General features: G+C 43.4%; 2 protein-coding genes across 10 annotated transcripts; both read right to left on the bottom strand.

Annotated features, from left to right (window-relative positions):
- Nucleotides 1-16076: 16076 nt before the first annotated feature.
- KLHL38 (kelch like family member 38) lies at nt 16077-26786 on the bottom strand. 3 transcript variants are annotated; one of them, XM_045007431.1, is made up of 4 exons: nt 26534-26786; nt 24510-25849; nt 22235-22340; nt 16077-17005 (listed from the first exon to the last, which is right to left on the bottom strand). In XM_045007431.1, the coding sequence occupies exons 2-4, from the start codon at nt 25764-25766 to the stop codon at nt 16719-16721; spliced, it is 1650 nt and encodes a 549-aa protein (XP_044863366.1). In that variant the 5' UTR covers nt 25767-25849; nt 26534-26786; the 3' UTR covers nt 16077-16718. The 3 variants fall into 3 exon arrangements, with proteins under 3 accessions (XP_044863366.1, XP_044863367.1, XP_044863365.1); XM_045007432.1 differs by having other exon boundaries at nt 24510-25576; XM_045007430.1 differs by lacking the exon at nt 26534-26786 and having other exon boundaries at nt 24510-25873.
- A 4539-nt stretch (nt 26787-31325) lies between these two features.
- ANXA13 (annexin A13) lies at nt 31326-69400 on the bottom strand. Of its 7 annotated transcripts, XM_045007437.1 has the most exons (12): nt 53734-53761; nt 53221-53261; nt 51419-51494; nt 44587-44681; nt 43255-43425; nt 42214-42247; nt 42041-42120; nt 39175-39243; nt 38836-38937; nt 33631-33706; nt 32839-32951; nt 31326-31673 (listed from the first exon to the last, which is right to left on the bottom strand). In XM_045007437.1, exons 2-12 carry the CDS (start codon nt 53236-53238, stop codon nt 31554-31556), a joined length of 954 nt encoding a protein of 317 aa, XP_044863372.1. In that variant the 5' UTR covers nt 53239-53261; nt 53734-53761; the 3' UTR covers nt 31326-31553. The 7 variants fall into 7 exon arrangements, with proteins under 7 accessions (XP_044863372.1, XP_044863374.1, XP_044863371.1 ...); XM_045007439.1 differs by lacking the exons at nt 53221-53261; nt 53734-53761 and adding an exon at nt 69337-69400; XM_045007436.1 differs by lacking the exon at nt 53221-53261 and having other exon boundaries at nt 53734-53775.
- Between the last annotated feature and the right edge of the window lie 2142 nt (nt 69401-71542).

Below are 71542 nucleotides of genomic sequence, written 5' to 3'. Positions count from 1 at the left end.
ATATGCGCTTGCTGTACCCTCCATAATATTTGTGAAGGGAAGGGTGAAACATTCAGTCAGGCATGGACCACCGAGGTTCAAGTCCTGGAGGCTGAATATGCACAGCCAGAGAGCAGGGCTAATAGAGAGGCCCAGCACAGGGCTTCAAGGATTAGGGATGCCTTGAGGGAAGAATTTGAGGCTGAAAGCCAACAGAAATGTTTGCTGCCTTGCATGGGAGTGAATTGCACTGTTTACACTGTTATTCTATTATCCCTAAAATGATTTGCAGTGCCTCTTTCTTTACTGGGCTAAGGTATCTTTCACTATCTGCTATAATAAAGACTGTTTTCAAAGCCAAGAATTGTTTTATTGAAAAGAAAAAAACTTCCTTGACAGACAGACAGACAGACACACAACATTTCATGAACACAAGAGGGCAGGGGTGTGGGTTGGTGAACTGTACAGTCACAAGTTTGCATATGTCCTGTCTGGAGTGCTGTTTAATGAATCCTGCACTTCAGGGTGCATATACTGCATGGTGATGGGGGTTGAGTGCAGAGGGTAAGGGTGGTAGGTATCAGGGCTGGTTGGTGAACGTACAGGTGTTGGAGGCAGCTGGTGGTGGTAAGAACCTGGATGCTGGGGAAAGGTGGTTTGAGCTGACATTGGGGCACAAGGCAAAAAGCTTTGGGACGGGGGGGGGGGGGTGGAGTAGCACGGTAGTGCTCTGCTTGCATGGCAACGAGTGACTCTATAGAGTCCGCTTGGCGCGACAGGATGCTTAGCAGCCGCTCTGTGCTTTTCCTCTTGGCCACTGCATTTCTCTTGCGGATCCTGCTTTCCTTCTCTCTCCATTCCTTCAATTCTTTACTCTCTCTAGCAGAGTGATGAAGAACAGTTTTCAACATGTCCTCCTTGCTCTTTCGGGGATTTTTCCTCAAATTGTGCAGCCTCTGTGCTGTGGTACATCTGCTCAGTCCAGCAGTCAAGGTCACTGTAGAAAGTCAGAAATGTATACATTTAACAGGGCAGCATTGTATTCACTATCTCCAGACATTAATTGCTACACTGAGGGAGTTCTTAGTCCTCAGTTTAGCATTCTTTTACCACACACATAACACAACAGAAGCCACAAAATGGTGAGTGAGGGGTGCTTATAGAGGGAGAAGTGGGGCTTGAGTGATAGAGGGGTACTTGCTTCGGGTAATCTGGAGTGATAGAGGGGTTGAGTGAAGATGCAGCTGCAGGGGTGATCTTCACTATCTCCCTATCTCTTCACTAAAGAGTCTCCCAACATTTTTCACAGGAGTTAATCCTGGAAGATATCTCCCTGCTGCGAGTCACTAGGGAACAGTGGGAGGCTCTTTTAAAGCAATGTGGATTCTGCCCTGGACCCTATGCGGCTTCCCTGTGTTCAGAAATGGTCCCCCCACCCCTCGCGGCACAGTGGCGCGGACGCGTCAGCGTGACTGGGACAAGGAACACAGTGGCTCTCCCTATAAACCTGCGCAGGCATATTGCCCACGCTCTGGCTGAAACTTTTGCTGAGATCACTGCAGCCGATTACCGCGACGTGATAGACCACATCAATGGGCTATTCCACATCTAGGCTGGCATGCATGCAGCCCTAAACCCCCTTCCTCTCCAGAAACATTTCCACCCAGAAAATAAAAGCCGCTTACCGGTAACCCGCTCCTCTGCTTGTCCTTCTGCAACTGCTGGCTGCTGCGATTGGGTACTTTCCTCCTGGCTTGAGAAGAGCTCCTGGCTGCATGCCCACTCTGGGGTGTCTTCCCCCATCCCAGTAGCTTCACTCGCGTTTTCCTCCCCCCCCCCCCGCCTCCGCCTCCGCCTCCTCCTGTCCCCCAGCCTGCTCAGAAGTGTCCATCGTTGTCCTGGGATTGGCAGTGGGGTCACCCCCAAGTATCGCGTCCATCTCCCTGTAAAAACGGCAGGTCGTGGGGGCAGCTCCGGATCGGCGATTCCCCTCGCGGGCTTTGTAATAGGCACTCCGCAGCTCTTTAACTTTCACCCTGCATTGTAGTGCGTCCCGATCATGGCCCCTATCCAGCATGGACCTTGATACCTGCTCAAAGATATTGTAATTCCTACGGCTGGAGCGCAGCTGGGACTGCACAGCTTCCTCCCCCCAAACACTAATGAGGTCCTGCAATTCGCCAGTGCTCCATGCTGGGGCTCGTTTGCCGCGTGGAGGCATGGTCACCTGTAAAGATTAACTGATTGCACTCCACACCTGGCTGCAGCAAACAGGAAGGAGATTTTTAAAATTCCCGGGGCATTTAAAGGGCGGGTCACCTGAGGCAAGAGCAGTAGAGTGCAAACTGATGAGCAGAGTGGCTGAACAGGAATTGTGGGATAACTCCTTATTCCCTGGAGGACAATTAAACTGCTGGTGAGTGTCCACACCTGCTGAGCAGTACTGGATCACCAGCGCTGCACTCCTTATAACCCAACCGGGATGGGTTTTCAGCCAGCGCTGCAACCAGGGAGTTGCAGCGCTGGTTGTGCCCTGCAAGTGTGGACAGGGTGTAATTGCAGCGCTGGAAAGCCTCCACCAGCGCTGCAACTTGTAAGTGTAGCCAAGCCCAAAGCTGCTTCCTCTTCTCCTCCTCACAACCTAGACACTGGAAGTGGGCATTGAGAAACATAGGAGAGGTATCCCTGCTCTCCGTTCCAGTGCCTGACACTATAGCAGCCCCAGCTAGCCTAGAGGAGGAATTGCAGGGAAAGTCCTATTCAGTCCCTGCAGCCCTGGGCTGCAGCAAGCTCAGTATGTCTGTGGGAATCTCACATACACACACTCACACAGAATACAGTGACATGTAGGAGCTGTGCAGTGATAGAGCGTGCTCAGCACAGATGGAATCTTCAGAGAGTTTAGTTGCCAGACTCTAACATACCTCTACTGAGCATGTGTGAACTGAGATTTTCCTCCCAAGGTTGACAGGTTGGCAAAATGTGGGTGGATTTACATGGGGGCAGCAAAAGGCACATCCCTGGCACTGTGGAGACTCCCTTATCAGATTTCAAGTCCCTGCTCCAAAGCATGGAGGTGTGAGAGCTTCTCAATTCAAAGATGGCAAGAATGTTTTTAACTTGGGGAAAACCATGTTTTTCCTTCTAACCTGATTCTTGGAAATGGCTGGACTGCCGAAACTTAAAAAACAAACAAACAAACAAAAACAAGCTGACATAAGTCAGATACTCAGCAAGCAGACATTTGGCATTGAAAATTTCAGCCTGAACAATTAAAGTTTATCATAGTTATATGTAACTGAAAACAGAGGGTCTTATAATGGAAAGTGTTAGTGAACCTTAATCATAGGTGTAACTACCCAACTTCACCTATAATTAACAAATTCAGTATAGCTGGAACTCTAAGGACTTTACAATCCTTTTAAAATACAAACATTGCAAAGGATCAATAGCCAAAAAAGAATCTCCAAATGGACCTTCCCTCTTGTAACCCACCACAAACCTTAATCAATCCTCTACTTCAAGGGAAGGCTGGGAAAACAGCTGCCTTGCAACATACTCTGTAAGCATGTGAATCCAGGTTCCATTGAACCAAAGGTGGGAAGGGCAGAGTTGAAGACCACTCATTGACTATCCCCTCCCATTTAAATCGAGGGCCTATAAACATGCCTTAACTGTGAGAGATTGACTTAAAGTGTTTCAGTAGGCTTCTTTGGTTTGCCTTTTCTGGAAGGACGTTGCATCTGAACTGGCAAAGAGTAAGTGATTGACATCAGACATAAGATCTCATGTTGTCAAGGCACTGGCGTGCCACTTGTTGGAAAATCTATTCTGATAGGGGCCATCTACAGCTATTAAATGGGGCATTGAAAGATGGACTAGGTCTCTGCCAAAGAACTGCCACTGTGCACTCGTTTGCACTGTACCCTTATGTAGCCTTATGTTAGTCACTAATGAGGGAAAGGCTATTGGGTGGGGGTCTAACTAGATGCAATTTTAAAATTGTAAAATACCCAGACATAAATATAGCCCAGTACCGTTCTTTAACTTGACTATGTAAACTTGAATATTGGCCCAATTCTCCATTGTCTTATGCTGTCATTTATACTTGAGAGTGCAGAGCGGGTGTAAAATGTTACTCAGAGTGGCAGTGTTTAATACCACTTTGCATGTCAATGACTCAACAAGGAGTATGGCAGTGGAAAATCAGGCTCAGTGTAGGTAGCATACATGGTGTCCATGTGACTCGTATCTTTTGGCTGTGATTCCCATTCTATGCAATGACCCTACATTCTTGTCATGTACCTTGCGGTTACCCTTTGAGAGAAACTAAAGCTGCAGCCAGAGACTCGAACCTGTTGGACCCCTGTTACTGTGCACGGGGAGAAGGATATACTATAAATGTAGGCTATTCCCTCAAGGTGCTACAGTTGAATGTTGAGGGCCAATCAGCTGCAAAATGCTCTGTTCTTGAAAACATTGCCTCCCGATAAAGATCAATGTAATCTGCCTTCAGGAAACCGGGGTTAATTCCCTTATTGCCAGTCAGTTCATCATCTCTGGTTTTGACCTCATAACTATCACCTGCATGAAAAATGTAAGAGCATTTATGTAAGATCAAATTTAGCTGGGGTGGAGAACTGACTGTTGTCATCTGACTACATCATAAGGATCAGTCAGTTTAAACCGACTAATGCCTATAAGCCTCCTAATCAGTTATGGCCTGCTCCTGCTCTGCCATCACTCCAGCATCCCTCCGATTATGCCAGAGACTTTAATAGCCACCACACACTTGAGGCTATAGAGAATCTGATCTAAGTGGGATAGACTCTGCAAACTGGGCCTTTCTCAATGAATTTCACTTTTCTCATGACACTGAGCAACTATCAACTTATCACTCAGTCTGCTGGAACCAGGGCTACTCCTCTGACCTCAGCTGGATCTCTTCTGCTGGAGACTTCCCTCTACCAGCCACCTGCAGGGTGCTTGGAAATTTCCCCCGCAGCTAGCATTGCCCCATTCTAATCCAAATAGGGGTTACCATACTGATCGTGACCACTAGCCGAGGCTACATTGGAATGAAAGGAAGGCAGACTGAGACAATTACACAGGGCCGCCCAGAGGATTCAGGGGGCCTGGAGGCAAAGCAATTTTGGGGGCCCCTTCCATAAAAAAAAGTTGCAATACTATAGAATACTATATTCTCATGAGGGCCCAGGGCCTGGGGAAAATTGCCCCACTTGCCGCCCCGCCCCCCGGGCGGCCCTGCAATTACACTAAGCTAATTGAGCAATACTCCGGGTTTACCAAAGCAATCTTTAAAGCCACCTTCAAGTCCATCCCATGTGGCAGCCAAAAAATCTATATACTATGTCTGGATAAAGAATGTTCAGACAGTACAAAATTCTGGTGATCCAGAAATAGCTAACCATGCCAGAGAGAGCCTGATGCAGCTCGAAGAGCATGTTGGGAAGAAAGCAATTTTAGAAATGGGCATGTCAGGATCTAGCAGGAAAGCATGAACTTTCATCTGGAAGTTTGGTGCAGTAGAAAATCCACCAGATACATCAAAGAATCCTATGGCACCTTATAGACTAACAGACGTTTTGCAGCATGAGCTTTCGTGGGTGAATACCCACTTCTTCGGACTTGCATCCGAAGAAGTGGGTATTCACCCACGAAAGCTCATGCTGCAAAATGTCTGTTAGTCTATAAGGTGCCACAGGATTCTTTGCTGCTTCTACAGAACCAGACTAACACGGCTACCCCTCTGATACTTGACACCAGATACATGGCAACAGAAGGTCTCTCGAGCAGTGTCGCTGCACACCTGACCAACATCACTACAGTGGATAAAGATAGAATTTTCGAGCTGTCAATCAATCAAAGTGGCAACAATACAAACAATCTCCACAGCTCAACCAAGATGAAAACTTTCAATCATTCTCTAGGAAAGTAATAAAAAAGGCACTGAAATCAGTGAAAACAGGGAAAGCCCGTTGCTTTGATAACTTACCACCAGACCTACTACAACATCTTGGGAAGAAAAGCTAACACTGGTTGTTCATCTTCATGTCCTGTGTTACAGAGGAAAACATAATACCCAAGATATGGCGAAAAGCAAAGGTGATAGCTTTACCAAAGCCAGGTAAAGATGACTCTTCAGCAGCTAGCTATCACCCAATATCACTCTTGAGTTGTAGCTACAACCTCCTGGAGCAGATGATTTTACAGAGAATCAGGCCCATGACAGAACAACTTCAGAGTGATGATCAGGAAGGCTTTCAACTAAATTGAAGCACTTGTGATCAACTGCTAGCTTCATTCTCAATATATGTAATGAATGCTGTTTCTTCTGACTTACAGCAGCTGATGGTACCATCTGGCACCAACTTTATTTAATTTTTTCACCAATGACCTACTGAACACCATCTCTAGGCAGTTAATATATATCGATTATATTTTTGTTTGGCTTTAAGACTGTGACTTCCAAAAGATTGATGAGAACCTGAACAGTAATATAGTTGCCATGGGTAACTAATGCAAGAGATGGAGACCAACACAAGCATATCAAAGACTGTGTCACCATGCTTCAACTTGTACCATGCTGAAAGCCAATGTGAGTTTAACAGCTTCTTGAATGGTCAACAGTTGGCACACGATCTAAAGCCAGTATAGCTAGAGGTCACCCGGCCTAGATGATACACTCACATATAAATGCCATCTCACTAAAGCAGCTCAAAAGATCAAGAGCAAAAACTGCCTCCTGAACAAACTGGTAGGGTCCAAGTGCGTAGTTCACAGGGCTCTCTGCCACTTAGTTGGTGATACTGTGTCCCTGTTTGGTTAAATCCCGCCCACATGAGACTAGTAGCTGCACAGCTTAATCATACCATGAGATTTAGCACAGGCAGATTCAAGCCAACAAAACTTGTATGGTTATCAGTCCTAGCCAATATTCTTTCACCTTATTTCTGACATTTGAATGCAGCCAATAAACTGATCATCAAGGTACAATAAATGCTACACTTGCCACTGTTCAGGATGCACCCCCACCACTGACTGCATAGTAGAAATCCTGCGTGGACAGAGCTGCACACTTTCCATCCAGCTGATAATGTAATCAGCTGACTGTGGCAGTCAGATGGGACAGAGCTGCTGCCATTAACAGGAACTCTCACATCATCACCAGGCTGGATGAAAGGCTCCATGGCCTTTGGCACGCTATGGCTCTGGAGCCAGCTTAACAGGTTCAGGTGTGGCATGGTTCTCTGTGCCCAGACCTGGGGCATCTGGGACAGCTCACTGTGCATCTGTGGAGGTTGCTGCACACACAGTGGATGGTAGCTCTTTTCGTAGAGGGCTCCTTGAAGATCTTCTCAAGCTGAACATTGCTAACTCAGGCCCATTGGTTGGCTCAAGACTCTTTGGCTGGGTTTCTTTTGTTTTTGATTTTGCTTTGTTTTTCCTAAAATCTAGCCTTGCTTGTCTTGTCTGCACACAGTCACTTATATTTACACCAGGCGGATAAGGGATGTGTATGGAAGGTCCTTGGAATTTGTGCTTTAAGCCTCACCCTGTGTTATCTGCCTCGTTACCTATTGCAGAAAAGATCTGGCAGCTTCGTACCTTTTCTGATGATATCCAGTGACATATGGAAAATAGACAACGGCTTATCCATTGTTGGTTTGATGGACCTCTATCTGCAAAGTGCTGAGCGCTTGCTTAGAGGAGATGAGCACCGTCACCTTCCATTAACATCAGTGGAGCTGAGGGTACTCAACTCATCATCTACTACACTTATATGGCCCCATCGCTGTAGCAATTGAGCCTGTCATAATCTTTAAAGTATTTAAACTGTAAGGGTAGGTGGTCTGGCCTAGCGGCCACAGCCTGGCTGAGATCTGCCCACCGGGAGCGGGAGTTGCTGGGCAGGAGTTGGAGGAGTCGCAAGGCCAGGTCCTGTAAACAAGAGTCAGGCCAGGGTTGGAGACTGGAAATCAGAGGTAATAGCAGGTTAGAATTGAATGGCAGGAATCAGGAGGCAAAGCAAAGTCTGGCACTGCAGTAGGCCAAAGTCTCTGTGGATGCCCAGATAACTTGCTGGGGTAATCCCTGGGGTTAAGTAGGGGCATTTGGCCAGTCAGAGGGCTGCTGTTACTCTGGATCTCTTGGATGGTACTTTCTGCAGTGCCTACTCTCCACTCTGCTGTCTGGTTGGGCCTCTGCATAGCCTTCCAGTGACACAGTGGGAACATGCCACCCCAGGCTCTGCAGGTCCAGGTTCTGGTCTCCAGGTCCTTACATTAACCTGACAACAGCCCTGTTAGGTACAGGAGTACCATTACCTCATTTTACGGATGTGGAAATTGAAGCACAGAGACTAAGTGACTTGCCCAAGGTCACACAGAGAACCTGTGGCAGAGAAAGGAATTGAACCCAGGTCTCCCAAGTCCTAACCATTTGACCGTCCTTCCTTAAAGCTTACTGAAGGGCCAATGTAGGTGGTGGGCTAATGGTCCCAGTGCTGACTCTCAAACTTACTTTCCAAGGTGCCTCCAAACACCCAATAATTTACCACTTTGTGTTGCCGGGTTCCTTGCAGGAGTATGTTTTCAGCAGCAGTAGCCCTGTTAGTCCCAGCCTTTGTTATTCCTCTGTGGGTGTGATTGAGTACTCAGCCACCTGTTGCTGTAAATCTGGCCGGATTTCATAATCTCCTCCAGCCCCCTGCGCTCTCTTTGAATTTCTGTAAGTACATCTGCTTGACCTCTTGTTTTCTGCTCTGTAGAAACTTGCACAGTCACACGGGGGACATGTGGCACAGCCTGTATTGCTCTGACCCTATAAATATAGACAGATCAGTTTATTTCCAAAAAGTGTGGATTACATAGTTACCATTAATTGTTATTGACTATGGCAACCTTTCACCCAGCCTGGATCTAGCACAATTCATTTCAGCTAAACAGCAGTAGGTAACCAACCGGCCTATTTTACATAAATATAAAGGAAACTCTAAAGCCCTGCAGAAATATTTTATGTAAACAACATACAGAACTGTGAAGAGAAACATTAGCTTAAAAGATGAATGAATGTTATTTAGCTGAGATTGAAAAAAATACTGACAGAGAATATACTATACTTGAAATTCTGAGGTTAAAGTTTCCCTTGCAGTCAAACTCTCATTGAAATGTAGTCCAGGTTAAGGTCCATGAGCGTTTGCCTGAGTATGGACTGAATGAAAACCCAGGGCCTTCAGTATTTAATTAGCGGTGCTTTCTAATTCCAGTAGAGAGCTGCACTTGATAACTGCCATAGGTTAAGGTTTTCAAAAGCAATTAGTTGATTTGGGGTATCTCTGTTTTAGAGTACTCCATTTGAAACACCTTAAAGTTGAACTTGCAATCAGGCCCCTTTAAGGTGCCTCAAGCTCGGGCCCTGGAAATCACTAGTCACTCTTGAAAATTTTGATCAAAGTCTGGAGTAAGGACTTCAGGGTTTGATCCACATACTGTATGTTATGTGCTGCTCATAACAAACTCCAGCGAGCAATTTAGTGGCTGGCAAATAGTGATATTAATGTGCATTAAAATATGGGCTTTAAGATTAGTAGAGCTAATCAAGAAAAGAGAAAATGCAAGTGGTATCTCTGGTGATTTGAAGACAAGATTAAAGAAGTTTTACAACATACAAGTGCTTTGGAATGGAGTAGTTAAGTACTGCCAGTTCCAAGAATCAGTTTAACGTTAAGAGACTGGTGGCAGTTATCCAAACATCCTTGCAATCCTCAGTTCATAAGCAGTTTTCATCATAATACAGACAGAATAAAAACAAAAACAAAACAAAACAAAAACCCTACCCCACAAGATCTCTGCAGTTACCACATTCTGTATGAAATTTAAGCTACCAAGAGGAGAAGAATTGAATGGATTCCCATAAATAATGTAAGTGGAGAACCTTGATTGCAACAAGAAAAACACTGATGCATTTTTGTCCTTTTAAAATAAACCAGATGCCAAGAAGAGGGTGAGAGAAGGAGTTCTCAGAAAAGCTGGCACAAAAACATGGAACGAACAGAAAAAAAATGTGCTTGCTTCTTGACTTGTGATGAACAAATGATAGGACCAATCCTGCAGCTTTTACATGTGTCGACATGTGTTATGTAAATACTGGGTGCTGTTTTTGTAGGGTCTGAAGATGCTAACTTACAAAGAAAACGAATGTATGGAGTTCTAAATAGACATCATTAGTTTTAATTAAAAAAACTAAGTTTCATGGTGACATCAATATTATGGTGACATCCGTGTTACAACTCATGTACATTTCTATCCAAGCATATGATAGAACAGTATTGTTTTGGTTGATTGTTTAATATCCTGTCAGATGGAGGAACTGTTGCTGAAATGAAAGTACTTATGCTTTGTGCACATATTCCATCTGCAAACACTGCATGCAGCCTAAGTTCTTAAATGTATGGGTTTCATGCTATTTATATAGCGCTTATAACCATATAATCAATTTGTTTCATTTTTACATGGAAAGTATCATTTAGATACACAATACAGTAAAAGCATGTAGCTATATAAACTAATTGCACCTAAACTGTATTCTTTTAATAGACCTTTTCTTTTAACTGGTATTTCTTTAAAAGAGCTTTTGCTGTTTTGTGAAATACTTTGATTTGAGACATGGAAACAGAGGCACATTAAGGTTTATGGGGCCCTGAGCCAGAGCAAGTATGGGGGCCCCCTCCACACACCTTCCACCTGCAGTCCCTTCCCCATTCCATCCCTTCCGTCTGCGGCCCTGTCCACAGCCCCAGACTGTTCTGCCCCTGTTCCATCCCATTCTGCACCCCCCACTGCAACCCCCTTTGCTCCTTTCTGCCCCCCTCCCCACACAGCAGCCCCAAGACCAGAGAAGCTCTGTCCCCATAGCCAGGGCCCCAGGGCCACAGTGGGGAGTGAGAACTCCTCCAGCCCTGAGGCCCAGTGAGGGAGCGAGAGCTCCTCCAGTCCCAGGCCGCAGCCAGAGTCTGGGCGCTGGGGCTTCCTTCACCCCACCCTGCCTGGTGCTTCTGCCAGGGGCTGGGGTTGGGATGTGCAGGTTTTTCCTGCCCCATCTGATGCTTTTGCTGGGGAGTGAGGTCAGGGTGTGGGGGCTTCCCCTGCCCTACCCACCCAGCACTTCTGCCAGTGCTTCAGGCTTCCTTGCCCTGTGGTGGATGTCTCTGGGGGCAAGGTGCCCATTTTTCTGCCCCCTCTCCCTAATTGGCCAGGGTCCCTGGGCATGGGGCCCCATTGGCTAATCTGCCACTGCATGGAAAAGGCATTATTCTAACTAATCCGTTTTAACCAAGTTAAATTTGTATGGCATTTTACCTTTTGTAAGGTATTCATTCACAAATGTTTGTATTGATCAGGTATTAATTTAAAAGGGTTGCACTGTATTTCGGTGGATGCTTTTGCTTGCTGAGCAGACAATATGTTCTTTTAAACAAGTGTCTTTAATGAATAGCAGCAATGGAATTTTGTCATGGCTGTCCCTGGCAGGACAATACTAACTACAGTAGTACTTAACATTTTACAAACTTTAACAGATTCTTTCTCAAATGAGGAAATGAGACACAGAGAGGAAAAGTGATTTAGCCAAGGTCAGGCAGCAAGTCTTTGCAAGAGCTTGGATTAGAACTCAGGAGTTCCAGACCATACTCCTTCCATTGAGCATGCTGCAGAACTTAGTAGAGCTACACCCATTTACACTAACTGAGGATCTGACCCTAAATGTTATTACAAGTCAGAACGAGGAACAAAGAAGAAGGGGAATCAAGAGATGTTTGGAAAAGATTAAAAAAACCACTAAAAAGAGAGGCCATGTTTTACTCACAGGTATGCATCTGAAACCCCAATTAAAGTCCGTGGATCAGACTGTGATCTCATTTGCACTGGTCTAAATCCAGAGTAACCCTGCTGAAGTTAATCAAAGTATCTGAGACCAAAACCTGTTTTAGCAGGAGTTCCTTGTGCTTATCGGTGGGCAGAATTTAGTCCTAGGAGTAAATGGGGGAAGGAGGGAAGGAAAGGTCCAAGCCCTTAGATCTTTGCTGTTTTTTAGTCTGTGCTTTACTGGGGCAAACTTCTGCTAGCGTACGTGGAAGTTTATCTGAATAACGCTCTCAGGATTTATTCCAAAGAATTTATGAAAAAATAATCCACTCCCTTTAGTCATGAAAATTACCCTCCATTTGTCTATAAATAGGTTTAACCTCACAAGCAACTCTTAGGCCAGATGCTGCTGATTCACCAATCTGATCTAAATCTTCAGGTATTCACCTTGCCCCTGATTCAATGCTAAATGAATCACTGTTTGTGTGCAAATGCAACAACCTACTGCACCTAGAAGTCTTCATGTCTTATTTGCCAGTGTACCTGCAGCTATCAGGAGAACTTCACTAAAACCTGTGTATGGTCTCTTCTCCTGATCCAACCCTGCCAGTAGATTATAATTTACATAAACTTCCATGTATTTGCATGATCCAGGCACAAACCATGAGAAGAATGTGCCTGCTTGGTTCAAAGTTCTACTGTAATAACAAAACCTCAGTGTGGAAGAATAATTGTAGGCATGTCCATTGTCTTATTCTTGTTTTCATGGTGAGAGGTTCTAAGAAACTGGGGTGTCTGTGTGTAGGACAGGAGTGCCTATTGGAGCTACACATAACTTTTATTTCTTAATTAGCCTGGCCCATATCAAAAGGAAATGCAGAGGACTTTCAGTCACTCCGAACTGTTATGACATTTCATGGTTGTGTACTAGAAATTCAAAGATCCCAAAATGTATCCCCCACTTTTTTCCCCCTGCAAAAGTAGTGTTTGCAGAATCACCACTTATTTCACTGGACACCACTATATTTCACCTGAGAAAACCCACAGAGCCTATAGGGACTAGAAAAAACTCAATTTATTTCATTTATTCTAAATTTTAATATATAAAAAGGCACTCATTGTAGGCTGTATACATGGCACCCAAAATCTCCTGACCCCTACATTTTTTCCTCTTAAAGGATATTATTTTCTATCGAGTGCTGCAGGATTTTAGGATAATGGCTGTAGTTCCCATTGGTTTAATCCCTATTCAGGGCCTGGTCTAAAGCCCACTGAAGTCAATACAAGTCTTAATAGAAAGACTCCCATTGACCAATAGGCTTTGAACTAGGGCTTACGTTCTGCATGGCTTTCCCACAGAAGGAGCACAGGGAAAGTATGTGCAGTCCGCAGAGGGAGGAATCTTTCCTTCCAAGTGAAGCAGTTGTGGGTCCATTGGACAGCTGTAGCTCCGGGGTCACAATTGCATGGAACCTGGAGGGAGAAGCACAAGTTCTAACAGGGAAGAGCTTCGAGGAGTCAGCAGGGGAAGTTGGCTGTGCACCTGGCAGTTGCAGCACCTCTGAAAATAGTTCTCCCACTGAGGAACCAGTTTAGTTTTAGAAAAATTGAGTCCTCTCATGTTATTACCTGGCCCAAGGTGCATGAAACAGCAGTAGCCAACCTGGGGCACTTTATACTGCTGTGCAGCTCGTGCAGAATGGGGTCAGCGTGCTGTGTGTGGCTCCTCCACATCCATCGCACCCCCCCTCATAGCGGAATTGTACATACGCCTCTGCACAGAGGCTCTATGTCATCACAGAGGAGTGCACCAGACTTCCCCTACAATGCAGCTGCAGGTCAGTAGTTACTTATCCACTCATCATTTGGGCCTGTTTCCTGGGTCATGTTTACTCAGCTCTTCTCTCCATAAAGGCAGAATTTTCTTGACAAGGACCACATTCCATGGTGCTTACACTGTCTCATGATTGAGAGCCCTATCAGAGGAACACATAAACAGAGCAGCATGTCAGCCTGTGGTACTCTTTAATGTTGTTTTTGGGGAAATATATATGTCATAACAACACAAAGCAGATATATTTCCCCAGCTTTTATTCTGGCCAGTGCCTATTTAATGCAGTGGGACACCTTATCTGAATGAGTTCATGGTAATAATACAGCTCTCCCCAGAGTCTCCTTCCTTATCCCTTTGTTTTCTAGTTCTTTCTTAAGAACATAAGAATGGCCCTACTGGGTCAGACCAATGTCCATGCAGCCTAGTATCCTGTCTCTGGCAGTGGCCAATCCGAGATGCTTTGGAGGGAATGAACAGAACAGGTAAGCATCAAGAGATCCATCCCCTGTCACCCATTGTCTTCCAGCACCTTCTGACACCTTACTTCTTCTTGTGTTAGTCATCTATTTTAGGCTGTAAGTCTCCTGGGCCAGGGACTTTGTCTCCACAGCCCTGTGAGTATTAGTGATTAGTCCACCATATTGATTATAGAGGTTAATGCTGAAGTTTCTGTCTGAGGCACTGTAGATGCACTGCATTTAACCCTCATCTTCTTGCTAAGTCTCGCCTTGCAGTAATATATCAGCTGCGTGGTATGTTCTGCTCCTCATAGCTAAGCATGCTTTCCACTTAGCACTCCCAGCCCCATCTCCTGTAACATGGGAGGTAATGTAGAACTATTTCTGCTGACTCACCGGACTAGGAGAATCATACTCACTCCAGCCTAGGAATTTAATTAAAGAACGTTTGAGGGGCTGACTGTCCAGCTACAGCCTTGCACTTTGTGTAGTCACTGACACCTGTGTCCGGTGAGTTAAACCCTATTGCCAGTGTGAGTGGAGAGCTCTCATTGGCAGCATTACACACCCACTATGCACATGTGTAAGTGACTACAAATAGTGTAGAGAAAAGGACTGGGGGTAGGAACAGAAAGGCCCCACAGGGAGAAACAAACCAAGTTCAGGAGAAAGTTAAGTTCTAAACCTTACTGTGTTGTCATTTAATTTGGCAATTTAGGCAAGATCCAGGAAGGGGATGCGTTTTTTGATGCTGCTCCTGTGTCATGTGTTAAGATCATGGGGTAGGAACTTTGCCAAATCACAGAAGGACATAGCCTAAATGACAATCAGACTAGGGAGGCTTAAAAGGTAGCACAAACTATTACCTTAGGGTTGAATGTCTTACTTTTAAATAAACAAAATTCACTGTGGACCAGATTCTGCTGCCCTCACTCATCCCAAGCACCTTGCTCCATGAGTGTTTCTGCTGATTTCCAAGCCTAATGGTAATGATTTCCAGCCTCTGCTGAGTTACTTTGGCTTTAAACTGGTGATCAAGTGGTTAAAAGACTCAGTAGCCCATTATTAATCCCCTGAGACATCCAGTGTCTTGTCCTTCTAAAAGACTTTTCTTGCAACAGTGACAAAGGAATATGAATAGAAAAGATCCTTGTGAAGGCAAGTGACAGCTGAACGGTGCGTGTGAGTTTGAGAGTGTGACATAGCAGTCGTTTTCTTTGCTATCATTTTGCTCCAGTTTTGGAAACTTCAGTAAACAAAATGGGCCAGTTCTACTCTTAGTTACTCTGGTGTAAATCCCGAGTCTTTCTGTTGACTTCAGTGGATATATACAGTGTTACACAGAATCTGAACCAATATTTCTCATTATAAATTGTATTTCATTTGTACCTTTCATTTGCTAATGAAAAATAGCTGATGAATACATTACAAATACTCCACTAATCAAGTTGTGTCAGATCCTCAGCTGGCACAACTTGGCATAGCTCTCCTAAAGTCAATGGAGTGATGCTGATTTATACCAGCTGAGGCTAGAGCTATGCAACTTTTGCTTATGAGCTCTCAAGTTTTTGGTGTATAAAAAAGTCTTTTGATTCTAGAAAGGCGATAAGGAACAATGCTATTGCTAAGTTAGAGTTTGCTCTGTGCTATTCATATTTATTCTAAAAAAAAAAAGAAGACATTGTTTAGTTCTTAAATGAAGAAGTCCCCTTCCACTGAACTCATTGCAGTTTGAAAAAAAGTGGATGACAAAAAGATGAACTTGGAGTTTATGCATTGATATCTTTCCTGATTTGTCAGGTGTGTTTAATCAAAAAGGAGCAGGAAATGCATTATTTTTATAAGCACATTACTACACAAGAAAAACACTGCCCTTGGAACTGATTATATTGTCTGATTAATGGCTACAATGAAAAAATACAGGCTTAACCTACAAAGGCCTTTAAGATCAAAGTAAAATCTCTTAATAACACAAACTGTCCATGCAGTGATACATAGCTTTAAATTTGCAGTGACCAAAACAGAAGGAAGTTTAAGAGGAAACTTTATCTCCTTTCTCATTTGAGAGAGATACACAAAGTTTTGGGGATTTTTTTTGTCAGAAATTTTTCCCTTACCATAAAATGACTCAAATGCTAAACATTTGCTGTTATAAACATCAGGATTAGAGACAACCCATGCTAAGTAGTCAGCAGCTGGGGCCTGATCCAACGCTCATTGTTAAAGTCTATGGAGAGACTGTCATTGACTTCAGTGGTCTTTGAGTCAGGCCCTTGGTGAAATCCTGAGGCTCTTGTCCAGTTTTTACTCCAATTGCTTGAGTAAAATCTGAGGAGGGACCTCAGGGTGGGGCTCTGGGATTTTGCAGCAAATTACATCCCATTTTGCTGCAGTATGTACATATAGATCTGAGAATTCATGGCCTTTTGCACACAGCACCCTGGAGATGACTGCCTCCCTTGGTTGCTTCACTGGCAGATGATTGGGACAGTTGCTAGTACTTTCCATATGCACCATACCCAGCAATTTGGGCCCTTTGGGCCAGAGTAACACAAGATTCCTTTACAGGAGGTTGGAATAGGGAACGCACTGAAGAGCAAGGCATCCGTGGTCAAAGAGTTTGTGTGGGAGTTTCCCCTTCGAAGTCCATGTGTCAGTCTCAGGATCATAGCAGTCCAATGAATCAGAGTCTTGGATTGTATTGTCTGCAGTCAGACAGCGCCCTCCGGTAACATATAGCTTGTTTTTTATCACAGCAGCTCCGTGATGCATCCGTCTGTCCTTCATGTCTGCACACTTAACAAACTTGTTGGCCTGAGTATCGTAGGCGATTATTCTCCGGGTGTACCCTAGACACAAATCAGGGAATGGAAGAGGTGAATGGTAGTTAAAGTCTAAATCCAACAGAAGGGATAACAACATATTTTCTGCTAGTCTTCAGACCCTTTTCAATCTTGTAATTATACGGTTTGTTAATTTTGCAGGACTATGGGCCTCGCTAGGCACATCTAATTTACCTGGGAAGTGCTAATATATCACAGTCGTGATGTATGTCCAGCTATCCAAGTTCTCCTTTCACCGTAGTATCTGAGCACTTGGGAATGCTATAAAACCCCTGATATATGCAGATAGAATGTAGGATTAGCTGTACCAGATCAGACTGTAGCTCTGTCAAGCACAGTTTGTGCTTCCAGTTTTCTGACTCTGTTTTGCAAACCCCAGTGTATTTCTGCTAGCTGAATATATGAACTTTGGCCCCAGTGCTGGTCTCAGAAATATACAGACAACTCCCATTGGCATCAATGGCAAAATAAGGCCATGTATCACTGTTCTGCTGTGCCCTGTATTAATTATTCATTCATACAGGAGTGGAAACACCATAACTTTTCACTTGTGGACTTTCCACCAGATCATTCCCTCGAGTGAGGAGGAGGAGAGGTTTTCCTCCCCAGAAGAGGCACCAGAACAAGTTGGCCAGCTCCCTAAATTTGTGGGTCCCTTTAGCCTGTATGGATCTCAGGGGATCTGCTGGAGCCCAGGCATCTGTTCTGCCAGAGATGCTCCCTCTCCAGCCTGTGTCCACCTTTCTGGCGATACAGTTCCCTTAGAGCTGTACTGTTGGGGGATCCGCCTGCTGGCCAATATCTCTGGAACTCCTTGTCAGTATGGTTTCCAGAATGTGGGTAGATGAGTTCCGAGGGGGCCTACAGCTTCCCAGTCCCTTTCAATCAGAGAGGATGAGGGGTTGTGTTTTTTTTTTCTTCCTGGACAGTAATTAGTTTATCACTAACATGCAGCAGGCTTTGTAAAGAAAAAAAATCCTTGGCCTGAATTATAAAAGAAGCTAAATACTGCACGTGCAGCATCACATGATAGAGCACTGAAATTTATTCCCCTTCCCAGTTTTCTCCCCGGCTTACCCATTGTGACCTCTATTTACAGTCCTCTACTGGCATTTGAGCATCATTATCTCAGGCTTCCTCATGCCTGGGAACATTCAAGGACTGGCTATTGAGTCAAGTATTGCGAATTCCCTTTAAGGGCCTAGTTCTGTTCTCTGTTTCATGTGTGAAAGGGATCCCCTTAATTTAAGTCAGAACTTAAGCTCAATCAATGCAAGCCACCTATGTCGGCATCTCAAGGGGTAGAATTTGGCCCCAAAGGTGCATGTTCACATGGAATCTCTCCTTATTGTTTCTCTTCTGAAGTGATGAAAAGTCCTATCATCTTTATCTGACAGCTTTGTCTAATTGCCTTTAGCGTTACACAAAATTTAGAGAGAGCCCCAAAACAGCAGCTCAGGTATGAGAACTTTGGAATTTTGAGGGGTGGTGTGGGGATTGTTTTCCAATTCAGATCCCTCGATCTGACCACACCTGTAGCAGCTTCGGTTTTGGGTCGGATCTAGCCAGTGGTGAGCTGGAGCCGGTTCCCACCAGTTCCCAAGAACCGGTTGCTAAAATTAGACCTCCGTGGAGAACCGGTTGTTAAAGGGCCAGGGGGTGAGCAAAGAACTCCGGTCCGCAGGCCAGACCATCCTGTTGTTCCCAGGATTCCCAGCTGGGGAGGCTGAGGTTCCCCCGGCCCTTCCCCCGTGTCCCTCCAGCTGCAGCGTGACCAGCCACCGGCACCAGCTGGGCAGCTCAGTTGAGCTCCTGAGTCGTCCTGCTGCTTTGAGCTGCAGGCAAGGTAAGCGGGGTGCTGCAAGCTCCAGGGCCGCTGGGAGGGAGGCAATTTTCCCCAGGCCCTGTAGGGGCCCCCGGCCCCACGAGTATGTCTCCCCCTGCCCTGGCCCCTCCCCCGCTTCCTCCCCCCTTAAATCAGAACTTTTTATAGGGAACCAGTTGTTAAGATTTTGGCAGCTCATCACTGGATCTAGCACCGCAAGAAATCTGTTTTCCAGTTCCAGCTCAATGTGGGCAGGTTTTGTGAGAGCAGCTTATCTCAAGTTTCCAGATATCTGGAGCTGGTCTCATGAGCTTTTGGCCCTATCCAGGGGCAGCTCTATGTTTTTTGCCGCCCCAAGTCAGGCAGCCTTCGGCGGCGTTTCTGCGGGAGGTCCACAGTCATGCAGATTCGGTGGTGGTTCTGCGGGTGATCTGCCGGTCCCGCGCCTTCGGCATACTCACTGCCGAATTGCTGCCGAAGCCGCGGGACTGGCGGACCTCCCGCAGAAACACTACCAAAGGCTGCCTGACTGCCACCCTCACAATCACTGGCAGCCTGCCCCACCCCGGCTTGCTGCCCCAGGCACGCGCTTGCTGGGTGCCCCTCATCCTATCGGATCAGAACCTGAAGCCTAACCCTAATTCTGTCTCAAAGCCTGATCCAGGGCCCACTAGTAGATATTGCAAATAGAAGTTAGAAGTGGTGAGCAAGGGAAAAATGTAGGCTTCTAACTAAAAATGGGGCTTGTCCATGAGGTGCACTAGTCTATGTTAGAGAGCTGTAAATTCTAGTGTGCCCTAGCATGTTGCACACCAGCAGGGCTGTGTGGGCTTTGCTGGCACATATGAAAAGTTCTCTAGTGCATGTTAATGAAATACTGTTTCAAACAGCACTATAGTACCATGCAGCAGGGGATTTTTAGTGCATGCCAGCAGGTTCCGCACAGGCCAATTAGTGCACAACACACAAGTTTGCACTAAAATTTATATCCCTGTAGTGAGGACTAACATGCCATGTAGACAAGCCCCAAAACTCTTGTTGTTCAGCCAGCATGTTCTCCCTTCTTTCATTCTGAGTTGTTTTGCAAGGAAACCTTGAAATGTGGTGAATGCTGTTTTTAAAAGAAAAACAGTATTTTGTTTTGTAATTTCAGCTGTTGCTAAACCAGAAAAATTTGGCCAATCATTTGGCGTAATTGCTGGTAAATGACAATTTATCTGCCGTAAATCTCTCTGCTTTAAAGGAGAATGGAATATGTTTAATATTAACTTGGATTTTTGTGGTTTTTGTTAAATAAATAATTTTTAAACACAGTTTGGGCCTTAAGCTCATCAGCAGAATACTTTCGGTCCACGCAAGCGCATCAGATAAATACATTTGATGGTAAGAGTTGAAAATCCTTTTTACCTACTTCTTTGCTGTGGTCTGATATCAGAATACTTTGCTTCCCTTGCTATCCTTGGGACCTAATCCTGAAGGGTTTAGTCAGGCTCAGGAGTCTGGGGGGAGGGATATCTCTGTGGTTTGAGCATTGGCCTGCTAAACCCAGGGTTGTGAGCTCAATCCTTGAGGGTTCCATTTAGGGAACTGGGGTAAAAAATCTGTCTGGGGATTGGTCCTGTTTTAAGCAGCAGGTTGGACTAGATGACCTCCTGAGGTCCCTTCCAACCTTGATATTCTATGATTTCTTTGAGTAGTAGCTTTCTCTGTGAATAGTCCAATAGCTTCAAGGAAGGGAAGACTGGTCTAGTGGTTAGGGTGCCAATATGGGACTTGGGAGTCCTTGGTTCAAATTCCTGCTCCATGCCAAACTTCCTGTTTGATCTTGGGTAAGTCAGTTAGGCTATGCTTACCCTACAAACTTCTGCTGGCATAGCTATTCATAGTTTCCAAGGTCAGAAAGGACCAAGTGTGTTCATCTAGTCTGAGCTATATAACACAGGCCCTAGAATGTCCCCAAAATAATTCCTAGAGCAGACCTTTTAGAAAAGCATCCAATCTTGATTTTAAAATGGTCAGTGATGGATTCTCCATCATTGGTATATTGTTCCAATGATTAATTACTCTCACTGTGCACCTTATTCCCCATCTGAACTGGTCGAGCTTCAACTTCCATTTGTTGGATTGTGTTATATGTTTCTCTGCCAAACTGAAGAGCCTATTATCAAATATTTGTTCCCCGGGTAGGTACTTATAAACTGTGATAAAGTCACCCCTTAATCTTCTCTGTGTGGGTGAGGGGTGTGATTTGTGACTGGTGTAGCTGAACTGGCAGAAGCTCTTAGAATAGATGCACTTATACTGGCAAAACTGCATTTGTACAGCTATACCTTATTTCGCTCATGGCGGCTGGTTTTACTTTATTGATACAGAGTGCAACTTTGCTAGTATAGCTGTGCCATAGTAGGAGCACTAGTGTACTGGTATTCCTCGACTGGTAAAATAGTCATAGAGCTTGCCTACAGGGGAAATCCTGGAATGTTAATCTGAATTAACTAAATGTGTTAATTTAAAGTGAATTAATTAATATGCATTAAAACCCGTGAGTACCCTCATTCAGAATTAAACTGGCCTTAATTTGGTTTAGTTTACAGTGAATTAAGCTAAACTGAATCAAGGCCACTTTATTTCTCAATGAGGGCGTTCATGCAGCGTTTTAATGCAGTTTAACTAAACCACTTTAAATTCACACAGTTAGTTAAATCGGATTTTCTTGGCTGTTCCCATGTAGACAAGCCCTTACTGTACACATGAGTAGCATGCTGCTCCACAAGCAGTCCCACTGAAACCCATGGAGTGTAGTGCAGTGCTGCTACTCAACAAAAGCAAGTGTGGCAAAATCAGTTTGTTTCTGAAAAACACCATGGAGCTAAATCGTCACTTCCCCCTGAGAAGTAGCACACAGCTGCATCACCTCAGGACCAAAACTGGGAAGGAACTGTGATGCTCTCGTATCCAGTTCCTGTGCTGGTTCCCTCCTTACTCTAGAAGAGAATTAATCTGCATTAGCCCTTTACCAGATGTAGATTACTCCCCCCACAGGCTGGCTTTCTCTTTTGGGTGGGGGGTTAGCATTCAGGCTCTGGTCATTAGCTACCTCTCTCTGCCTGCTGACCTCCCATCTGGGAGGGGAGATGGTAGCAGCCCGCAAGCCTGCTGTGACCAATGGTGTAGTAGCCTGCACATGGGAAGTAGGGGGTACTGTTTGTCCCCTTTCATCCTGTGTGGGCTGCAAAGGTACGTGACAACATTGCCTTATTTTACTATCCCTTCACATAAAAGAAATTGCCTCAGCAAGTTAGTTGCCTCAGAATGTATTAAAGATGTAAAGAAACTGTTGATAAGTAAGTATGTCAAATTCCGTGGGAGTTAGTCTTATGCAGCTGACATGAATGACCTAGACTGCTTACCTCCAACAATGATAATCCGGTCTCCAATCACCACTGCTGGTGCACAAACATTCTTCACCATTCTGGTCTCCATTCTAAACCACATGTTCCTGGATATGTGGTAAACCTGAAAAGTACATAAAGACACGCATTGTAAAGTATGCAGCATTTCAGCAGACAATCACACCTACAGAAATAGCTACTTGCTTGTTTGTTGGTTCATTAACATGTGCGAAAACTATCTATTGCATTGGGTTGTTGAAAAATGGAGAAAATTTACCCACAAATTATTTGATAATCTGTCCCCTCTGGAAAAAAAATGAGTCCTAATTTTACATAGTTCTGATGACAGCCATCCAATTGACCCAGCCATTGTATTCATGTTGCTGATTGGTGTGGGCCAGGTTAGCACAGAGAATTGATAATGAAACCTTGACCTGTTGGGAGCGAAGGCTCATTTAGGCCTGAGAGAAGCCTGCTGTGGATTTTAAGAGTCTGTTCTAATAACACATAACAGCATAAGTAGAACTGTGTATGTATAAGAAACCACAGAGTATTCATGCTGGTAAAAACAAGAAAAACTAAAGTAACTAAAAAACTAGAACAAACTGGTTTGAACTAACAGTTTGAATCTGTACTGATAGGGGAGGAGAGTTAACATGAAAATGAGAAACTAATACATATGTATAAGAAAATATAACAAAAAGTTATAAATAAATTTGTTTAACAAAGGGAGGTTGAAGTTGTGTTGTCCAGTGTTGGAGGCGACTGTGATGAGATCATTCAGATAAGTTTCCCACTTGTGAGTAATTGATCACTATTCGCTGCGTTTTGCCTTAATAAATATTTGTTAGACCCATCTGCTGAGTAAGTGAACCTTCATCCAACATGACTCATTCATCTCCATGTCAATAGTTCAAATGTGGCTCTTGTTGTTAGTTTGGAGTGTCAAACGTGTCAACCACATCTACTAAGTGATTGTCTCGAGGACATCTCCCCACCTGCATCTCTGCTCCCAACTTCCACTGATAACTGACTTACATCCCTGTGGGAAGTACAGAGTTGATTATGTGATGCTGCCATCTTGGTCAAGAGCGATTGAACCAGGGACTTCCAGCGTTTAAAAAAACAGGATCTGTAGCTTAGAGCTGTAACAGACTCTGTGCCTGACCCACAAAGGATCTGAGAGGGACACATAGCCTGGGATACATGCTTCCTCTCAGTAGAGGAATCTCATCCTCTGAGCATCTGAGGTCCACGATGGTTTAAACCTTGGACAAGCCCTCACTAGGCAACCTCTACCACCTTCATTGACACCATGGGTTGAACCAGGGACCTGCAGAATTAAAAGCATAAGTCTTTACAGCTTGAGCTAAACAGCTAGTCTCTCTCTGAGAGCTGTAACAGACTCATAACCTCTGTGGACTGGTCACATCGGGGGACACAAGAAAACACTGACCAGTCGGTTACCCTTGCCAGGAAAAGCAATATTAACACACGACTAACACATTAAATATGAAAGTATTTAATGTATTTTTGCCTCCTTTTGAAACAGTTTTACATCTGGCAGGGAGGTGGAGAGCCAGTGTCAAGTGACCAACTGGAAACCTACAAACCCTCAGTAGGGAGTGCGTGGCCATTGGGAACCATTGGCTTGTGTGAGATGAAATGGCAGTTCTAGTCCTATCTAGAATCCATATCACAGTAACCGCCATCACAACTGGTGTCTTTGCTGATACTGTCTGAGGAGAGACAAAAGACTGAGACCCAGATTCAGCCAGGAACTTAAGCACCCGCCTAATAGTGAGCACTGCCTTCAATGGGAATACTCACATATAAAGTTAGCCATGTGGTTAAGTTCCTGGAGACAGGGCCTGAGTGGGCATCAGTTTGCATGACTGTCAATATTACACCTTTCACAAGCACTAAAATCACATAGAGCCGACCCTGAGATCTTTACTCAGTTTTACTCAATCAGGGAAACTCTCATTGAAACCAATGGGAATCTCTGCTTGAGAGAGAACTGAGTAAAACCTCAGAATGGCCTCAGGGTTTGGGCCTTAACAATAATAAAGGCTTCTTGTGGAAATATAAAAGTATTTAAACATAATTTCCTACATCCTGGACTTCCCTGAATGAGCATTTCCAACTTAGCATGTGTATCTTGCCTTCTACTGCATAAGACTCATTGCAAATTCAGTTCTATATTGGGCTTTGATTTCACCAGCTGGGCTTGGGTGTCAATACTGAATACCCTGGAGGAAATGCACATAAGATGAGCAGGAGTGACAATTACCTGTATTAGACGGACAGGGTTTTGCATAATGTCTTCCCCTCCAAAGAGATAAATTCTTTGGTCTTTAGCTGCAACAGCAGGGTGAAGGACAGCAACAGGCATGTTTGCCATGTTCTCCCAGACGTTATAAATGCTGTCGTACCTCTCCATGGAATTCAGAATTTCCTGGTTCTCTCCAATTCCTCCAATTGAGAAAATGTAGTTCTTATAGGCTATGCTCCTGTGAGAATAGCGTGGAACCAGCATGGGTTCAACTAACCTCCACTGATTTAGCTTGAGGGAGAAAATATAAACATTATCACTGACTGGACTTTTCTCACAGCTAACAGGCATCCCTCCTAGCACATAGATATTGCTATGCAAGCTCACTGCAGAGGCTTTGTAAAGGCGCATAGGATGCTTGGCGAGGCTCAGCCACTGGTTGGTCTTCTCGTCATATAGCAGGACGTCCCTGGTTGTTGTCTGGTTGTCCTTCCTGCCACCAATGATTATGAGGAACTCTTGGTACGAATATCTGCGGGGAACATGCCACATGGGTTTAATGTCAGGAGCGCTGGTGCTGTATAATGAAAACATCTGTCTCCTGGCTGATTCCAGGATGCTTCTACAAGCGGGTGAAGACTGAATGAGGGAGTCATTGGCAATGAAGTGGAAAAGGAAGGTTGGGTGGACGTATTGAAGCCGGACCTTCTTGAACAAATCTTGGATATAGCCCTGTCGCGCCTGGAGATCGTGCCGGATCCAGACCATGAGTGTCTCAAACACTTGTTCCTCCTCACCACAGAGCTCATCATCCCCAAGGTAATTGATCAACTCCAGTGCACAAAGCTCCTTCAGGTCTTCAGAACAGGCTACTTCAGGAAAGTATTTCAGAGCCATCTCCTTGGCTTTCTTATTGAGATTCTGGCAGTTCAAGATTTCAGAGAGTCTTATCATGCTCAGGCAATTCTCAGGAGTCAGCTGGTCCTGGAGGTACAAGGAGCAGGCCTGGAACAATTTAATGTACTGTAACATGGAAGTGGCCTCCATTAGGTACAAGACGTTCTCGGGTGTTATAAGAATCTCTCCTGTGTAAACATAAAGGACAATCTGATACAAAATATTGGAGTCAATGCCTTTCAAGTCGACTTTTGCCTGGCAACTCTCTTTAAAGTTGTTACAGAACATTGCCTTGAAGTAAGGACTGCTTGCAGCCAGCACATTCCTGTGGCAAGGGATTTCAAACTCGCTAGTGCAGAGAGTAACATCAGTCAACATCCCGTTTTGCCTTAAAATGTTGAGCTGCCTCAATAGTTCGGAGGAGAAGTCCTGGTCTTTGAAGAGAAGGTCCTTTGCAGATTCTTCCTCCATGGCAAAATGTGAGAGAGAGGAATATTGGGCTTGGCAGGGAAGACAAATTCTTAGCAGCTTTTATTTAAATGCCCAGCTCGAAAGGGGACAGGCATCAGAACTTTGATGGTTACTCTAAATATTCTCTCTCTGTTTGCGCACAGAAATAAGAACACTGGTTAAGTGCAGTGGGAAGGGAGTACACAAGCCACGAGGTCATTCAGCATCTGTTTGTTTGTTTTTTAAAGGTATCAGATGTGAGGTCGGCATCTTCTATGAGCCTGACACACAGCATAAGCACTGACATTATCTTGCTGACTTGGGGCTAAAGGGAAAAGCCCTGAGCAAATTGTATGTTCATTTTAAACATGTCTAATAAATGTGCTTAGCCTTTTCTTCGCTATTTTTAAAGTAGTCGCAATTTAGTAACTTATGTCTCTTTCCCTTAGAGTTAGTCATTACTGAAGAATGTAAATCTGGCAGAGCTAAAACTCTCTGCAACAGGACAAACTAAACTCTAGAGACTGGGAATCTGCATTAAAATGGTTATTTATTAACTCTGCTTAGTTGTTGTTTTTATATTAATCAGACACACGACTAAACAATGTACCAGGCAGAATAATAAGATGGCTATCTATCTTCATGACAATCTGACTGTTCAATCTGCCGTGAAATCACATGGTAGAAATGTTTACCTTATGTTGTCCTTCACTGCATTCACTCACTTGGTGTCCTTTAGTCTCTGCTGAGATTTTCCATAGCTAGTACATGAGCAAAAACTATATACCCTCAAGATGTTTCTTTCTGTTGGTAAGTGATTCATAGAGGGTCATTTCTGGATTTGTTTATTCTGAAGGCACTTTCGCTGCTTTCTGGAGCTTTGTGAAAGAACCACCAGGCAATGAGGCATTGTATACATTCCAGGGCTAAGAATAGTCACATATGGACTCTCACTGTTATCACATGTGACTTTCCCCTTGCCTTTTGCAAGGAGCTGAACATTACTGAGCATGCCCAGGGGCTGTTTTTCTGGCAAGTGTTTACATATAACAAATAGACTCTGAAACCAAGGTACACTTATAAAAGTCCTGGCTGTCCATTTGGAAACAACCAGAAGGCCCTGTCCTGAAGTGCCTGGGAATTCTAGAAGCCTGTAAACAGTTTGAAATGCCTAGCACTAGGTATGCACTGTCATGCACTTTCATCTTGAGGGAGGGGAAAACGGGTATCAGGAGTTTCTGAGGGGACAATATTTTCATTTTAAGGAATCGGGGGAAGTCCTTCTAATCTATCTGCTGAGATTTGGGACTGAGTGCGGGAGAAGATGGTAGCACTGGGTGTTTCGCCCTAATGCTCCCATTGTAGCAAACTGCCCATTTTCTAAGTATCAGAGTGGTAGCCGTGTTAGTCTGTATCCACAAAAAGAATGAGGAGTCTGGTGGCCCCTTAAAGACTAACAGATTTATCTGGGCATAAGCTTTTGTGGGTAAAAACCCCACTTCTTCAGATGCATGGAGTGAAAATTTCAGATACAAATACTCCCCGGGTTACGCAAGACCCGATTTATGCAAATTTGCACGTATGGAAAAAGTTCCAGCAATAGGGTTTTTGAGTTGCGAAAATTTTTGCGTAACGTATCGGTATATGTTTCCGACTTACGCAAAATTCGAGTTGCGCAAGGCTTTCCAGAACGGAACGATTGCGTAAGTCGCGGGGCGTGTGTGCAGTCATAAATATATATTGGCACATGAAGAATAAAACCATGCTAAAGTAACTGAGGGCTAGACAGTGCCCTCAAGGCATAGCCCTGTGCTGGGGCAGTGCGGAGCTGGGGAAGCATCCTGAAGCTCCCTGGTTACACAGAGAGGAGCATAGTCTGTGACACCCCTTTAAATAATCCCATTTTATGCAGCCAACCAGGCAAATCCATTGGCCAATGTAGATGGGGGAGTAGGTAAAACAATAGCCCTGTCTACTCCTTTCTCTCTCTCCTCCCCTCCTCCCCGCCCACTTTCAGTTGAGTCGCTCCTAAGCACCATAATTAGTAGCCCATGCACTCCCGGGAGCATAAGCACGGTAATGTGGGCCGTGCAAGGTGGGTTGGGGGAAGGTGCACTACTGCCTCCCATATCGCTGCCTACAGGGCTGGCCATGATCATGCCCTAAATATTTACTGTGCGCTTCAAAAACCAAAATGAAAGGTTCTGCTCCACATCCAGGGAACATTAACTGCCCAAGTGAAAGCCACCGATCCCGAGAAGATAAGCCAAAAAGTAGTGGTGTGTGTCTGTGTTATTTCTGCTACGTGGTTCCTTCTGCTGATTGCTTTGGCTTGGTGTCTATCTGCACTAGCATTAGCTCTTTAGGGTTTGTTTGCTTGTTTAGTTTTTTCTGTCCGTTTCCTGGCAATGGCTGAGGATTTATTTTTTAACCCTTAAAGAAACTATCACAGCCATTCAACCCTGGATGGGCTTTACTTATGTTGAGGTTTTATGGGGTGGGGATGGGTGGAATTTTTGCTGTTCCTCCGCTTTTGGATACTGGTGTATGTTTGAAAAACATTTATAAGATCAAATCTTGAGGTCTTTACTTATGCAAGATCTCTCTGACCTCATCATCTGGCCTGTGAGGTTAAATAACCTATTGCTCTGTTTGATTGGGGTGCAGTGCTAATTCCTCAGAAAGGATTTCTGCTAATTCTGGCCATGACTCTGGGGAAATGAAGATACTGCTGCATGGCTTTGATTACCTTTTCCCTTCCCATGAAGGGAGGTTACAGTTTCAGAAATGATTCTCCCACCAACAGTGCACCTCAGAGTGCTATGTGCCTCAGCCGGATGGTTGCCAGCGAGTTTGCTTGAATTATATTGTAGTCATAGCTGTTTCAGCTTGAAAGGACACAGAGCAGAGCTGGTAACTGAACTAGCAGCAATTGCTTGGATTGGGGTTTCCTGTTAGAAAAGTATAGAAATAATTGTTCATGAAGCATTTTAGAGGAAAAAAACCCCAGTTTTCTATCTCTGGTGCTTATATGTCCTTCGGCACCGCAGTGCCTTGGCACCTCACAATCTAGTCACAACACTCTTGTGAGATAGCAAAGTGCTATTACCCCATTTTACAGTCCCTGGAAGAATGTCACAGGCAAGTGGAACTCATCATGACTACATGGGAGCAGGAGGACAGTCACATGTGAGAGTTGGACAAAGCTCTTCATTTTGCTTCAGATAGGGCTGTGCAATACCAAGGCTGTCGCAAAGGTGTGACATGGACAAATACAACACTTTTATCCTTTCCAGAAGACTCTCTCTTTGGTCTCTTGCCAAATTGTTCTGAACCTGCTGCCCCTTGTCCTCAAACCCAAGTCTTGCTATACCCAATTTATCTCTTCTTGTTGCCAACAATCTTGCATTCCTCCTGTTATGCTGGTTCAGCTATCCTTATAATCTGATTCTGCTGAGCACTGAAACACCACCCCCTCACCTCTTGTTTATCCCATGTCACTACTGAGTTACTCATTTTCTATATAACTGATTCTTTATAGCAACTTAACTCTACAGCTATGGTTTGTATTCATGTACAACACAGAACCTGCTTTCACTTGTTAGAAGTAGAGTCGGGACTGCATCCAAACCTCAGATCTGGATCTTGGTTTGGTTCTGAGTTTGCAGGCTGTGTAATGGGCCAAATTTGAACACCTCTGAAACCTGGAACATTTAGGTTTGGATCTGAATATTGAGCGCTTGAGTATGTGAGAGTTTGAAGCCTGGGTATTGACCTATTATACAGATCCGAGGCCAAATTTTGCTCTGTTACATCTGTGTGAATCCAGGTTAACTTCATGGGCTTCATTGCTGCCCTTGCACTTGTGTAACTGAAGAAGTTTAGCTCCTGGATTTTGGTTCAGGCCAATCTCTCTAATCAGAAGGTGAGGGGCTAAGAGAGAAGCAATCATGCATTTTCTTGTTTTCTAAGAAAGACCTATTAGTCTTAATTGAAACAGTCTTCAGGCCAAAGCAAATTTGGCTGCCTAAAATTAGGCACTTAAAATTCATATTTAGGCACCTAAGTAAGTGACTTGATTTAGGAAGTGCTGAGCATCCCAAGATCCTGCTGGAACCTGTGAGTAACTGTAAGCATCCAAGTCTGAACATTTTAGCATAGGTGCTTCATCCTCCCCCGGAACTCCTGCACACTCATATTGGAAGCCTGCTATACTCTTGACAAAATTATATCATCCAAATAGTGTTGCCTGCAGGGACCTTAGTGGATCGGATGTACAATGTGACTTCTGAATGATAAAAGACCTCTGGGATCACTGGATACCTAAGTAATTATTAATTTCTTTTTAAGGGCTCTGCTTACAACAGAACTAAGGCAACTGCAAGTCTAAGATACGTGTCTCCTGCTCCGCTGTGCTCTTTCTTTCTCGATTCTGAGAGTTGCTGGATACAGAAGCCTGAAGTTGATTTCAGATTAGGAATTTGCTTCCAAATAAAAAAAAATTCTATTGAAAAAATTGGCAGAGTATTAGAGCTGCTAAATGTTCCTGTGACTGGCACATCCTCCCTGCCCTGCGCACTATGCAGCCTCACGTTGCTCCTTGAAACACCTCCCTCCTTTCAATTAGTCATCCCCAACTGACCTTGCTCTCGCCTAAGTACTGCACTAGCTGCCCAGACCCCATTGCTGAGAATATGACATACATATCGAGAGAGAGAGAGAGAGAGAGAGACTTTGTTCCGCTGTCCTCAGAAGTTAGTACATTATAATAAAAAGTCATGACCAAGATGCACAAAACCCCATAAGCCTGTTTCCTGATCAGCCACTCTTATCCCCTGGCTTCCCAGACTCTCCCCTGTACTCTCCCTGCCACATCAAGTCTAATCTAAGGCTCAGTCATTTGTTTAGGGCGTAGTCCTGCATCAGGGGTGGTGCAGAGCTGCCCAGCTCCAGTAGGAGAACCTCTGAATGCTCATGGGGATCATGCTCATTTCAGGTGGGCAACATAAGGCAAGGCAGGGGCAGGGGCCCACCTCCTCCCCACCCACTCTGCTGTGCTAGGTTCCAGGGCGTAGCGCAGAGGGTGCAGTCCCTGCCCTCCCCTCAGCCCAGGGACTGCAATGCTTTGCCCCTTTTGTGGGATAATTTAGCAGATGATGATGATGGGAGAAATGGCTCAGACAGGGAACTCATGCCCACCTTCCCTCTGGATTGAGAGCAGAGGCTGATGTGCATCATTCATTGGCAGCTCTCTGGCAGTTTAACAAGCTGTGATGATGGGCTCAGAAGGGAGCACTATTCAGTCCATTTTGGCAGAAAGTGTGATGGCATGATATGGAGTGCTTAGGACGTGGGTTATAGGAGCAGAGGAAGAAGGAGGATTGTCTTTGGAATTCTCTAGAGACACCAAAGATCCCTGGAGGAAACGGTGACTAGATTCTAGAAATCCCTCATTCTGTTACAAATGGGAAGACAGGCCAGTTTAGATTTAGTTTTTTAAAACATTTTTATTGCATGAGAACATTTGCTGTGATAGACTTTGCCTGAACCTCACATCCAGGTAACACAAGGATTAACTGGTAACATGTTCCCCTGTTGTAAAGAAACTAATCTGTTGGGGTTTTTTTATTGCTAGTGCCACATTTTTTGCATGCTACTTGGAACCTGGTCAAGAAAGTGGCTTCTTCTCATGTCTCTCCCTTTGTGACAGCAGTCTTAGTGTAGCAGTGCCACTAGCAGCTTTCTGAAGTCCCCAGAGGTGTCTGATTTGATGGCCTCCACTAAGGACTTGTTGTACATTTTCTGGAACTTCTCCTTTATTGTTTGAAGGTCAATCTGATGGGAAATGGAAAGAATTTTTAGAAGCATGGATCTGTTTTGCATAATACCTCACAATTCTAGGTCCTGATCCAAAGCCCACTGCAGTCAGTGGGAAGATTCCCATTGATTTTAATCAGATTTGATCCAGGGCCTTGATGGGGAAGGAGTAGGTTCAAAACCTTGGAGAACTTTTAGCTCAAACTTGATATCCTGACTGCTGCCCTGACAGAATGGCTCAAGTTACTGTCTCCTCTGGAAAACACTCATGGGTGGTAAGGACTGGGGGAGAAATTTCCAGGAATAGAATTTAAAAAATAAATAGTTTTCGGGTCATACATAACTTTCTGGTTTCTAAGTACAGAGAACCAGATGTTATGTTATTCTATAAAAGATGGCATCAATGATATGGGTCATATCTTTCTTACAGAGGTTCTCAAATGTTTTCATAGTCAGGCCACAACTTAACAGGGAGAGTGTCCTGGAGACTAATTTCCAGCCCCACCACTTCAATCATATGGATAATTACTTCACCTCACCGTCACATGAGCTGCTTCCCTTTCTATTCATGATCATGTAACATCCCGGTGGTGACAACAGCTTACACACAAGAGTGATGTTAAGACAGTGTTTATGGAGCTGAAATGTCTTGAGCGTGTTTTGTGCTTTGTGAAAAGACTTAAATTATAGTCTGCTTTGGCTCTTATCTTCTTCTCTCCTTCTCCTCTACCCTGTTTTTCCCATCTGGAAACAGACAGACCCTGCACCATGTGACTCCCTAGCTCTCCACTGACCATACTTTGGGAACTGCTTCTTTATCGTTATTTAATTAGGATTTTTTTTAACAAAGCTCTTTGGGACCAAACGACTCATCTCCCAGTTGAATAATGGTGGCCAACTTTAATCTAGATGTGTTTAGCTCCATTGTGCAATTACTAATGCGTCTCATGCATCGTTCTTTTAAAAAAATAAATAGATTCGGTATCAAGGCTAGAGTCTGTTCTCAGTTTCATGGGAGTAAAGACAGTAATAGCACTGAAGTCGATGGAGCTTCGTTGAATTTAAATTGCAAAACAGACTGACTGAGTGCAGAATCTGGTCCTACTACTGTAATTCATTCCTTCTAAATTTCACACTTATCCACCAGAAGATTTGGGGCCTCTCAGATCCCAGCATATCTTACCTCAGCCCGAGTCACGAGGATGCGAATCAAAGTCTCTTCCTCTGTCCCTGCGCCCTTCATTGCCTCATGCAGACGGGTGGCAAAGTAGCCTTGGCAATCTCTGGCACATCTCACTAAAGAAAAAACGTGAAGAGACCTCATGAGCCTAGTACATTTCATATTCCCCACTACAGCTTCAGTAAGAGGAGAACAGCAGCCCTCTTAATGGAAACCTAGACATCCCCAATGTCTGTACCCAACTGGACATGCATTGTTGTAGGGCCTTAGTCCTGCAACTGGCTCTGTGGAGATGCAAGGGTCAACCCCATTATGACAGGTGACGGACTGAAGCCTAAAAGTGAATGCATTACCCTACAGAGAGAGCATGTTATATAACTGTGAATATCAAACTTGAATAAACATGTTAATGCAAGCACAGAAGGGCTGAAAATGTTGATGTTTATGTTCCAGAATGAAAACTAATTGTATGGGACATGGTTTTTTTTCTTTTGGTCCGTCTGGAATTCCGCTCCCTGCCAACTTACTCCTGAGTGGGATGACATTGGCTTACTTCTATGCTCTGAGACCTAAGAGCTAGATAGCCCATGCTGGGGCTTAATGGAGGTTCCTACTTCCCACAGGCACGTAGGGCGAGTCAACATTAATTGGTTCTGTCCCCCAGTGGTCTTGCCATGTCTCAACCTAGTTCTAATAAAGCAGATTATCACTGCGTTTATACACATAAGAACCCCAATGGCTAAAGTCAAGTGAGGATGAAAACTAGAGAGAAAAGCTATAGACTTTTTCTTTTACCAAGAGTGAGAAAGGCCTTCTCCAAATCTCCAGATGTTTCACTTTTAATGGCATCTTCAATGTCTTTCCCCTTCAGCTAAAGAGACAATGAAAAAATTAATTATAGCTGCTGTTCGTGCACTACTCTGTCCCTCTAGTATCAGAACAGCAGTGAGCCACTCCTGTTTCTGATCAGATGGCATTTAACGTGGCAAAAGACTGATTTAGATTATATTGATCCTTTCTGTGGCTTTAGGGAGTAAGCTTTTAACTACTTTAATCCCCATAGCGGACAAGGATCTCACTCTGTCTCAAAGGACCAGATCCTCAGCCAGTGTAACTCTTCATGGCTCCTGTCATAAACAGATAGTTAAGGGTTAACAAGCTCAGTGAACCTGGCAAACACCTGACCAGAGGACCAATCAGGGGACAAGATACTTTCAAACCTCGGAGGAGGGAAGTCTTTGTTTGGGTTCTTTGTTTTGGGGGGTGTCTCTCTTTGGATCTAAGAGGGGCCAGACGTATATCCAGGCTCTCCAAGCTTCCTGAAGTATTCTCTTCTATTCAGTATAGTGAGTATTAGAAAGGCGGATTAGTCTTTTGATTAATTTCTGTATTTGCAAATGTGTGTTTGCTGGAACAATATTTTACCTCTTTGCTGTACTTGTATTTATGCTAGAGTCCCTCTAGTTTTTATAAGCTGTACCCTGTAAACTTCCATCCGGATTTTACAGAGCTAAATTTTACCTTTTCTTTTTTTCTTTAATTAAAAGCTTTTCTTTTTAAGAACCTGTTTGATTTTTCCCTTGTTTGAGACCCCAGGGGATTAGTCTGACTCACCAGGGATAGGTGGGGGGAAGAAAGGAGGAGGGAAGGTAAATCCCTCTTTGTTTTAGATTCAAGGAGTTTGAATCAAAGTTTTCCCTGATGACCAAGGGAGGGAAAGTCTGGGGCGGGGAATGGTTTATTTCTCTTTGTGTTAAGATCCCAGGAGTTTGGATCTGTGTTCCACAGGGAAAGGTTTGGGGGGACAGGGAGTGTGCCAAAACACTATATTTTTGGCTGGTGGCAGTGTTACCAGATCTAAGCTAGGATTTAAGCTTAGAAGGATCCATGCAGGTCCCCATCTTTTGGACGCTAAAGTTCAAAGTGGGGAATAAACCTATGACAGATCCATTGGCATTGATAGAACTATACCGATTTAAATCAGCTGGCTCAGAATATATAACGTGCATCATTAAAGCTAACTGAAGTATTTGCACTGGGTGTTATAGTGAATCATCTCATGGCTTTTTCTTGGGGAGACCTCCAACTGAGAGAGACTGTTCGCACCGCCTCTGGCCCACCAAAGACGTGGATAGGTCCAGACAGTCAAGGTAGATTTTGGTGGGTTATAACTTATTTTCTTTGGGTAAATGTAGTTTATAAGGGTCTGAGCTTTGCCTGGATTTTGTACCACACTGTAGGGAGGAGACAGTGGGGCAGTGGAAGGAGAAAATATTTTGAAGTTAAAATCTGTTCTAATTTTTGTGAATAAAATAAAAATCTTCTATTTGTAAAAATGAGATTTCCCCTGACTCCGCCTTGCAAGACAAGATCCTGGAATATCTGCTTAAATGAGAGATGGACAAAAGTGGGAATGTTTAGAGTTTGAGTTCTGCAAAACTAGGCTTGGTTTTAATCTAGTCTTGTAAATTAAACCCATCAAAATATGGAGAGGATTCATGTGTGGACAAATGGCTTTAGTCTCGGGCCCATTGTGACTTCAAATAAGATGGAAAGGATGCAGGTGGGTTTGATTTGGACAACCCAGGTTTGGCTTTTGCTTTAGAAACTCAGGGGATTTCAGATTTGAGGCTCATTTAGCGAAACTGCCAGCGTGTGGGTAGTGTTTATCTTTGCACGTGTGCAGATAAATGGTTCTGGCTTTGGCCTCTCTCTAGCCACAAACCAAGGTTTGGAGTAAGTTGTGAATATATGTCCAACAATGCCTTACTAGATTTTCCCCCTCATCAAGAGATTCAATGGTTCTAATGATCTGCTGAACACAGAACAAGTTTAGGAAGCGAAAATAAATGAAAGTTCTCGCCTTAAGGTAATCATGTTCAGGCATCAAAACACAGTGACATTTCTTTTTAAGAATTGATCGAAAAAAATCAGAGAACCATAAAATGGTCCTCCCTAATGGGGAATGTCATCTTGTCCATCTCCAGCCAGAGCCAGAGAGTTCTGTCTAGTATGTTCTGGAGTGTTTTGTCCAGTCCAGTTTTAAATACTGCAAATGACAGCATTTCTATCACTTCCTTTGGGAGATGATTCCCTTGCCTACTGCATCTCACTGTTAAACTAAATTCTCAACCTAATGCATTTTATCTTAACTGCCTGCCTTGTAAATAGCTATGAACTTTGTCTAAACAAACCAGAATTTCATTTATAACATTACATAGGCATCCAACACACTCAACAGGGTTTTGTTTTTTGGCTCTTCATTTTAGTAGCTGGGACGGAGCTGTTCTGTTTTCAGCGAGAACTGTTTATATTTCAGATGGGACTAAGCTGCAAAGTTTAGCTCCAAACGTTCCCAAAGTTCAGGGGTGTTTGCATCTTGAGGTTTGGTGTAGGCCCCTCTTTAATTCACACATTTTGAGCAGGGCCGGCTCCAGGCATCAGCTAAAGAAGCAGGTGCTTGGGGCAGCCAATACCAAGGGGCGTCCCTCCGGCCGCTATAGGGGCGTGTAGCGGGGTGGACCCCACTCCGGCCCGGAGGGGTTTAAAAAGTTGCCTGGCAGGGCTTGAGAAGACAGCCTTTAACCTGGGCTGATTGGGGAAGTGGCTGCAGGTGAGGCCACGCCCCAAACTGAGCCACAGGCCTTATAAAAAGGCCAGGGAAGCCAGAAGCCAGATAGTCTCTTTCTGGCTATAGAGAGAGATGGGCCTGGCTGCTTAGGAGCTGGAGACCGGATACCTGAGTGAAGCAGGGCTGGGGAAGGCTGAGGAGCTGGGGACTCCAGCCTAGAAAGCCCCAGGCTGCGGCCTAGCAGTGGGCCAACAGGTACTGGGGGTTGCAGAGGGCAGCCCAGGGGTAGGCCAAGGCAGCAGGTCCAAACCCTCCTTGCCAGTGATGAGTAGGCTGATACTGCAGTCTGCCCCAGAGTGTGGGGCTAGACAATGACTGGCAGTAGCCAAATACTGAGGCAAGGTAGGGATAGAGGGTGGGGGTTCCCTGAGACAGAAGGGGAGACCCAGAGAGAAAGGGGTTACTGCTAGGGGGCAGCACCCTATGTAAAAGGGCACCGGGTCCAGGGAGGGACACGGGGGGCCAGAAGACAGGTGGATCACCAGCCTGCAGAGGGCGCTCCAGCGCTGGACTGAGCTAATTCCCAGAAGCACCAGCAGGAGGCGCCGCAGGGGTGAGTCCGACCCGTTACAGGGCGGCATGTCTGGGTCTTCGGCGCCAATTCAGCGGTGTGTACCTCAGTCCCTCTTGGAGCGAAGGATGCACTGCTGAATTGCCACCAAAGAGTGGAGCGGCGCGATTGTGGTGCTGCACCTTTGTCATAGGTTTATTCCCCACTTTGAACTTTAGCATTCACAAGATGGGGACCTGCATGGACTCCTCTAAACTAAAATCCTAGTTTAGATCTGGTAAACGCTGCCACCAGCCAAGTTTTTAGTGTCTGGCACACTCCCTGTTCCCCCAAAACTTTCCCTGGGAACATAGATCCAAACTCCTTGAATCTCAACACAAAGGAGAATAAACCATTCCCCTCCACCTTCTTCCCCCGTCCCCTAGCCGTTAGGAGAGACCAATATAGATTCAAACTCCTTGAATCAAAACAAAGAGGGATTCACTTTTCCCCCCTCCCCTTCCCCTGAAAATCTAAACAAGGGAAGAAATCAATCAAGTTATAAAAAAAAAAGATTTTATTAAAGAAAGAAAAAAGTACACTATCTCTGTATCACCAAGATGGAAAATATACAGGGTCTAGCTATAAACCTGGAGAGACTCCCCCCCCCCCCGCCTTTCTCAGAATAATCAAAGTAACAGCAAACAGAAATAAAGATATTTCTTCAGCAAACACACAATTGCAAATGTAGAAATCAATTATAAAACTAAACCGCCTTCTAATACTCACTAAACTGAATAGAAGAAAATACTTCAGAAAACCTTGGAGAACTTGAAGAATATGTCTGGCCTCTCTTAAATCCAAAGAGAGAACGGCAAATCAAACAAAGGACACAGACAAAGCTTTCGCTCCCCAGAGATTTGAAATTATCTTGTCCCTTGATTGGTCCTCTGGTCAGGTGTTCATCAGGTTACTGCTTGTTAACCCTTTACAGGTAAAAGAGACCTTAACCCTTAACTAACTGTCCTATGACAACCTTTTTTTTTTTTCCGCTTGGGGCAGCAGAAAACCTGGAGCAGGCCCTGATTTTGAGAGAAAAGTGCTTCCACTTAGTCACAAGCAGGACATGTCATCTTACCTTCTCCTACTTTGTCCTTATTCTCTTCCTAATTATTTTTCAGGCTCCTTGGGCTTAATTCCAAACAAGTTTGGAAGCCTCTTGTGAAAAGAGGTCCATTTCTTGCATGGGAGACCAGCAAGAGCTAGGTTCAAGAGGCCTTCCCATCTGAACTTCCCTTTCATTGAGACTGGAAGATCAGGATGAGAGATGTAGATTCCCACCCATCAGATCTCTGCTTCAGGGAAGGAGAGGAGCAGAAAGTAAGACCCTCAATGTCTCTGGCCAGGGGCCTATTAGCTGTGCAATGTACCCCTTTGCTGAGTCTTTGCAGTGTGACTGTGGAAAGGTCACCCTCTCTGTTATTCATAGGGTTGGGGGAAGACAGGACAACAGTCAAACTTATTTTGCTGGACATTATGGGGCAGATCCTCAACTGGTGCAAATTGACATAGACCATTCATTACAGCATTTGAAGATCTGGCCTTATACATATATTGCTAGGTGTTTAGAATGATGGACCTCTCCTTAAAATTACAAATAAAGAATCATATGTTCCAAATGTAAGTAAATCCACTCTAGGAATTATTGTTGGGGAAGTTCTATGGCCTGTGTTATGCAGGAGGTCAGGCTAGATCACAATGGTCCTTTCTGGCCTTGGACTCTATGAATGTGTAAATTATTTCCATTAAATTATCACCGAGTTCCAAACTGCACAATACCTATCACAGAACAAAGAAAAAAACAACCAACAAAACTTACCTTTTCATAAGCTTGAAAGGTAGCTCTTAGCTGCATGTAGTTTCTCTTTGCTAAGACAACATTGAAAACCAATTCGTCTGTTCCCCAGCAGCCTTCCCCTGCCTTAAAGATTGAATATTAACATTAACCGTTTTCATATGTTTGGGTTTTTTTTTTCATATTTTTAAAAACCAGACATTGCAGTGAACCCAATGCACGCAATTGTGTTCCCAACTTGCCATTTTATTTATGTAATTTAATGCCATTAGCTGTGGGGTTTTTCAACATTTAGACACCTTAGAAATGCCATAGGCAGATGAAGACCATGACAATTGGGGATGTCTCCATTATTTCACTTACTTCATACAGGTCTTTGGCATCTTGCCCAGCGAGCTCTGCATCGATCTCCAGCCCTTCATCTCGGTTAGCCTACAGAAAGGGACATTGTGTTTAAAAACAAGAACACATGCTGATTACTCTTGTTCAGTAGAACCTCAGAGTTACAAACACCAGCATTATGAACTGACTGGTCAACTACACACCTCCTTTAGAACCAGAAGTACACAATCAGGCAGTAGCAGAGACAAAAAAACAACAACAACATAAAGCAAATACCGCACAGTACGGTGTTAAATATAAACTACTAAAAAATAAAGGGAAAGTTTATTATTATTATTATTATTTTTTACAAGGTAAGGAAACTGTTTCTGTGCTTGCTTCATTTAAAGTAAGATGGTTAAAAGCAGCATGTTTCTTCTGCATAGTAAAGTTTCAAAGCTGTATTAAGTCAATGTTCAGTTGTAAAATTTTGAAAGAACAACCATAATGTTTTGTTCAGAGTTAGGAACAACCTCCATTCTGAAGGTGTTTGTAACTAGGTTCTACTGTAGTAGAATAGAGCGTTTTCATTCTTGAGTTCACAGGCTGCTTCGTCATAGTCTTTTTGCTGCCATCTACTGGCCATTGTCTAGTACTGTATCAATAAATTACACAGGGCTAAATTCTGCTTTGGTTTACTTTGCACACTGCATAATCCCCTTCACTTCAAAGGTATCAATCAGGGCAGAATTTAGTCCATAGTATTTGCTGTACTTGAGAGATGCTAGTTCACCAAGGCTGGTATCCTGCCTTCTGCAACACTCAATACCTGTTGCTTCAGAAGAAGGTGAAAAGATCCTATGTTCAGGGGCGGCTCCAGACACCAGCACGCCAAGCGCGTGCCTGGGGCGGCAAGCCATGGGGGGTGCTCTGCCGGTCACCGCGAGGGAGGCAGACAGGTTGCCTTTGGCGGCATGCCTGCGGAGGGTCCGATGGTCCCACGGCTTCGGTGGACCTCCCGCAGATGCGCCGCCGAATCTGCGGGACCGGGGACCTCCCGCACGCAAGCCGCCGAAGGCAGCCTGCCTGCCATGCTTGGGGCGGCAAAATACCTAGAGCCACCCCTGCCTATGTTTTACCTACATAGTTGTGCAATGCTGTACAGTGGAGGCATCCCAAGTGATCCCTGACTGTGAGGAACATGTAGCCTCTTGACCCTACATCTGAAACTTTCTTGCAAGAATAGGGGAATACTGAGGCACATCTGTCACAACAATCAATTTTTAAAAAAAATGTCCAATACCTACAGTGAAATGTCACTTTTCTCATGTTTCTATTCCTTAATAAAAATCATGCGGCCCTGTACTGTTCCTCCCTATTTAACAATCAGAACCATTCACTAACAGCTGCCTTTTTAGTGTTGCTTTAATTTTCTACAGGAATTTCTGGTAGCATGTATCAAGGACGAATCTATGAATATTCCCTGGTTTGTCTCCTCCTGAAAATACACCTAGAGGGGTCAAACAAAACTATTGTGACTTCCCACATTCTAGAATGGGAATGTAGCTGTCATGTATATAGCTATGCCACGGTTGTGCCTTTGCTTCCTGAGTGCTCTACCTTTTTATCTCTAAGTTTGTCTGCAGAGACGGACAGTCATTTTGTGTTTTCTGTTCAGTGAATACTCTCTCTCTCTCACTCACACACACACACACACACACACACACACACAGACTTTCCTTTTGTTCTTGTTTTCTTAATCTAAAACAAAGATCATTCTGTCTGATATTATGTTTGCTCCGTGTGAATGGAAAAACATAGCAAGCCCCTCCCACACTTTCTCTGTCTTGTCTGTTTAGATTGTAAGCTTTTTGGGGCAGGGACTGTTTCTAATTATGTCTCTGGTGCAATGCAACCCTGATCATGGTTAGGTACTCTAGGCCTTACCATAATACACAAAAGAAAGTAGCAATAATCCAGTATCTTCAATGGAGGGATAATACTGAGCAAGATCTAAAAGCTCTTAGTGAGAATTACCATCAATGGTAAAATATGCCCTTGACCGAAAGAGGTGGGGGGGCACATTCTGAGAATGGCCAAAGACCGCTATGGTCTATAGCAGGGGTGGCCAACCTGAGCCTGAGAAGGAGGCAGACTTTACCAATGTACATTGCCAAAGAGCTACAGTAATACATCAGCAACCACCCCCATTAGCTCCCCTGCCCCACTCCCAGTGCCTCCCGCCTACCGGCAGCCCCGCCAATCAGTGCCCCCTCTCCTTCCCCACACCTCCCGATCAGCTGTTTCATGGCGTGCAGGAGGATGGTGGGGGGAGGAGGAGGAGCAAGGGCACTGCAGGCTCAGGGAGGGGCAGGAAGGGTTGGAGTGGGGGCAGGGCCTGTGGCAGAGCCAGGGGTTGAGCAGTGAGCACCCTCTGGCACATTGGCAAGTTGGTGCCTGTAGCTCCAGCCCCGGAGTCGGTCCCTATACAAGGAGCCGCATACTAACTTCTGAAGAGCCACATGTGGCTCTGGAGCCACAGGTTGGCCACCCCTGGTCTATAGAACCAGGTGGTAAATCAGAAAGACTCCAGCCCAACAGTGCAATAATCAAATCTCCCTGGACGGGGGCAGATCCTCTTTTGTGTCCCTAGGCCTTACACTATAAACCTCAGACAGGAAGAGCCAAGTCTGAGCTGTTATTGGAGCCATGGTCACAACCAGCCTGAATTGTACACTCGTCTTTAATTATGACACTAGATTTGGCTAAAAGGCTGTAAGTATAGATGTTTCGCTGTAAAAAGGCTGTGTGCACAGAACAGAGATTTATCATACCTGCACTATCTAGGTGTGTAGAAAAGAAACGTCTATATCATGTAGGTTTGTAATAGAAATATTCCAACCCTCACCTGTAGCACAGAAACCAGAATCTTCCTTAGGGAGCCACTTGTGTCGCTTTTTACATCAGATTCTAGATCCCGCTCAAAAACTATTAAGAAAAAAAGTCTGTAAGATTTTATTCACTGCTAAAGGGTGAGATATTTTCTTTAAATGAGGGTGTTTTAAATAAAATATCACTTACGTCTTTTGTATGCTTCCTTTATGTCTACAATTTGCTGGGATAACAAACAAAAAATCAGGTCAGTAACATGCCCATGTGACTTGACATCTTCAGATACCACAGTGGTGTGCCTGGGATTAGACCCCAGATAGAATGATGACATTTAGTGGGAGATATTTAATAGGCCAGATTCTCAGTCTCCACTAAGATCCCAGTTCAGGAAAGCACATAAGCACATGCTTAAATCCATTCCCATTCAGGACAGCAGCTAAGCACATGCTTAACTTTGTTTCTTTGATTTCAATGGGATTTAAGCACATGCTTAACTGCTGTCCTGAAGAGGATCACTTTCCTGAGCTGGGTGGACCTAAATGCCCTTTGAACTGTTGCAGTGATGCAAAGAGCACTTCACAGGCATAAATGTTATCATGTTATGATGTAGGATACACCCCCGCAGGCATCTATCCTTCTCTGCATCTCTCCAAAGCCTACTCATATTCTGAGGGAGGTGTGTGCTGGAGGGCTGAGAGGGAACTTTCTGATGCAGCTACGATATTCTTTATCTACACAGCATTTTGGGTCTAGGGTGGCCACTCACGTGGTCCCAGAATACCAGACATTCTGTTACTTCTAGGAATGGCGTGGGCCTGCCCCTGAAGACGAGATCCCACCTCCAAGTGTGACCTTGCACATGCGGTGAGGTCATGCTGGCAGAGGTAAAGTGACACACTCTTCAAATGTCATCCCCTCATGTGATATCAGACATAACCACGTGCGTTTTTGTCACAGTACTGGATGGGGGACAAACTACCCCAAAAGAGGATTGTCCAGTTTATAACAGGACAAATGGCCTGACTACTGTGGTCACTTCCTTAAAAAATGTTCCTGACTCCAGTCTGAGGGGGCTGATAGCCTTTTGTCTGCAGCCTCTGGAGGGAGACATACTCCACTCACTTGAGCAGGTCTGACATATCTTCTTCTGGAGGGCAGGGGTGACGTGTACACACTAGTCAGAGCAGTACTGCAAGGAAGATGTATAACAACAGCTAAACACCCACAAACCTTATTGACCCTGGTGCAAAGAATCTCAATCAGCACCGATTCATCTGTTCCTGCACCTTTCATTGCTTTCCGAAGCTCTCTGGCATCATATTCACATGGACGATCCAATAGAGCCAAGGCTGTCTTTTCAAAATTCCCACTTAGTTCTCCTTTCAGTACCTCTTCCAAATCCTAAGGAAGTAGCCCAGAAAGTTAATTCATAGCACAGAAAATCCACACAGAAGAATCGAGAGAGGTAATGTTTACTATTGTTTGTTGATTATTTGTGTTAAGTCTACAGAGTTGTTAACATTTCCTGTGCTAAAGGAAGTCTTCCAAAAATTCAGATAAAAAAAAGGGAAAAATAACTTTAAATCTATGGGCCTGGTTCTTCTCTCATTGACACCAATGAACATCAGGAGTCCCTCTATTGATGTCAATAGACTTATTTCAGTGTAAACCACCAGGCAGCCCAGTGCCTAGAGAAAGTGAGTTGGGACTACTTGATACACTGTCTCAAGAGGCTCATGCTATATAGGCAAGAGCAAAGTAGTATTACTGTGTATGGTTGTTAAGGGTGATAATAAGATAAAGATAATAATTGGAGATATACCAATCTCCTAGAACTGGAAGGGACCTTGAAAGGTCATCAAGTCCAGCCCCCTGCCTTCACTAGCAGGACCAAGTACTGATTTTTGCCCCAGATCCCTAAGTGGCCCCCTCAAGGATTGAACTCACAACCCTGGGTTTAGCAGGCCAATGCTCAAACCACTGAGCTATCCCTCCCCCACAAGTTAACACCCAAAAGTTGTGTCCTTTGGTTAGAAATAAGTCAGAAATTCCCAATATCAGAGCCACTGTATCAACATGTCTAGATAAGGTTGAAACATAGTGTTTTGATAAAATGGAAATGTTTGTCTTTTAGGTTATTAAATTATACTGTATAATACAATATAAAAATTGAAATGATAAAGTCGAAACAGAACATTTTGCCCTTATAAAAACAAAATATATTTGGAATATCACATTTGGTGAAAAATTCTCAGATTTTGCCCTTTCATCCCAAATTGGGATGAAAACATATTTTGAAAGCTCAGAATCACCCATGGAACAGAAATTCCAAATTTCAATCAGCTCTACTGATTTTCGTTTACCAAGCTATCTGTAAGGCCCAGGATGGTTAATATAATCAATATGTTAAGTGACAGTAATTCTTTCATCGGAAACTAACTTTCTAATTCTGTGTCTTTTAAAAACTGCCAGACACATGGCATTATTAAAAAGGGGGAAATGTAGGGGCACATTTCTAAAGAGCACTTTGTTTAAAACAACAGGGCCATTTTTTAAAAATACCTTGCCATACATGGTCTTGTACTTCTGTTTCACTTGTTGCCTCTGGTCTGATGATCGATTTGATAGGATTTCAATAATTGCCGTTTCATCTGTTCCTAAAAAATATTAATGTAGACGAGGAAATAATTCAGAAACTGCCCGCAGATTTCATTTCTGCTGGGAGAGAAAAAGATGATCAAGTACTCTCCCTTCTAATTAGTAGAAAATTAGTTTCAGAACATCAGTTGGTGTCAATGATAGCTTTTCTAGCATGTACCATTTAAAAAACGTCATTTTGAGTCTGCAGCCAGAACATAAAGAGAAAGTGCACCCAAACCAATGCCATTTAAAGCTAAGATGTCATTAGGGAACCAAATCTCATGTTTCAAGGAATAAGCTTATCAGGGATCAGGAAGAAATTCCACCCTGTGTAGCACTGAACAACTAGCCAGGTGTATTATTTGTTAGAGTTCAGAAGTTGGTCTCCTTTGAAGGATCAGATACTGACTACCTTTGGCAGCAGAACACAAGTGTGCCAATAGTCTGACCCAGTATGGCATGTCCCATGGGAAGTTAACCTATTGAAGACAATTGCAAAACACTCACTGTCTTCAGCAGGGGCACGAACTGGTGTATAACGATGGTGATGCTTGCTCTCTTAGTTACTTTGATCACAGCTGGCTATGACATACCAGTGTACAGTCCAGATCAGTAGGGTGCTGTGTCATCCTTGTCCCGCAACTTTGGGTGTCTTACAATGCCTTGCTGAAGTAGCTCCCAGCTGTGCCACTCACAAACAGCCTTCCAGCATGAAAGCCACACCAAGTATGTGTAACTGCATCCTGCCAGTCACACCTGGGTTACAGTCTGGCTGTCACCAGCCTTGGTTATACTGCAGGGTGACCCTAACAACCCCCCAGGTCTGGATTTCCCCCCATAGAAGTATGTCCTGTACTGCCCACCTCAGCCCTTTCCTGGACAGTGCAAATATTAAGTTCATTATTTCTTTAAGGGAATAATATGCAGGCTTATTATCTCAAGTAGTTATTCAGACACTTCAATTTAAACACACTGGATTAGATGAAACAGTAAAACAAGTTTATTTACTACAAAGAGAGAGATTTTAAGTGAGTACAAGTAATGAGGCATAAAAGTCAGGAATGGTGAAATGGTTACAAGAAAAATAAAGATAAAAGACTTACTAATGCCTAACAAACTTTATCAGATTCAAGCAAAGTTTCTCACCACATGCTTTCAGCAGTCTTACTGACCAAGCACTGTGGGTTAGGACCCCTCCTACAGAGTCCAATGACTGTTTCCGTTGTCTCTTTAGGTGCAGGGTGAGAGAGGGGGTTTCCTTGGAGTGTTTGTCCCTCCTTTTTATAGTTTCAGTTCCCCTCTTGAAAAACATTTCCAGCTGGGCACTAGGAGACAAAGAGTCTATGTGGAAGGATGTTCCCTGCTCTTTTTTTCTCACTGGTTTGAACTTTCTTTGTTTCCCTCCCTGATTGATTACTTTGTTTTCTGCTTAAATGAAAATTAAGCAAAGCACACATTCCTTTGTTAGGACAGACCTGTTTGCCAACTTCTGTTTGGGCAGAGCTGTGAGGCTTGGAATATGTATTATTAACCCACAAGACAGGGGAATTTTATAACTTCACGTACTGTGTAGCCACATGTTTTATCAGGATGATACTGACCAGAAAATTCTGAGTGTTTAAATCAATGGTTCCCAACCTTTTCTCTGCCACTGCATACTGTGATATAGAACATCAGAGTTGGAAGGGACCTCAGGAGGTCAAAGCAGGACCAATCCCCAGATAGATTTTTGCCCCAATCCCTAAATTGCCCCCTCAAGGATTGAACTCACAACCCTGGGTTTAGCAGGCCAATGCGCAAACCACTGAGCTATCCCTCCCCTAATTATTTAATTATTTTGAGACATGTCACCATATCTCCAAATGAACTTGCCCTCTTATCACCTCGGTTTAAGCTGTTTACCACCCTTACCATTCACAGTCGGCAGGGGCTTGCTGGCACGGGTGTAGCTCAAGGTGCAGGGAGCAGCTGTGTCTGAGGGGGTGCTGCTGAAGCAGGGCCCAGCCATGCACTCAGTCCTTTGTTGGTGCAGTGGGGACAGCTCCACTCCTTGTGGCCATGAGCATGCCAGCCCAGGCTATGCCGTCCTACACAGTCACCATGGCCACTGGCACACCCTGGTTCACGGGCATGGAGGACGACATACCTGAGCCTGGAGGGTGTTGTGGCCATTACCTAGCCCACATGGGGAAACTGATCTGGATGCATAGAACGCCTGGTGTCACCGCTCACTCCCGCCACCTGAATGTTACTCCATGCTCCCCTAAGGGGCCCTGGCTGGCCTGGGCTTGGGGAGGGAGCAGGACCAAATGGAAGGCAGAAATCTGCCACCCCAATGCATCGCCTCTGCGATGTTTCCAGTTTGGGGAGCAGTGCCCCCCATGCCCTTCCATCTCCACCCATTCAGGTGGGCAGGTGCTCCCCCGCCCTCCCTAAATGACACCCCTGCCGCATCAGTTCTGTCCTCACCCTCCACCAGTCCAGCCCCCACCTCATCCCAATTTTGCCCCCACCAGTTCTGCCTTCCCAGTTCCCCCACCTCACACCGCACCCCCACCTCTCAATTCAGCCCTGCCGCTTCTCCTGAGGTTCTTCGCACCACCCAACCCTGGGGGGCTGCAGCAGGGTCCCTGTCCAGGCTTTCCCTCCCACTCCCAGCTGGCGGTTGCAAGAAGGAGGGCGAGGGGCAGAGGAGCCAATCCGTTGCTCACAGGAGGAGTGTGGGAAGGAGAGGGAGATTGAGCTCTGATGTGTTTCTCTGCCCCTGGAGGAGGTGGGGCAGTGAGGCAGTCGGCCAATCAGAAGGTGACTTCCTCCCCCCTTGCTTCCCCTGCCCCCACCCTGCATGTAGTTTTTCAAAAAATTCCACGGCACACCTGTTCGGGCCTGACGGCTCACCAGTGTGCTGCAGCACACCAGTTGGGAAACACTGGTGTACATGATACCTCACAAGGTGTACTTTGTACAAAGATTATTACAATAGTGTGTAGAGTTTGAACACAGCCGTATATTCCATCGCAATGGCCCACGTCAGACCTCAGGCCACCTATTGCCTAGCACAACGTGGATTCATTCTGTAACTGAAATTCTTTATGTGTAACTCCCTGTATGGGAACTGGGCCACAGCGTAGTGTCCATGCTGACAACCCCCTGGCTCCTGTTGTTAGTGTACAATGTTAGGGGCAGAGACAAGGAGAGGCAAACGCAGTGCAAAGCGGTGATAACAGTGAAGTATTTCACTCCAGGCGGGAATGAGGGGAGAGAGTTACAATGTGTGGGGAGGGGAAGGAAAGAGCCAGCAGCCCAATGTGTTGGTGGGAGAGACAAACAGCTGTGGGTCAGTGTCTGAGCGCTTATTTCTCATTTACACCAGGCTCCTTTATTCTGCCAGAGCGGCACAAAGAGGCCTAAGTGTCAGTGAGAATCCAGGCGCCCATGTGTAATCGCTGTGCAGCCCATCTGTTGGAAAGATTTGCCTGTACCGATGACATTATCGTAGAGCAGCTAACAGGATCTCCTGGGGCAGCTTGATGACAGGAATGACCTTAAAGATTTAACTTCGCCACCCTGGTCGTTAGCTGTAATGATGTAACTGGAGAGGTATCATGCTAATGCCTTATGTACTACAATGTAGTGGACAATTTCCAGCCATATGGCCTGCCTGTTTCATGCACATCCGTATTCTAAATATCAAGTGGGAAACCAAAATTCTTGACCCCAATGTACTTGAGAAAGCAAAATTGCCAAGTCTAATCACTGCTCTCAATCAAAGACATCTCCCTTGGCTTGGCTATCTGTACTGGGAGGGACAACGGACACATTCCAAAGGATCTCCTGCATGGAGAACTTGTGGATGCTCCAAGGCCACCGGGCCTGTGACGGTACCTCCCATAAGGCTTTATGGAAATATACTTATGAATGTATATATATAACATAACTTGAACGTGTTTTATGCTACATATGCCATGTAACATATCTCTGTAAAGGTCATGATCTACTGAATGTATTAATCCTATTTGTTTGCATGTAGCATTTTTGTATTCAAAGTTATGAATATTGGCTGTGTACAGGCTTGATTTCTAAATAACCTTAGGAGAGCATTTGGTCAGTTCCTGGAGAAAGGAATGTTGAAATTAAGTACCTAATCAAGAAACACTTAAAAGACAATGGATCTTGGAATGCTACAATCCACATAAGAAGTCTACTTGAGGAGGTTCAAGGTAGCATGTAAACAATGGATGATACCTGTAAAACTGTGAGTCATGCATGGACATAAAAAGAACATTTTCATCAGAATATCTAGTTTAGAGAGTTCAGTCTTAATCTTCCCCTGTTTGCTGTATAGGATGTTGATCAGGTGGTTTCGCAGTTTCTTTGAGAGTGTGTGGCACAATCTGTCAGCATAGTCTGTGTGATATGTAGATTGTAATGGATTTTTTACCTTTAGTCCTTTTGGTATGATGTCCATCTGTTTGCATTTGGAAAGGAAGATGATGTCTGTCTGTATCTGTACGAGCTTTTTCATGAAGTTGATGGACATGTAACTTGCCCAGGTGACTTCAAAAACTCCATTTTGTAGCTGGACTCTGCATAGGAGAGAGGAGGGGGCCTCCACCCACAAGAGAAAGTCTATTTAAGCCTGTGGGAGACCCCTCAATTTTGTCTTCAGCTGGCTAAAGAGAGAACCTCTCCACCCCCTAGGATACCTGAAAGAAACTGAAACAAAGGACAGTGACTGCAAGGTGTGTGAGTGATTGCTGGACCTAGGCTAAAAGGTGATTAGTCTGTAAAAGGGAGCATTCTGGAACTGGTGGGGATATCATCTGTATTCAGTTGTATTGGATATAGATTTGCGTGTTTTATTTTATTTTGCTTGGTGACTTACTTTGTTCTGTCTGTTACTACTTGGAACCACTTGAATCCTACTTTCCGTATTAAATAAAATCACTTTTTACTTATTAATTAACCCAGAGTATGTATTAATACCTGGGGGAGGCAAACAGCTGTGCATATCTCTATCAGTGTTATAGAGGGCAAACAATTTATGAGTTTACCCTGGATAAGCTTTATACAGGGTAAAACGGATTTATTTGGGTTTAGCCCCCACTGGGAGTTGGGCACTGGAGTGTTAAAGACAAGCACACTTCTGTTAGCTGCTTTCAGGTAAACCTGCAGCTTTGGGGCAAGTAATTCAGACCCTGGGTCTGTGTTGGAGCAGATGGGCATGTCTGGCTCAGCAACACAGGATGCTGGGGCCCTGAGCTGGCAGGGAAAGCAGGGGTAGAAGTAGTCTTGGCACATCAGGTGGCAGCTCCCAAGAGGGTTTCTGTGATCCAACCTGTCACAGGGCTGACTTTGGCTCAGGTACAAAGATGTTTGCAAGAGGGTCTTGACAACTTTCAAAATTGAAACTACAACCTGGGAAGACGCAGCTAGCAACCGGCCACCCTGGAGGGTTGTGCTGTGCTGTGCCAGGGAGTCAAAGAGGCTGAAGAGAGGTGGTTGATAGAGAGAGGAAACCAAAAACTAAAGTGCAGCAGGCCTCAAGAGCTAGCAGCACACCAGCTTCATCCTCTCTCCCTGCACCTTATGCCTGCACTATTTGTGGCAAGGACTGTCACTTGAGAATTGGACTTTTTAGCCCCTCATGATGCTGCAGGAAGACACTCAGTAACTGAACTGCTTTTATGCTTACACCATTGTCTTTCAAGATGGATGGTTGCTACACATCGTATTAACTCGTTGTGTGCTGCAATGTGGTGGACAATTTCAATGCACATCCTAGGGTGTATATAAGTATGAACTAGATGGACATAGATAAGATGTCTTTAGGACACTAAAGGGATTCTTCGTCAGATCCTATACATCAGATTATACGTCAGGTGTACTGAGAGTGCAGTCTATCATGCTGACCAATATTGTCTCATTGTTTGCTTCCCCATCTCTATCCACCTGTTGTCTCTTGTCGTATGCTTAGCATTGCACTCATTTTCATCTCAGCACGTAAACGCTGAATAGATATGTCAGTATAGGACATGTGTATATCCCCTATTTTCAGCTATTCCTTGTAAAAAATCTGAACACCTGGCCAGATCTGGGGATAGACGTTTTGGTGCTCGGTGCCACTGCAACCTGGAGGTGTGGGAGTGTGCTTTTAATGGGGCACTTCCTAGTGAAGCTGTCATGGCTGGGGGGTTGGCCCGGCAAGAGTAGCCCCTAATATTCAGGTGTTCTAGGTAGCTGCCTTTATAGCCTACCCCTAATGCCAGTGCTGAACAATGAGATGATTTCTGTTATTGTTACTGACAGCTTGACCAGTCAGTTGCAGTGAATAAATGCCATGTTATTTCTGCTCCTTTGGGGTTAAGTAATGAGGTTAGGACACTTGTGGGGTAAATATGTATTGATTAGCCAGTGATTTACTCTTCATCAATATTAGATCCACAAGCACATTGGGGTGTAGTAATGATTCATATGTAGCTAATGACGATTAAGATTATTTTCCCCCAAGCAAATATAATAGATCATACTATGAGAGTATCTGTATCTATCTATGCACACACAGAGCAGTTGTGCTTTTGGAGTTAATAAGTGGAGTTCGATAGCTGAGAGAAAACAGAAAGGTTAACTCAAAACTGATCAAGCAGTTGTTGTGCCACAAGTGCGCGCTTGGATATACAACTTCTATAATGCAGAACTGTCCCATTGGTACCAACACAGCTAAACAACACGTTAAAAACAATAGCATTCTTACCCATCCCTTTGCAAGCTTTTTGTAGTTTCTTGGCATCCCGTTCTGCATCGAAATCATGATGGCGCCGAATGGTTGGCTAGAAAAACAGAGGCAACAGTAAGTGGAAAATAATATTACAGTGAATCCGCTGAATTATACTACATGGAATTTGGGCTAGGTTGGGTCAGATTGCCATCTGATCTTTATTCACAAATATCCCAACTCTGATGTGCTTACTCAGTTTTTACTCACTGCTTACTCAGGAAAAACTCTTATTGACTGACTTAGGTGTGTTGATCTGTAAGTAGATTATGAAAACTTTACTCACACTGGTAAGCGTTTACTCAAACAAATAGTTCCATTCAAATCAAAGGAACTAAGTGATCACCAGCATGAGAGAGGATTGCATAAACTAGCCCTGAGTGAGTTCTTCAGGATTTGCCCCACTATAAAATGGAAAATAAATACAGCCTTTCAAATACTAGTACTTTTATGGATAAGCTGGTCTCCGGCCAAAGTAGAACATGGGGGCTTGATCTTGTAACCGTTACTCATGCAGGCAGTCTTTTTCATGCAAGTAATGTTATTGATTTCAATGGCACTAGTCACATGGGTAAAGAATACTTGAATGAGAAAGAGTTAGAGCTTCAAGCTGTTAATTTGCTCTTTATGACAGTTAAAATGTAGCAGCTGATCAATATCGCCCAACTGCAGCACCATCATCCAAATGACAATGGGTAAAATTTGCAGAAGCACTTACATGACTTAGGAGCTGAAGTCCCGTGGAAACTCTGCGATTTAGACTCCTGAGTGCTTAAGTCACTTTTGAAAATGGGACATCAGTCCTAAGTCACTTAGGTGTTTTTGAAAATTTTTACCTGTTGTGTCTAATAGATTATAGTCACTGTCACATTCTTGTCCAAAGTATCAGTGTTGTCTCCACCGATCCCTTTGGTTGCTTTGGCACTCACGTAGGTGCAAGAAGCATCTTTTAGTGTTGTTCTTTTTCAAAATGGTCATGCTTAAAGATTGCTAGTTCTGATGAAAAGATTGGCAGTCCAGGATAATGAAGTGCTCTGTCCAAACAACAGGTGTGTCATAGCAGAATAAATCTCCCTACACTGCCAATCTACCTCAATGCTTTACTAAAGGAATCAGCTCTGGCCATTCAGTCCATGGTGCCTCTAGTAAGATCACCCAAAATAATTTCAATTAGTGCTAATTGTGACTTTTACATTGCTTATATTTTGGTAAAATTATCCTAATTTTTGGCTACCCTTATGAACATAGGCATTTATAACACACTATAACAATGTAACATTTCCTTCTCTAAATCTTCTTTCCTTGCTTTAGGATCACATGGTAATAAGACTTTCACCACCAGACCATTATCCTAAATCTTGATTGTAAAGTTACATGTTGTTATACAGTAGGAACAGGTATTAAATCAAGTCCAGTAATTAGTGAGTTACTTGACTAAACCTTTGAATTATTGTAAAAATAGACCCATATATAGAAATATTCATATTTTCAGTTGTGAGTTTTCATTTAAATTATTCCAATATAAAATTATATCAAAATCTGAAAGAAAATACAGTTATTGTAGCTGAACTGATGCTGTTGTATCCAAATATTTCTACTGTGAAAATACGTTTGTTATTGCTTTGATAGAATTACATACTACAGGCATAAATATTTGAATATGCACTTGAAAGTAGAAATTAAATGGTGTCCAGTTTCTTCATTCCTTACAAACTGATGTGCAGCATCTAAGTTCTCTCCCTCCAGTTGGTGATTGGAATAATTCTGAGAATAGAATTCACCTTTGTTCTTTGTAACATCAGGTTGTACAGTGGCAGCCAACCTAGACCGTGTAATGAGCATAGGTTAATGGAATAATGGCAGCTTACAATAAAATGAAAGTCTATTCTCAGTATTCCTCTCCATGACGCAAAAGCTGTAGGTGCAATGGATCTATTCATCTAAGCCATAATACACGCACAGTATCAATGCAAGAAGAGTCATATAACTTGTTCGAGTTGTCCTTGGCAAGTAACAGATTCAGTGTTCACCATGACTTATGCAGAATTCAATAGGACCCTCAGCTGGTCTCCTGACTGAATGCTTTCTGTTGTTTGCCATACAGTGTTTATTCAGCACTGTACTCTGTTCTGTATGCCATAAGCTGTCTTGTGTTAAATATTTTCAGAAAGCATTTTGGGACCCAGATTGCATTAAAGATGATATTAGATAAAAATATTTTGCTGCTAAGGTAGCGAGGGTGCCTTTCTATAGATTTTTGTAAAATGGTCACTGATAATTTCCACCAGCATTACCTCATTCTGGATGCCTCTTTTTCCAATGATCCAATAGACCATTAATACTCCATTTCCATAGTTAAATATTAAACTGTCCCAGAGCTACACACTTATGTAAATAAACTGGAGATAGACCAGATGTCTGCAGTGCACCCTTGAACTCCTCAAATTAAAACACAAGCCCTCTCTTTCAAACAGAGTTTGCATTTATATTTCTAGAGATTTTTATATACTTATCTGTCAATTCTCTATGGGCTGAATTCTGAAGTCTGTACTCAGTCCAGACTCAGATAAAATTCCCATTAACATCAGAGGTGCCCAGATATTACAGTGATGGATGTGATATAAGAACCCCTAGATAAACAAGACTGAGTAATGGCTTCATGATTCGGCCCAAGTCCATGATAACAAGCTTAACACACAGACTTTATTCCAATACTTTATTCAGTCTATAATTTAAAACATGACAGTATTATTAGAGTCTACCTTAAGCTAGGTAAGACATTAATAATTCTATCTTGCACTCATAGTACTCCTTTAATTCAGGCAGATTCCAATTTATAAACAACAGACCATATGCTCCCTACTCCATTATGCTGCGTGGAAGGAAGCAGTTTGTAGTACATTGATGCTAAAGGAGAATGGAATAAACAGTGCTGATATTAAACTATTAAAATTATTATAATTAGAATTAACATCTATTGAGATGAATGAGGCAATTCAGACCTCTCGGAGCTATTGTTTCAGGCTTCCTGCAGACTCAGGCAGACATCATGTCATTTGTTACACTTCATATTTGCAATAGATTTCTTTGCAACCATGAGGAGGAGCAATTTCTTTTAAAAAATCAACGAAGTTTTGATTCTGGAGCACAAAATGCAGCCATCAGGTAGAAGTACTAACCATTTAAGCAACTGTTCTAATTCAGCCCCTGATCTTGCCTATCTTAAACGATCTATTTTGATTATAAGACCTTTGGGGCAAGGAATATGTTTTAATCTATGATTGCAAGGCTTTGTGTAAATGCAAGGCATCTTCTAAGTGATTAATAACAATTATTAATAAAATACCATTCACCGATCATAAATAAATGATTAAAATATATATTTGTCAGATGGTAACTAGGTTTGAGTTAATTCATCTGTTCATCTGATAGATTGTAATGCTCCTATAAGGTTTGTTTCCAGTGTAGTATCCACTTCAGTCTGTGATATCTAGTTGGAATGTTATGGCCCTGATTAACCACTGCCCTGCACCTTGCAAAGTGAGGGAAAGGAGGGTGCAAAAAAAAAAAATGCCGCCAAGGCTAAGTCTACATTACAGACTTCTTCCGGTGTGTGAGGCAGTGTGATCCTGACTGACATAGCTATGGTGGCAGAAGTCCCTAGTGTAGACACAGTTATATTGGCAAATCTGAACCTTTACTGGAATAGCTTGTTTCACTTGTAGCGTTAGCATACCAGTACAAAACCAATATAGTGGCCTATACACTAGGAGAGCTTTGTAGATAAGGTATACTGGCAAGGGAGAATGGCAGTGTTATAGACTCACTTCGAACAGGCGTGACTACACAAGACATGTTGCCAGGGCTGGTGCTTCCATTAGGCGACCCTAGGCGGTTGCCTAGGGTGCCAGGATTTGGGGGGCGGCATTTTGTGCGCTCCCCACGGGGCGCACGGGAGCTTCCGGTTCCGCTCCTGTCGCGCCGCCGAAGAAGGACCTTCTGCCGACGTGCCGCGGAAAACAGCGGCAGGCAATTGAGCAGCTCAATGACTGCCGCTGTCGCCTGCGGCATTTCGGTGGAGGGTCCTTCTTCAGCGGCACAATGGGAGTGGAACTGGAAGCTCCCGCGCGCCCTGTGGGGAGCGCACAAAATGCCTCCTCTCGAATTCTGCCTATGGCGCCAGAAACCCTGGCGCCGCTCCTGCATGTTGCAGTGACGAATCAGGCCCCAAGCCTGAAAGTTGTAAAGAATCTGGCTAGCACAGATAATAAAATGCTAATTAAGAGGCAATAAAATAAAATAACATAAAAGGTAATAAAAGAAAAGGCCCCAGTTAGGATACTATTCATCTTGCTTGTTCTTCCCAAGATATGGTGTTTCTGACTTGGCAGCATGCCATATCTGAGACACCAGCAGCTGCATGCCTCTTCTCAAATGGGAGTGTATAGAAATACTGTTATTCTAAATAGTCCTTATCTATAACAATTCTGCTAGGGAATGCTGATCTGGGCTTTGCCATTTTGATGGGACTGAGTTTTTTAAATTATTTCTTTCTTTGAAAAAGATAAATTGTCAAACCATCTGGCTGTCTACGATATTTAGAAGGCTCTCATCATCTTGCAGTTGGAATTTTCAACTCTGAAATTTTCAAAAATATTTAGGAAAAGCTGGTCTCAATTCTTCACTGTCCCTAAGCAAGGCTCCTAGGTATGGGGAGGTGGTTAGAGAACCAGTCATGTCTCCTTGATTCTTAGTGGCTTGACTGCAGCTAAGTTAAAGGAAGAGGGGGGGCACCTTTAACTTACACTGCTGGTAGAAAACTTTCCACCAGAAAATAATTGGGCATAGCAGAGTCCTGCCCTGACACATCCCCTCCCTGCCCCCAACATGTGGTGCAGCTCTAGCAGAGGAGGCCGCAGATCTCTGCAGCATCTGGCCCAGTGTATCCAGAAGCCTGTGTCAATTGTGCAGCTCACTCCTGATGGGGAACATTCCCTCCCGTAAGTAGTCCCAAGGAAGAGTAATTGCTCCTCAACATCAGTGAAGCTTGCACAATCTAGCCTGAAATGTTTGTTAGGAAAGAAAATCCTTCCAGTGCCTAGAATTCAATAAACCATGAACCAGTCAGGGCTTCTATGATCATTTGTCCGAGCTCTGTTCTCATTTACAATTCAAAAGAGTTACTTCAAGTGGTTTCACATTTACTTCCATGTAACTGAGGACAGAATATGATCAAGCAACTCAAGAAATGTTGCTAGTGGTTCATGGTTTATTGAACTATCTGGGCTGATTCTCCACTGCCTTGTACTTTTTTGTAGTCATTTTCACCTGGGAAAGAGAGAGGAAAGTGGTTGTAAAATGCTACCATTCTGATTTGTCGTGGTTTTGCTCCCTCTTTTCACTTATACTGTAAATGTCTACACAAGGTACAAGGCAGCTGAGAATCTGGCCTAACATAGTTAGCTAGATTTTATTTTTAATTGACAGCTGTGTCATTTCATCTTTCAACGGCTTTTAGGCATGTGGCTTGTTAATATGTCTTGACTGCTAATAAATTATTTCATGGAGAGTTGACACAACATGAGTTTGCTAATGAGGGTCAGAATATGTTTTTTTTTTCCTGTACCAATTCCATGGACGTAGAAATCTATTGATTCTCAGTTCTCATTGTGCTGCGACCCCCTTCTGAGCTTCGGTTTCAGTCCCGGATGGAGGGGCTTGGGTGTCGGCTTCAGCTCCAGGTCCCAGCAAGTCTAATACTAGCCCTGGTGATCCCATTAAAATGGGCTTGCGACCCACTTTGGGGTACCGACCCACAGTTTGAGAACCGCTGGCCGCTGCACTAAAACTTTAATCTTTAAATCACAGTAAATCATTAACTAATTCATCCTGGGAATACCCTTTGAGTGACAAATCATCAGATGGGAAATCTGAGACAGAGGTTAGGTGAACTGCCCAGGCCAACAACTGAGTCAGCTGCAAAGCTGGGAACGGAAGTCAAGAGTTCCTGGCTCCAAGTCCCATGCATGCACACTGACAAGACATTCTTCTTCTGCATGGTAGCCCTCCTAAAGTCTTATTGCTTCCTATACTCTTGATATAACAGATAGGTATTCCTCACCCCATGGAAACACACATCAGCCCAGTAGATAGTACTAAAGAAATCTTCACAGTGCTCACTAACCTAAAGTGACTGAAGTCTGAAGATGAGTCACTTGAGTCACCATGGCTCTTACACAACTCATGACTTTGTACACATTCACTTAAAACAACATGAGTAGAGTCATTGCTTCATTTATGACATTTTTATGGCTATTACTAGATTAGATAATCATGTCCTGCACTGTTGCAGTTTTGTTGGGGCAATAATACTTTGTTGACAGTGTGAGAACATATCAAGAGTATCAGATCATCAGATTACAGGCATGTTTTCCAGTGGGAATTTTTTTCACGCTGTTCTAAATGGCCCAGGACAATACAACTATTAATGAGTTTTGGGGAATAATTACAACATGGATTGTGCTTGACCTAGTTACAGAATTGTTAACATTTGTGGCGTGGATGGGACATAATCATGTCATCATAACTGGACTATGCCTTGGACTGGCCAGTTTCACCTTTGAACTTTAGTCTAGTTAGGCCCTCTCCACACTACAAATAAGAATAGTTTATTTGAAGCACATTTATGTTCTCAATTAGCAATTTGATTCTCAGTTAGTTATCTGAAAAGATGGGTTACCCCTGAGTGTACTTAGCAAAAATGTCATATATCCAAGTATGAAATCTGCCATAAATGCAGGAAATAGAATGCAATAAACAAGTGAAACCACATGAGATTCCCGGTCATCCTTCATCCAAGGTTGGCACAGATCATTTGAATTGAATGGGATAGATTGCCTCTTATCAGTGGTCGAAACTGAGCTGTTGCACAGCACATCCAGTAACAATTTACTAACACATTGTAAATCGGTTTACTTGCCATGGGATTTCAGATGGGTCAATAACAGATAATGACCCACAATACTCAGTGAATCATTTTAGGTATTCTCTTTGATCTATCAATTCAAGCATGTATGTCAAGTCTTATGATGAAAAACCAAATGGGTTGGCAGAAAAAAATTGAATAAAAAATAAAAGCTCTGACAGATTCAAGGGATCTATACTTAGCATGGTTAATATTGCAACACACTTCATCTGTGTAGACACTTATGGCATAGACTCAAATTTGGGACCAAAATCTAACAAGTTTCTTGAGCTAATGACAATAGCTTTGAAGTACTTACAAAAGAACTACAGATCAGGAAACTAGAACAGAAGAAACACAACCAAAAAAAAGTGACCCCTAATGCAAAAGAGAGGGAGCGAGTTAGATTTCCAACAAAAAGTACCTTGTAACATATCAAAATAACAACTATTTTTATCCATCCACACCTTCAAGTTTAGCGAGGTCACACAGGCGAAACAGAAGACAATGGAACAGCAATATCTAGAATGCTAATGACGACGATCGTGCACTGACAGAAATAACACATGCTCACTTAGTCATTGACAGTGTACAGCACCAGGAGCAGCAAACTCAGGCTACTGCAGAAGGAAGTTTTGAGAACCAGTGCCCATGTGATGAGAGAGCCACTGAGGTTTGGAGGTCATAGCTATTGGCAGATGTTTAATAAGCATTGGAATAATCCTCTCACATATTAGAGGGGCTCAGGTGTTTTATCCTGACCTTCATCCTCGACAGCTGCTTTTGAGTGCTTTATTAACTGGCTGCCTTACTTTCTGGTTGGTTTTGGTTGATATATTTTATTTGCATTTCACTTTAGGGAAATAAAAAAGGAATATGTAACTGTAACCACTCGAATCAGTGTATAGTGACCCCAGCCATCTGATGGGAGTGTTACCTTTTATAAACCTGACCAATTAATGTGAGTGATGTTAGTCTTTTACCAGTACTTTTATGTGCCACATACATTTAATCATTATTATTATCTGCTGTGCTACTACCGCCTTTCATTGCCCCGTGGACTGTTAGGATATGCCTGACACATTAGCAACAGAGCAGATATATGCATGTTCAACTGGAATACGTGGAAGTAGTTAGAGAAGAGAGATAAAATAAAAGCCTTTTACAATTGTTGGGCCAATTCCACTCTCAGTTTCAGAGGTACAACTCTGGTTGAAGTCAAAGGGGCTGTGTCAAGAGTCTACAACAGGGAACAAAAGGCTAATTTTTAATAGAATTCTAAGCAAACAATTTCACTAACAAAACAAATCAGTCTTTATGGCTAAAAAAAAAAGAACTGTCATTTTCATAAAACTAAGCACAGGAAAAAAACCCTAGGAGACCACCTCAGAAATCCTGGAAATTGGCACAGAAAATAGTATTTATAGTCACAGGTTTGCAGTATGTTTCATTGTAGCCCATCCATCAGTTTAAGGATCCAAAGTCCTTCAACACATGTCCCAAGTACAGACAATGAACCAGTTCTCTTACTAATCAGCAATCCTGGAAATCTGCAGGGTTTCCTTTTCTCTGTCCATAACCACATAACATACTATTAATATTATGTAATAATACACAGTAATATAATTGTTAATACAATAACAACCAGGAATTAGGTGCTAATCTAATTAGTAAAGTTGTGTACAATACATTGTGCTCTCAGAAGACAACCTTTAGCAAATCAATGCCCACATGATTAATTATTAATTGGTGCATACGTACATGGGATTAATTATTCACTGTAACAGAAGCTTCTAATGAGCTGTAATGTAACTGAAAGCGAAGGTTAACTAGACCAACAGTACTGAATAGAGAAAGAGGAGGCATTGTGTTAAATCTTGAATTCTTAATATCCCATACCGTCACATGGGAAGTGCTAACACCCTGTGTTATCAGGATGAACTTTAAAGCTTTGTCTAGAAGGGATAGTTTGAATGATCAATAGCATAACTGATGTGACTCATACTTCCTTTCAGGTTCTTGAGTTAAGAGTAAAATGCAAAATGAGACTGTTCTCTCTGAAGTCTGGCACATTTTAAAATACAGGATGAAAATGTTATACCATGTCCTCCTAGCCTTATCAGGAAGCTCATCTGTCAGCCCAGAACTAACTCGGGGTTCATTTCCCTGTAACAGAAATTGTGTTAAACCTGCTTTTACTCTAGCTTGGGCCCTTTGAACCATGGCAGTCATTGGACCATATCTAAAGCCATAAATCAAATGGGATAGTCCTTTCATTTTTAAAATATCTGAATAGAAAATGTATCCCATTCCTTCTCACAATGTACATGTGATTGGAATGAACAGAGATGAATGACACATTGCCTACAGCTTTGTGACATCTGGAGGGGTAATAGGTGACTGAGTCAGAAAGTGCTTGGGCTCCAGAATGTTAACCAGTAGAGGCAGAAAACAGCTGGAGCCCACTTGATTACCTTCATGGGGAGAAAATACAAGGTCCTAAAGGTCTCTTGGCTCTAGCGGAGAAAGGCAGAACAAGAACAAGTGGCTGGAAGTTAAAGCGAAACAAACAATGAAAGGCAGCAGGAACACAGCAGATAATAATAACGATCCTTGGCACCTTCATGCAACTTGCAGTCCTGATTTAACTCTCCCACTCACCAAAAGGGCCATTCACTTGACTTGGTCTTCACAAGCACTGCTCTCTGCAATATCTCTTTTGCTAGGTTCCCCTCTCCAACTATCACCTGGTCACTTTCAGCATCCACCATTAGCAAACCCCTCCTCCCCCCTCATGCCCTGTTGTTCAGCCTTTCCATGACTTTCAGTCCATCAGCACTGATGACTTCTTGTCTGCTCTGAGTCCCCTCCTCCTGGCCCTTTCTTCCCTTTCTTACATGGTTGTTTATTCTCTGCATGTTCCACTCTCCTCTGCCATTGACTCTTTTGCCCCCTTTCTCAGGTCTGCGCTCCCAGCCCCCAGGCCTCACTCATCCCCAACATCCTCTTCCTCTGTTTCTGCTCTCACGCAACAGAGCCTCTGTGGTGGAAATCCCATGACCAGGCTGACTTCCTCTACTACAGATTCATTCTCTTGTCCTTCAACTCTGTCATCTTCCTAGTTAAACAACTCTACATCTCCAACTTAGTTGAATCACATGCCTGCAATCCCAGCTGCTTTTTCATCCCATTGATTCACTCCTCAAACACTTCCCTCCTCTTGCGTCCATGTCTCTCTCTCCACACAAGCTCTCGCCTATGTCTTTCAAAAGAAAATAGACAAAATATAACATACCTTTCCCCCTCCCCTCAGCTTGCCTTCTCTTCCTCTCCTACAACTCTCTCCTTCTTCTCCCCATCACAGATACAAAAGCTTCCCATCTGCTTTCCTCCTCTAAGCACTTCACTTGCCCCTGAGATCCCATCCCATGCCATTATCTGATCTACCTTGTGATGGAGAGTTTCAAAGCATGATGTTTTTGTCCATCTTGCTGATGTGGCTAAGAAGCATGCAATACTGCTTTTGAATATAGTGAGCAACTGAAAGAAGGCCAGATCTTTTTGAGATCATGACATTACACACAAAGCCAAATCACTTTGTGCTCAGGATTTGACACCAACAGTGCATAAGGAATGTTTCTAGTTGCTCCAAGTCTGTCTGTAAGAGCATCTAGGTTTTGAACTCATAGAAATACAGGTAGTACACAGGCTTGATAGATCTGGAATTTTGTCTCATCACAAAGTTGTTGCATCCATAAGCAAGACATAGAGCTCATTCAGGAAGTGGCAAGACCTATTCGTTGAAGAACATCCAGTTTTCTGTGACAATTTGAACTCTGCTTGCAGCCTAGGTAGCTGAATGCATTAACACTCTCCATGGTACTAAGCCCTATCTGCACTGGGGGTTCTGATGCTCCAGTTTTGAGGTTCTGGACTTTGGTCTTCTGCCATGAGATTTTGATCCCATATCGTGGTGGCATCTTGGAGACCTGAGCTGAGAAGGCAAGGGCTGAAATTCTCTGACTTCTCCACAAACAAGGTAGTGTTGTTGGTGTAATCTTAGTCAGTGAACACTTCTTGACCCACCTTGATTGTGACGTGTAGAAGAGCAAGTCCTTATATCCATTTGATAGCTCAACAGAATAATGCAGGGTGAGAATGCATCTCTGATGCACACCTGAGGCTGTAGAAATGAGTTGAAAGCTCTGAACCAATGCATACTCTTGCACGAGTACTGGTGTGAAGGTCATGGAAAAGTTTTAGCAGATCATTTGGAACACCAACTCCTTTCAATGTGAACCAAAGTGCTGACCTATCAACCAAATCAAAAGCTGCTTTGAGATACAGTAATATATGCCACATGAAGCGGGCAGTTAAATTCTCAGTGCAGCTCAACAAGAAGCTGGAGGGTAAGGACAGTGTCCATTATTGACTGCCCAACAGTGAAACTTGATTGCTGTAGACAATGATGTCTGTTGAGAAGCAGCTGCATCATATCGAGCAGAATGTGAGGAAAGACCTTTCTTGGGACCAATAACAGTGAGATCAACCTGTAGTTGCCACACTCGGTGCAAGATACTTTGAGCTTATACAGGGACGCTGCCATCTTTCCATTCTGCTGGGTTAGAAGGGACCGTAAGGATCATCTTGTCTTACCCCTGCCAAGATGCAGAATTTGTTGTGTCTAAACCATTAGACTTAATCAGCTCTTCCTTTGCTCTTTTCCAATCAGCATACCTATAATTTTTCTTTGTTTGGCTAGTTTTCTCTTTTCTTGTTACACACTGTGGCAGACAGCTACATCTGCTTCCCATAACGTTCAGAGCAATATATCACCGTATCTGAATGCCATCCCCCATCTGTCATGCAGACTGCCACTGATTATATCAAAATACATATTGTTAAGGCTGTTTTATGCCTAATAACAGCAGCTGCACATCAGCAACTGATACTATCAGGCACTATAGAGGCAATGAAAAGGCCTTGCATATGAAATGTACAGTAGATACAAAGTACAGTTACCATATAGATACCTCTTCTGTTACTCCTCAACAATTCTAGCTGCAACTGAAAATTTCCTAAAAATAACCAGGTGCAAATAAACTTTTTAAAATTTGTGAGTAAACTGCAGTTAATTAGCCCTTTTAACGAGGTCAAAATATACTTATGTGTTATTTAACTTTTCAGAATAAAAAGTGCCCATATACAGGCCGAGAGCCCTGACCTTTATTTAGAACTGCAAAATTAAAATACACATCTGAATCAGCCTCGCTCCTGCTACAAAGCAGCAGCTGCTAATATAAAATATGAATATTTTGCATTTATTCACCCATCGTCATTTCAGCTTGGCACCCATGTCACCCTACTATAACAATCAATAAAAAATGTTTATCATTTTTCACTCATTTAATTTTATATTGTACAGCTCAAGTTTGACCGAATACAGTCCTGGAATATTAAATTCCACCGATACAGCAGGAAAGCATTATTTTTGTATCAATATTATTCACTGGAAGTCACCTTGTGGGGTAGGTAGAATTGTGTGGCTCCAGAACTGTAGCTTTCATTACTGAATGACATGTTTTTAGGTCAAACACAAACCAAGGCCACAGATGAAGGGCTTTATTCACCTAAAAGTAAGTTTCATTTCAGTTACACTAGGGATGAATTTGGCTTCTTTAATTTTGCTGATCATTTGATCATAATACAGCATATGATGAGCCACTAGTGATGCTAACCACCATGAAGCATGTTTTCAGATTCAACTGACATTGTTTTAGGGAAGTGTATTACTTCTGGGGGAATTCTGCGCCACTGCGCATGTGCAGAATTTATGTCCCCCACAGATTTCTTTGCTTCCCTGCAGAAAAATGACTCTCTGATAGGGAAACCACAAGAGCGGTCATGCGAGCCTCCCCAGCAGTATGTTTTGGGTGCCCAGGGCAGCTGTCAGAGAGGTAAATCATTGTGTGGCAGGGGGCTGGGCTGGTGGCTCCTACCCTGAGCGAGGCTCAGCTGCTAGTCCTGGCTAGGCTGGGGAGGATGGGACTTCCTCTTCCATTGCATAGCATCCGGGGCTATGTCATACTCACCCCCAGATTTCTTCCCCAGCTGTAGGAAGCTCTGCAAACTCCCCCCCCTGCACTTCCTGCACCCATCACTGCAGGTGGAGGGATCACTGTATGGGAAGCTGCTCCCCAATCTGAACAAACCCCAGGCATCCAGACCCCCTCATACCCAGGCTCTCTGGTCAAGCCTCAGACACCCTGCACCCAGAACCCCCCATGATGAGCCCCACTTCCCCTGCACCTAGACCATCCCAACGAGCCACCTGCAATCAGTGTGCAGAATATTTAATTTAATTTTTTTTGGCACAGAATGCCCTCAGGAGAAGTGTATTCTATCACCTTTTCTACATCAGCACATTTTTCCTCTCTTTTTTGAGCAAAGGTGCAACTGCACCACTCTTAGAGCTAGAGCAGACTAAGCTTAACTGATTTCACTACTGTATCAAGAATTCTTCAAAGACTTATATATATTATCTCACCTCAGACCTGGATCCTGTATCTTGAGATAGTGCTGTAAAAGTTTGAGTCTTGTCTACACAAACACCTAAACCAATACTGGCTCCAGTGTACCACAGCTGCAAATGTGGAGACCCAGTCTCTGGGGCTGTAGTGCTGAATGTCTAAGGTATGTCATAATATTTTAGTTATTTTAAGAGAACGGCACCAGATGGTGGCAGCGGCACAGCAAGGCAAGGTTACATTTAAACAGAAGCTGTTAACATTTTTGAGGCCTCAAAATTAGCGTTTAGACACTTATTACCCCCCAAGTTCCCTTCCTCCCCCACCCCAAAACAGAAAAACCTTTAATTTTCATGTACTGTTTGTATGTCACTTTTTAAGCTGCTGGGGTGATTTTCAGTTTCAAAGTGTTCCCCTGCAGGGTGTTCCACCCAAACATTGTGTGAGAAGCATTAGTAACCCATCTCAGCATCACTCACCACTCTACCTAAGTAGGAAAAGGAGCAGTGTATATACTAGACAAGTGGGCCCCATGGAAGGAACCAAAATCTGTCATTAGTTCTCTCCCAACCTCCCATGGCTGAACACGAATCTATTGCACCTCCTGCTGAGATTGGGTATCTGGCCAGCAACTGTCATTGAATATCACCTGTTCCTAGGAAAGGAGGCAACAAGAAGCTACTGTTGGGCTCTGTGAGAAAACAAAACACAGCAACAAGCCTCTCACTGCAATAAATAATATTTACATTCAGCAGTGGTCCCTACAGGGTTATAATTCAGGAGGAGTACGTAAAGCACTCATAGGCAATGCAAAAGTCCATGTGATGTTTATAAAATTCTGCATTAGTCTCTGAGGAGAACCTCCAGACTTATCTGCCAGAGTCCGGAGGCAATCCCTGCTTGGTACTTGGATGTTTTCAAACCACCTGTCCTGTGCCAGACTCACCCTTTCTTTTGTGTTGCTTAGAGCCCTCCCTGACTGAGGAAGGCAATTAGTCGGAATCTGAGACTTTATGAGATTCTCAAAAAACAAATCAAATTAAAAATGAATCACTCTCCTTCCCCAAATTATCCAAAGGCACCAATATTCATTAGGAAAAATAAAATATATAAGATCTGGAGTTTCTCGGCTAAGGCATTTTTGAGAGATGACATTCGATGACAAAGTTAACCCAATTTTACAAAAGTGAAAATGCCTCAGCTTTGCAAACTGTCATATCATATGAAAGCCTTTTCAGATTATCCTGAAATCTTCCCCAAAGCACCTCTCCTGGCAGCAGACCATGCATGCAAAATTTTAGACTGATTGATTCCATTTGGTGTATTCAGTGTTGTTTTAGCCATCCCAGGATATTAGAGAGACTAGGTGGGTGAAGTAATATGTTTTGTTTGACCAATCAAAGATATCTCACCCACCTAGTCCATCTGATTCCATTTGGGGCAATTAAGAGGGAAATCAAAATTACAGATAGGATTGAGGGTACAAGATTGCAAAGGGAGGAAACAGTTATAGACTTTGAACCTTCCGAAGTATGGGAGTGTTCTGATCCAGGGTTTCGGTCAATTGCAGAAGCAGGAACCAGATCCTGTTCAGAGAGTGAAACCTGACTGAAGTCTAAAGATTTGGGATCTGGAATTGTGATTCAGGCCCGCATGCTCGGGGTTCAGCTGACCGCCATATTTGGGGTCGGGAAGGAATTTTCCTCCAGGGCAGATTGGCAGTGGCCCTGGAGGTTTTTCGCCTTCCTCCGAAGCATGGGGCAGGGGTCGCTTGCTAAAGGAGTGGGTAGATCGGCTTATGTGGCCTGCAGCTTGCAGGAGGTCAGACTAGATGATCATAATGGTCCCTTCTGATCTTGAATTCTATGAAACCATTCTATGAAACCATTTATAGCCCAAATTAGATTTATGAAAGAAAGCTAGTCTCTAGAGCTGGTTCAAAATTTTTCACTGAAACTTTTTTTTGATGAAAAATGCCCTTTTTGTAAAGAATGACATGTTTTGAAAAAAAATTATTTTGGACCCCCCCGTCTGAAATTAAGTATTTTGATAACATCCTGTTTCAATATTTTTGGAATTGAATGTTTCAGCTTTTATTTTCAAAATGAAATTCATTGTTTTTTTATATTTAAAAGAGGTTTAAGAAGTTAAAGGTTGAAATCAGAACTAATGTTTTGATTTTATGGAAACAAAATGTTTTGATTGACCCCAAACTAATTTTTTTTTAGAATTTCATTTTGTGGGAAATTTCAGCTTTTTTTTGGCTTTGTTCTGTTTCACAATGGAAAAACTATTGGAAATCATGGAATTTCCTGCAAGATGGAAAATCAGGTTCCTGCTCAGCTTTATTAGTCTGAACCGTAACTAAAGAGAGAGAATAATGCATAATGCAGAGTCCAAAATAGCCAGTCTTAGGCAAGTACATGTGCTGCACCCTCATAACAAAATTGCTTACTGGCTCATTTGCTGAAAAACTGGGGCCCCCTACTGTTGGATCCCGCACTTTTCCTGTAAAGTTGTACGACTTGCTCTGGGGATTTAAAACACACAACACACAAAGCATGAATGAAAAATATTGTGGTGAAATGTAGAAATAGGAGAAGAACAAACTTCTTGCTTAAAACCTTTTATTTAGGGCTACAGATTATGAGGGTGTATCAGAAGTGGTTCTCAGAACCAGGAGTTGAGCATATTTCCAAGATTAGTTCTAATCTCCTGAGGCCAAATCCCAAGGGAAGCTGAGCCCCTGCATTTCCCACTGGTGTAAATGTGCCAAGTCTTGAGGTCCTTAAACTTCTTGCATCCAAAGAAGTGGGTATTCACCCACGAAAGCTCATGCTGCAAAACGTCTGTTAGTCTATAAGGTGCCACAGGATTCTTTGCTGCTTAAACAATGTGGGTATTCTACTGTTCCTACTGACGTCAATGAGAGTTTTTCCAATGACTTCAAATGGAGCAGGATCAGCCCTTTGAGGCTCACCTCACTCAGGAGAAATTGACGTGATCTGCCCTTACATGGGTGCGCAGGGGTCTGTGTGCGGGGAGGAGACAGGGTGTGTACAAGAAGCCTCCCTGCCCTAGCCTTGTGCTGCCCATGCAAAAGCTGATCCAAATAGCAGGCCCTATGAGCAAGGGCTGCTTGCTTCTTGTTCCGCTTGGGGAACAAATGGCCCAGAAAGGAATGGGGAGGAGGTGGAGGGGGCATTTACCTTTTCCCAAGATTCTTACACAAGCCTTCAGAGTGGGACCGACACACCAGAGCAGCAACCTGCACTTCCTAATGGCCCTGATTCACAATCTCTCTTCGTGCAGTGCACAGTCTAGGGAACAGATGTTTGACTGAGAAAATAATGAGTAAAGACCTCAAGATATGGCTCTCTGGCAGCGGCAGGTGCTCAGTGCTTCCTGGGATATGGCTCTTTTATCAGTGTTTAACTTAACTCTATCAGAATACACAGCAGCAAAATAAATGTGCTAATTTGTGAGTTTCAAAAATATAAATACAAACCATATTACCTTTTTATTACAATACAAGTTGCTTAAATGACAGATGTACTGAGCACTTGCAGCTCCCATTGAAGTTATTTGAACATTATAGAATCATAGAAAGGTAGGGCTGGGAGGGACCTCAAGAAGTCATCTAGTTCATTCCTTTCCCTTATTAAGGCAGGAACACCTGTAGGTTCATCCCTGGCAGGTGTTTGTCTCCTCTGTTCTTAAAAACCTCCAGTCATGGGGATTCCACAACCTCCCTTGGTAACCTATTCCAGTACTTAATTATCTCTGTAGTTAGAAAGTTCTTCCTACTATTCAACTTAAATCTCCTATGTTGCAGATTAAGCCAATTACTTCTTGTCCTACCTACAGTGGACAGTACCTAAATGTGCATTTAGATGTCTAATATTAGGAATCTAAACATGGATATTTTGGCAGAAATTCTCTCAGTCAAAACCCTACAGCAATCCTAAGGTCAGGTCCTGCCGTGAACAGCGCAGTTCTCAGAGCACTTGTAGATGACTACTTAGTCACCCAATGACAAACTTAGCCAAAATTTGAAAATGTTGGCTTCTGTCATTGGAGATGTTGTCCTAGATCCATATGGAGTTATTTTAGCAAGTACGTACACAAGGTCACAGGTTCCTTAACACACTGTTTACTGCGTTTTTTAAAATCCTACAATACCACCCCTATTTAACTGTGTTATAGTCACTATTAAAACACTCAGAATCTATATTACAATTGTAGTTTTATACAGATTTGCATTGATGTAAATATTATCAGGTACACACAACAAAGTCACAATACATTTAAAAACATACTTCCTATTTGAAATCCTAACTGAAAGATATATTATTGCATATAAACAGATAGTGCGCAAATGCAATCCAAGTGAAGTAATTACTTACGTGAAAGTTGCCCATTTTCGCTTAGCTTGAATGCGTGGAGGATTCAACTGCTTTGTTGTTCAATAAGATAAGTATTTTCAATAGCTGAGTCTTATTATAGCTTCCAAGTATGATCCCTGCCCTGAGAGTTCCTGGATTAATAAATAACTTTTGACATTATCGTAATTTGAGTCATTTATAGATGGGCGTGTGTACATCAATGTAAATGGACTTTATTTTCTTAAAAGTTTAGCAGTTAATCCTGCAAGGTGTTAGAGTTTGGATGTGCCTTTCAGGAGGCAATCAGCACCTTCTGGGATGGGGGCATTAGTCACACCGTTTAAAAAAAATTATTATTTAAAATATATGATTATGGCAAGTGTCAATATGTGATTTCTAAACATTTTAAAAGGGATGATTCCTGCTCTGAGTTCATAGTGGGCTTGACCCAGTGAAATGCAAAGCACCCTAGGCCCCAATTGAATTTATGATCAATGATCTTAGATTGATTTAAGTTTACAGGAGATTCTAAAATAGTAACCAAAACCAAATTCACTGCATGTAACAGAATGCGTTACTGACTCTAGTAGTATCATTGGGAACCTCAGTAGTTTATTTAATGTTCAGTGTGCTCATTCTTAAAATGCCAGGGCACGTTTTAAAGATTTAGTCAGCTATCAGTACACTGTGGCATATTCTGTAAAGACTTTAATGATGTTTGAATGCACTCAAAAAGTTGAGTGAATTGTGACAATGAACATTTGTGTCCAGAATTTAATAATCTATGGCAATCTATCTTTGAAGATATACAATAGATTGTAATATATTTTCCTCTTTGCTCATTTCAAAGAACACCTTTAACACCTGGCATTGCATGAGCGATTTAGCAGATCCCCACTTCTGCCTCAATATTTTTCAGAGCTCCTCTCAAAGTGATCCGGCACCCATTAAGTGGGGGAGCAGAATGGGGAAGAAAAGCACTGAACTTAATTACTGAACTATAGGTGAATATTCCAGGTTCGAACGCACTCACTGCACTGCTAATTGCTCCAGATTAAGTACAGCCTATAAGGCCATTGATTTCATTGGTGTCAGCAGAATGCAGCAGCACAGCGAGTAAAATGGAAGACCAGTCACAAGTGGATTAAAATAACCAGTGGATCGACTCATATAAGGCTATGTTGTGCATGCAAATACCCATTTTGAATGTGTACACATGGTATTAGCATGCAAAATTACCAGGCTGTGCACTATACCTGAAGTCATTTTGTGGATTTAGTTTACATGGCGATGCTTGAAAATTTTGCCATATGATTAACAACAGATAAAGGATTATGAGATTCTACCTGGGATCCAGCAGACAAGAGGACTGACTCCATGCTCAAGGCTCTGAAGCCATATCTACACAGGTGTAGTGCTCAAACTGTTGGGACGGGGGTATTGTTGGTCTCTCTACTCTCATCCTCTATGATGGCATGCACCAACTAATTTCCTATTTTTATCCAGTAGCAGTGGAATGTGAAGGGCTGATATAATTCATATAACCACCTCTACCTGCCAAGTTCAAGCAGTGGACGAGTGGGACTGATTTAATGAGGCTGAGGGCAACATAGAGCTACGGGTTTATAATATGGAGCCCTATAAATAGTACTCCTGGGGGGAATTCTGTGCCACTGTGCAATGCAGAATTTTGCAGAAATCAACGTGCACGCAGAATTTCCTACCCCGACCCAGAAATGGGTTGCAGTGCTGCTAGCCACCACTAGGGGCCACTTGCACATAGAAGACACTGCTGGGGGGAGGGAGAGGGAGCTAGAGGGTTCTTGGCAGCTGCAGTTCCCAGCATGCCCTGAGGGAAGGCGAAGGTGGTGTGCAGGAAACTCTGTGCAAGCCTGGGACCAAGCATCAGGCTGTTTCTCCTTCTGAATTCCTGGGCTTGGGGTGGGGAGAGCGGGTGTCTGACAGGTATTTTGAAATCAATTACCAAAATAATTGAAACTGGCATGATTATGTAGTGTTATTTTGACAAAATGTGCAGAATTTTGCAGAAATTTTAATTTTTTTAGTGCAGAATTTTTAATTTTTAGGCACAGAATGCCCCCAATAGGACTCTCTGCAAGGCAGAAGAGGGGTAAGTGAGGTTAGTAGGAAGCATATGAACTCAGGAGGCAGACTGTTATTCCAGGTAATAAGTGCCATCTGCAGCAATAGTGCTACTGTAAATGAA

The sequence above is a fragment of the Mauremys mutica genome, chromosome 2, assembly GCF_020497125.1.
Source record: "Mauremys mutica isolate MM-2020 ecotype Southern chromosome 2, ASM2049712v1, whole genome shotgun sequence".
Classification (NCBI taxonomy): domain Eukaryota; kingdom Metazoa; phylum Chordata; order Testudines; family Geoemydidae; genus Mauremys; species Mauremys mutica.
Note: the sequence above shows the minus strand (reverse complement) of the source record. Positions and strands in the feature narration are given on the sequence as shown.

Excerpts from the sequence above, each read along its gene's own strand:
- KLHL38 (XM_045007430.1), bottom strand. The coding sequence starts at position 25,859 with ATGGAGGAAGAATCTGCAAAGGACCTTCTCTTCAAAGACCAGGACTTC. Across the intron at positions 22,341-24,509 it reads ACCCTGTCCGTCTAATACAG|GTTTACCACATATCCAGGAA; the intron begins GTAATTGTCACT and ends TGTACTTTTCAG. Across the intron at positions 17,006-22,234 it reads CCGGATTATCATTGTTGGAG|GGTACACCCGGAGAATAATC; the intron begins GTAAGCAGTCTA and ends ATTTGTGTCTAG.
- ANXA13 (XM_045007433.1), bottom strand. The coding sequence starts at position 53,379 with ATGAATAGATCCATTGCACCTACAGCTTTTGCGTCATGGAGAGGAATA. Across the intron at positions 51,495-53,220 it reads TGATGTTACAAAGAACAAAG|CCAACCATTCGGCGCCATCA; the intron begins GTGAATTCTATT and ends CTGTTTTTCTAG. Across the intron at positions 31,674-32,838 it reads TCCTCGTGACTCGGGCTGAG|ATTGACCTTCAAACAATAAA; the intron begins GTAAGATATGCT and ends ATTTCCCATCAG.